At 37.8% G+C, this 66,236-nt stretch overlaps 1 protein-coding gene across 2 annotated transcripts; it reads right to left on the bottom strand.

Moving 5' to 3' along the window:
- Nucleotides 1-5,688: 5,688 nt before the first annotated feature.
- LOC116360597 (interleukin-17 receptor A) lies at nt 5,689-31,254 on the bottom strand. 2 transcript variants are annotated; one of them, XM_031815501.1, is made up of 15 exons: nt 30,843-31,254; nt 29,502-29,526; nt 28,315-28,461; nt 26,903-27,024; nt 26,686-26,812; nt 26,501-26,548; nt 23,349-23,503; nt 20,585-20,659; nt 20,371-20,437; nt 19,903-20,037; nt 17,954-18,195; nt 13,881-14,210; nt 7,641-7,870; nt 7,201-7,601; nt 5,689-7,079 (listed from the first exon to the last, which is right to left on the bottom strand). In XM_031815501.1, the coding sequence occupies exons 1-15, from the start codon at nt 30,939-30,941 to the stop codon at nt 6,343-6,345; spliced, it is 2,940 nt and encodes a 979-aa protein (XP_031671361.1). In that variant the 5' UTR covers nt 30,942-31,254; the 3' UTR covers nt 5,689-6,342. The 2 variants fall into 2 exon arrangements, with proteins under 2 accessions (XP_031671361.1, XP_031671360.1); XM_031815500.1 differs by having other exon boundaries at nt 7,201-7,870; nt 30,843-31,253.
- Between the last annotated feature and the right edge of the window lie 34,982 nt (nt 31,255-66,236).

The raw sequence follows: 66,236 nt of genomic DNA, 5'->3' as shown, positions 1-66,236 counted from the left end.
GGACTGGGTGTCCTTCTACCTAGCCTTATGTTGGCTGATGGGACTGAGGTGTCCTTCTACATAGCCTTATGTTGGCTGATGGGACTGAGGTGTCCTTCTACCTAGCCTTATGTTGGCTGATGGGACTGAGGTTGTCCTTCTACCTAGCCTTATGTTGGCTGATGGGACTGAGGGTGTCCTTCTACCTAGCCTTATGTTGGCTGATGGGACTGAGGTGTCCTTCTACCTAGCCTTATGTTGGCTGATGGGACTGAGGTGTCCTTCTACCTAGCCTTATGTTGGCTGATGGGACTGAGGTGTCCTTCTACATAGCCTTATGTTGGCTGATGGGACTGAGGTGTCCTTCTACCTAGCCTTATGTTGGCTGATGGGACTGAGGTGTCCTTCTACCTAGCCTTATGTTGGCTGATGGGACTGATGTGTCCTTCTACCTAGCCTTATGTTGGCTGATGGGACTGAGGTGGTCCTTCTACCTAGCCCTTATGTTGGCTGATGGGACTGAGGTGTCCTTCTACCTAGCCTTATGTTGGCTGATGGGACTGAGGTGTCCTTCTACTAGCCTTATGTTGGCTGATGGGACTGAGGTGTCCTTCTACCTAGCCTTATGTTGGCTGATGGACTGAGGTGTCCTCTACCTTCATGTTGGCTGATGGGACTGAGGTGTCCTTCTACCATAGCTTATGTTGCTGATGGGACTGAGGTGGTCCTTCTACCTAGCCTTATGTTGGCTGATGGACTGAGGTTGTCCTTCTACCTAGCCTTATGTTGGCTGATGGGACTGAGGTTGTCCTTCTACCTAGCCTTATGTTGGCTGATGGGACTGAGGTGTCCTTTCTACCTAGCCTTATGTTGGCTGATGGGACTGAGGTGTCCTTCTACCTAGCCTTATGTTGGCTGATGGGACTGAGGTGTCCTTCTACATAGCCTTATGTTGGCTGATGGGACTGAGGTGTCCTTCTACCTAGCCTTATGTTGGCTGATGGACTGAGGTTGTCCTTCTACCTAGCCTTATGTTGGCTGATGGGACTGATGTTGTCCTTCTACCTAGCCTTATGTTGCTGATGGGACTGAGGTGTCCTTCTACCTAGCCTTATGTTGGCTGATGGGACTGGAGGTTGTCCTTCTACCTAGCCTTATGTTGGCTGATGGGACTGAGGTGTCCTTCTACCTAGCCTTATGTTGGCTGATGGGACTGAGGTGTCCTTCTACCTAGCCTTATGTTGGCTGATGGGACTGAGGTGTCCTTCTACCTAGCCTTATGTTGGCTGATGGACTGAGGTGTCCTTCTACATACCTTATGTTGGCTGATGGGACTGAGGTGTCCTTCTACCTAGCCTTATGTTGGCTGATGGGACTGAGGTGTCCCTTCTACCTAGCCTTATGTTGGCTGATGGGACTGAGGTGTCCTTCTAACCCAGCCTTATGTTGGCTGATGGGACTGAGGTGTCCTTCGTACCTAGCCTTATGTTGGCTGATGGGACTGAGGTTGTCCTTCTACCTAGCCTTATGTTGGCTGATGGACCTGAGGTGTCCTTCTACCTAGCCTTATGTTGGCTGATGGGACTGAGGTGTCCTTCTACCTAGCCTTATGTTGGCTGATGGGACTGAGGTGTCCTTCTACCTAGCCTTATGTTGGCTGATGGGACTGAGGTGTCCTTCTACCTAGCCTTATGTTGGCTGATGGGACTGAGGTGTCCTTCTACATAGCCTTATGTTGGCTGATGGGACTGAGGTGTCCTTCTACCTAGCCTTATGTTGGCTGATGGGACTGAGGTTGTCCTTCTACCTAGCCTTATGTTGGCTGATGGGACTGATGTTGTCCTTCTACCTAGCCTTATGTTGGCTGATGGGACTGAGGTGTCCTTCTACCTAGCCTTATGTTGGCTGATGGGACTGAGGTTGTCCTTCTACCTAGCCTTATGTTGGCTGATGGGACTGAGGTGTCCTTCTACATAGCCTTATGTTGGCTGATGGGACTGAGGTGTCCTTCTACCTAGCCTTATGTTGGCTGATGGGACTGAGGTTGTCCTTCTACCTAGCCTTATGTTGGCTGATGGGACTGATGTTGTCCTTCTACCTAGCCTTATGTTGGCTGATGGGACTGAGGTGTCCTTCTACCTAGCCTTATGTTGGCTGATGGGACTGAGGTTGTCCTTCTACCTAGCCTTATGTTGGCTGATGGGACTGAGGTGTCCTTCTACCTAGCCTTATGTTGGCTGATGGGACTGAGGTGTCCTTCTACCTAGCCTTATGTTGGCTGATGGGACTGAGGTGTCCTTCTACCTAGCCTTATGTTGGCTGATGGGACTGAGGTGTCCTTCTACCCAGCCTTATGTTGGCTGATGGGACTGAGGTGTCCTTCTACCTAGCCTTATGTTGGCTGATGGGACTGAGGTTGTCCTTCTACCTAGCCTTATGTTGGCTGATGGAACTGAGGTGTCCTTCTACCTAGCCTTATGTTGGCTGATGGGACTGAGGTGTCCTTCTACCTAGCCTTATGTTGGCTGATGGGACTGAGGTGTCCTTCTACCTAGCCTTATGTTGGCTGATGGGACTGAGGTGTCCTTCTACCTAGCCTTATGTTGGCTGATGGGACTGAGGTGTCCTTCTACATAGCCTTATGTTGGCTGATGGGACTGAGGTGTCCTTCTACCTAGCCTTATGTTGGCTGATGGGGCTGAGGTTGTCCTTCTACCTAGCCTTATGTTGGCTGATGGGACTGATGTTGTCCTTCTACCTAGCCTTATGTTGGCTGATGGGACTGAGGTGTCCTTCTACCTAGCCTTATGTTGGCTGATGGGACTGAGGTTGTCCTTCTACCTAGCCTTATGTTGGCTGATGGGACTGAGGTGTCCTTCTACATAGCCTTATGTTGGCTGATGGGACTGAGGTGTCCTTCTACCTAGCCTTATGTTGGCTGATGGGACTGAGGTTGTCCTTCTACCTAGCCTTATGTTGGCTGATGGGACTGATGTTGTCCTTCTACCTAGCCTTATGTTGGCTGATGGGACTGAGGTGTCCTTCTACCTAGCCTTATGTTGGCTGATGGGACTGAGGTGTCCTTCTACCTAGCCTTATGTTGGTTGATGGGACTGAGGTGTCCTTCTACCTAGCCTTATGTTGGCTGATGGGACTGAGGTGTCCTTCTACCTAGCCTTATGTTGGCTGATGGGACTGAGGTGTCCTTCTACCTAGCCTTATGTTGGCTGATGGGACTGAGGTTGTCCTTCTACCCAGCCTTATGTTGGCTGATGGGACTGAGGTGTCCTTCTACCTAGCCTTATGTTGGCTGATGGGACTGAGGTGTCCTTCTACCTAGCCTTATGTTGGCTGATGGGACTGAGGTGTCCTTCTACCTAGCCTTATGTTGGCTGATGGGACTGAGGTGTCCTTCTACCTAGCCTTATGTTGGCTGATGGGACTGAGGTTGTCCTTCTACATAGCCTTATGTTGGCTGATGGGACTGAGGTGTCCTTCTACCTAGCCTTATGTTGGCTGATGGGACTGAGGTGTCCTTCTACCTAGCCTTATGTTGGCTGATGGGACTGAGGTTGTCCTTCTACCTAGCCTTATGTTGGCTGATGGGACTGATGTTGTCCTTCTACCTAGCCTTATGTTGGCTGATGGGACTGAGGTGTCCTTCTACCTAGCCTTATGTTGGCTGATGGGACTGAGGTTGTCCTTCTACCTAGCCTTATGTTGGCTGATGGGACTGATGTTGTCCTTCTACCTAGCCTTATGTTGGCTGATGGGACTGAGGTTGTCCTTCGACCTAGCCTTATGTTGGCTGATGGGACTGAGGTTGTCCTTCTACCTAGCCTTATGTTGGCTGATGGGACTGAGGTTGTCCTTCTACCTAGCCGTACGTTGGCTGATGGGACTGAGGTGTCCTTCTACCTAGCCTTATGTTGGCTGATTGAACTGAGGTGTCCTTCTACCTAGCCTTATGTTGGCTGATTTGAACTGAGGTGTCCTTCTACCTAGCCTTATGTTGCCTGATGGAACTGAGGTGTCCTTCTACCTAGCCTTATGTTGCCTGATGGAACTGAGGTGTCTTTCTACCTAGCCTTATGTTGGCTGATGGAACTGAGGTGTCCTTCTACCTAGCCTTATGTTGGCTGATGGGACTGAGGTTGTCCTTCTACATAGCCTTATGTTGGCTGATGGGACTGAGGTTGTCCTTCTACCTAGCCTTATGTTGGCTGATGGGACTGAGGTTGTCCTTCTACCTAGCCTTATGTTGGCTGATGGGACTGAGGTGTCCTTCTACCCAGCCTTTTGTTGGCTGATGGGACTGAGGTGTCCTTCTACCCAGCCTTATGTTGGCTGATGGGACTGAGGTGTCCTTCTACCTAGCCTTGTGTTGGCTGATGGGACTGAGGAGTCCTTCTACCTAACCTTATGTTGGCTGATTGAACTGAGGTGTCCTTCTACCTAGCCTTATGTTGGCTGATGGGACTGAGGTGTCCTTCTACCTAGCCTTATGTTGGCTGATTGAACTGAGGTGTCCTTCTACCCAGCCTTATGTTGGCTGATGGGACTGAGGTGTCCTTCTACCCAGCCTTATGTTGGCTGATGGGACTGAGGTGTCCTTCTACCTAGCCTTGTGTTGGCTGATGGGACTGAGGAGTCCTTCTACCTAACCTTATGTTGGCTGATTGAACTGAGGTGTCCTTCTACCTAGCCTTATGTTGCCTGATGGAACTGAGGTGTCCTTCTACCTAGCCTTATGTTGCCTGATGGAACTGAGGTGTCTTTCTACCTAGCCTTATGTTGGCTGATGGAACTGAGGTGTCCTTCTACCTAGCCTTATGTTGGCTGATGGGACTGAGGTTGTCCTTCTACCTAGCCTTATGTTGGCTGATGGGACTGAGGTGTCCTTCTACCTAGCCTTATGTTGGCTGATTGAACTGAGGTGTCCTTCTACCTAGCCTTATGTTGGCTGATGGGACTGAGGTGTCCTTCTACCTAGCCTTATGTTGGCTGATGGGACTGAGGTGTCCTTCTACCTAGCCTTATGTTGGCTGATGGGACTGAGGTGTCCTTCTACCTAGCCTTATGTTGGCTGATTTGACCTCAAATAAAACTGGAATGGCTCTTTCTTGCTTCTGTTTGTTCCTAATCAATCAAGCCAACGTATTTACAGTGTTTGTATACTTTTCACATATTATTTACGTGCCGATGACACGGCCGCATATTGAGATATTGAAAAGGTTACAATTTGTGCTTGGAGTTTAGAGATGATAGAAGATAGCCTGGCCCCCTGGATCTGTTTAGAGATGATACAAGATAGCCTGGGCACCCAGATCTGTTTAGAGATGATACAAGATTGCCTGGGCCCCTGGATCTGTTTAGAGATGATACAAGATAGCCTGGCCCCCTGGATGTGTTTAGAGATGATACAAGATAGCCTGGCCCCCTGGATGTGTTTAGAGATGATACAAGATAGCCTGGCCCCCGGATCTGTTTAGAGATGATACAAGATAGCCTGGCCCCCTGGATCTGTTTAGAGATGATGCAAGATAGCCTGGCCCCCTGGATCTGTTTAGAGATGATACAAGATAGCCTGGGCCCCCCAGGATCTGTTTGTGCTCTCACCAACTCCATTTCTCATTGTCATGAGTTGTCATAACAACACAATCAGACAGGTACCCAGGCTAGATAAAAGACAGGTTGTAACAATGTATGTACTGACAACAACAAAAAAGATATATTTTATGTCCAGTTATAGGCCAATAGAAGAAGCACTGAACCACCAAGGGCTTTCTTTCTTGGATCTAGAATACGTGTTAAAAGAGACCAAGACTAACTCTGACTGACTCCATTTTGATTTGTTAACATGGTATTTATATTTAACAGATACTACACTTCTGTTTTCAGCATGAACGTTTTCTATGTTTTCTTGAACCCATTAAATGGGATTTTCTATTTGAGGCTTGTGGCCACAGGGCTCTGGTCAAAAGTAGTGCACTATGTAGGGAATTAGGTGTGCTATTTGGGACAAAAATCTTGATTCCCAAATAGTGTACAGGAAAACAGAAACGGGTTATTGTTTACAGAAAGAAAATTCTACGTGTAGAATGTTGTGTACAACCAGATATAAGGAAGTGATGTCAGAACTAAATATATGGATTATGCTGTACAAACCCATTTGCTGATTCATTGACTCCAGGTTTGTTCATCATTTCAAACAGGAAATCAGGAAAACTTTTATAGACAATAGTGTTATAACAATATGAATAGACGATGCTGAACAACTAAAGTGTTTATGATCCAGAGTATATGATTAACACCTGTTTTCTAGAACGTTCTCTCCGCATTTTATTGCAGAAGCCAGAGTATTTAATGGTTTAGGTAGAGAGCCTGTTGTAGCCTGGCCAGTGCCACCAGTGGATTGTCGCTGTCCTCTCCTACAGGGTAGTGGACAGAAGAGTCCTGTTGGAAGGAGCTCCTGGAGATATAGCCCAGGTCTGACCCACTGACGGGTCTCTTCTCCTGGGCAGCAGGCTTCATCACCTCCCCACCTTCCTCCATCTCTACCGGCTGGGAGTGGGTTATATCTGGCAGGGGAGGGAGGTACTGAATCTGACGATCCATCGGTACAGGTGGGGTAACCTGGATGGAGCTGAAGGACAGTCGTGATTGGCCCATCTTGACAGGAAGTGATAGGTCCATCTCTCCACGCGGTTGTGATAGGTAGCCGTTCTCTGTGGACACAGAGGTGATTTCTGGGATACCACTGAGACCACAGAGTGACAGCTGGAGAGACATGAGTTGTTCCAGGGTGTCAACAGAGGGTTGACAAGAAGGACTGTATGCCTCCTCCTCTTCCTCGTTCTCTAGAGGGCAACGGTCTGCTGTTCCCCACCTCTCCTGTAGGCGGAGACAGTTCTCTCTGGCCAAGGGTGGCTCACTCGGGAGAAGATCTGACAACCCACAGGGTTGACTCTCCAGGGCATGGGGGTGCAGATCAGAGATAAGTACCCCGGGTGGGGCCTCAACGACTGGGTATGTTGGGTACACCTGGTGGCTGTCGGAGTTGACCCCTGGAAGAAGCTCCAGCACACACGTCCCGTGACCTGGAAGGAGAAGACTTTATTAATACCTACCAGACAGACATGTCTTCTGTTGTACCAAACCCCTTTAGCCTGGGCACCAGTCTGTTTGTGCTATCATTCCACTCCCCTCTGATAACCTTACCTTCCAGTTTCACTTCAGGAGTCGAGACCTGGACTCCCTGGCTGTCTTCATTGATCTCTACATCATAGCTGGAGATTGGAGGCTCCTTCCTGTATTCTGGAACACACTCTAGAACAGGAGGCCCCTTCCTGTATTCTGGAACAAACTCCAGAACAGGAGGCTCCTTCCTGTATTCTGGAACAAACTCTAGAACAGGAGGCCCCTTCCTGTACTCTGGAACAAACTCTAGAACAGGTGGCCCATTCCTGAACTCTGGAACAAACTCTAGAACAGGTGGCCCATTCCTGAACTCTGGAACAAACTCTAGAACAGGTGGCCCATTCCTGTATTCTGGAACAAGCTCCAGAACAGGTGGCCCATTCCTGAACTCTGGAACAAACTCTAGAACAGGTGGCCCATTCCTGAACTCTGGAACAAACTCTAGAACAGGTGGCCCATTCCTGAACTCTGGAACAAACTCTAGAACAGGCGCGACCGGCTTTTCCAGTAGAGCGTCATACTCTGTTACTGCGAACACTTCCTCCTCTGCGTTGATGTCAACACACTCCTGTTCAAACCAGTCTGGGTTCTCTAACTGGAACGCCTGGAAGGCTTCGATGGCGTCTCGCAGATCTCTCCCCGGTGGACATTTGAAGTACTCTTCCACTCCGATCCCCTCGATGTGGCTGACCTGATTTGAATTAAATCATTCATTTTATTTGACATATTACTGAACAAAAATATATATAAACACAACAACTTTGAAGATTTTACTGAGTTACAGTTCATATCAGGAAATCAGTCAATGGAAATACATTTATTGGGCCATAATCTGTGGATTTCACATGACTGGGCAGGGGCTCAGCTGTGGGTGGGGGGCATAGGCCCACCCACTTGGCAGCCAGGCCCAGTTAATCAGGAGCCAGGCCCACCCACTTGGCAGCCAGGCACACCCCCTTGGCAGCCAGGCCCACCCACTTGGCAGGCAGGCCCACCCACTTGGCAGGCAGGCCCACCCACTAAGGAGCCAGGCCCACCCACTAAGGAGCCAGGCCCACCCACTTGGCAGCCATGTCCATCCACTAAGGAGCCAGGCCCACCCACTAAGGAGCCAGGCCCACCCACTTGGCAGCCAGGCCCACCCACTAAGGAGCCAGGCCCACCCACTTGGCAGGCAGGCCCATCCACTAAGGAGCCAGGCCCATCCACTAAGGAGCCAGGCCCATCCACTAAGGAGCCAGGCCCACCCACTTGGCAGCCAGGCCCACCCACTAAGGAGCCAGGCCCACCCACTAAGGAGCCAGGCCCACCCACTTGGCAGCCAGGTCCATCCACTAAGGAGCCAGGCCCACCCACTAAGGAGCCAGGCCCACCCACTTGGCAGCCAGGCCCACCCACTAAGGAGCCAGGCCCACCCACTTGGCAGGCAGGCCCATCCACTAAGGAGCCAGGCCCATCCACTAAGGAGCCAGGCCCATCCACTAAGGAGCCAGGCCCATCCACTAAGGAGCCAGGCCCACCCCCTTGGCAGCCAGGCCCACCCACTTGGCAGGCAGGCCCACCCACTTGGCAGGCAGGCCCACCCACTAAGGAGCCAGGCCCACCCACTAAGGAGCCAGGCCCACCCACTTGGCAGCCAGGTCCATCCACTAAGGAGCCAGGCCCACCCACTAAGGAGCCAGGCACACCCACTTGGCAGCCAGGCTCACCCACTAAGGAGCCAGGCCCACCCACTTGGCAGGCAGGCCCATCCACTAAGGAGCCAGGCCCATCCACTAAGGAGCCAGGCCCATCCACTAAGGAGCCAGGCCCATCCACTAAGGAGCCAGGCCCACCCACTAAGGAGCCAGGCCCACCCACTAAGGAGCCAGGCCCATCCACTAAGGAGCCAGGCCCATCCACTAAGGAGCCAGGCCCACCCACTAAGGAGCCAGGCCCACCTACTTGGCAGGCAGGCCCATCCACTAAGGAGCCAGGCCCACCCACTAAGGAGCCAGGCCCACCCACTAAGGAGCCAGGCCCATCCACTAAGGAGCCAGGCCCATCCACTAAGGAGCCAGGCCCATCCACTAAGGAGCCAGGCCCACCCACTAAGGAGCCAGGCCCATCCACTAAGGAGCCAGGCCCATCCACTAAGGAGCCAGGCCCACCCACTAAGGAGCCAGGCCCACCCACTAAGGAGCCAGGCCCACCCACTAAGGAGCCAGGCCCATCCACTAAGGAGCCAGGCCCACCCACTTGGCAGCCAGGCCCACCCACTAAGGAGCCAGGCCCACCCATGAAGGAGCCAGGCCCACCCACTAAGGAGCCAGGCCCACCCACTAAGGAGCCAGGCCCATCCACTAAGGAGCCAGGCCCACCCACTAAGGAGCCAGGCCCACCCACTAAGGAGCCAGGCCCACCCACTAAGGAGCCAGGCCCACCCACTAAGGAGCCAGGCCCATCCACTAAGGAGCCAGGCCCACCCACTAAGGAGCCAGGCCCATCCACTAAGGAGCCAGGCCCACCCACTTGGCAGCCAGGCCCACCCACTAAGGAGCCAGGCCCATCCACTAAGGAGCCAGGCCCACCCACTAAGGAGCCAGGCCCACCCACTAAGGAGCCAGGCCCATCCACTAAGGAGCCAGGCCCATCCACTAAGGAGCCAGGCCCATCCACTAAGGAGCCAGGCCCATCCACTAAGGAGCCAGGCCCATCCACTAAGGAGCCAGGCCCACCCACTAAGGAGCCAGGCCCATCCACTAAGGAGCCAGGCCCACCCACTAAGGAGCCAGGCCCACCCACTAAGGAGCCAGGCCCATCCACTAAGGAGCCAGGCCCATCCACTAAGGAGCCAGGCCCATCCACTAAGGAGCCAGGCCCACCCACTAAGGAGCCAGGCCCACCCACTTGTCAGCCAGGCCCACCCACTAAGGAGCCAGGCCCACCCACTAAGGAGCCAGGCCCACCCACTAAGGAGCCAGGCCCATCCACTAAGGAGCCAGGCCCATCCACTAAGGAGCCAGGCCCATCCACTAAGGAGCCAGGCCCACCCACTAAGGAGCCAGGCCCATCCACTAAGGAGCCAGGCCCACCCACTAAGGAGCCAGGCCCATCCACTAAGGAGCCAGGCCCACCCACTAAGGAGCCAGGCCCACCTACTTGGCAGGCAGGCCCATCCACTAAGGAGCCAGGCCCACCCACTAAGGAGCCAGGCCCACCCACTAAGGAGCCAGGCCCACCCACTAAGGAGCCAGGCCCATCCACTAAGGAGCCAGGCCCACCCACTAAGGAGCCAGGCCCATCCACTAAGGAGCCAGGCCCACCCACTAAGGAGCCAGGCCCATTATTTTTTTAACGTAGTTATGACACATTGATTACACAATCGATCGTATTTCATATGTCACAACGATTCATCGATACAGTTTGCTATGATGCTGGTAAAGTTCTCGCGTACCTTCAGTGCTGGTCAAAAAGCTAGCTAGCTCATCATGGATGCAAAACGACATCTGTTTCAGTAGCTATCGTTAGCTAGCTACATATATAGCTACAGTTGAAGTCAGTCAGTTGTTTACATACACTTAGGTTGGAGTCATTAAAACTCGTTTTTCAACCACTCCACACATTTATTGTTAAACTATAGTTTTGGCAAGTCGGTTAGGACATCTACTTTGTGCATGACACAAGTCATTTTTCGAACAATTGTTTGCAGACAGATTATTTCACTTATAATTCACTGTATCACAATTGCAGTGGGTCAGAAGTTTACCTACACTAAGTTGACTGTGCCTTTATACAGCTTGGAAAATTCCAGAAAATGATGTCATGGCTTTAGAAGCTTCTGATAGGCTGATTGACATCATTTGAGACAATTGGAGGTGTACCTGTGGAAGTATTTCAAGGCCTACCTTCAAACTCAGTGCCTCTTTGCTTGACATCATGGGAAAATCAAAAGAAATCAGCCAAGACCTCAGAATTGTTTTTTTAGACCTCCACAAGTCTGGTTCATCATTGGGAGCAATTTCCAAATGACTGAATGTACCACATTCATCTGTACAAACAATAGTACGCATGTATAAACACCATGGGACCACGCAGCCGTCATACAGCTCAGGAAGGAGACGCGTTCTGTCTCCTAGAGATGAACGTACTTTGGTGCGAAAGGTGCAAATCAATCCCAGAACAACAGCAAAGGACCTTGCGAAGATGCTGGAGGAAACAGGTACAAAAGTATCTATCCACAGTCAAACCAGTCATATATCGACATTACCTGGAAGGCCACTCAGCAAGGAAGAAGCCACTGCTCCAAAACCGCCATAAAAAAGCCAGACTACGGTGTTGCAACTGTACATGGGGACAAAGATCGTACTTTTTTGGAGAAATGTCCTCTGGTCTGATGAAACAAAAATATAACTGTTTGACCATAATGACCGTCGTTATGTTTGGAGGAAAAGGGGGAGGCTTGCAAGCCGAAGAACACCATCCCAACCGTGAAGCACAGGGGTGGCAGCATCATGTTGTGGGGGTGCTTTGCTGCAGGAGGGACTGGTGCATTTCACAAAATAGATGGCATCATGAGGGGGAAAATTATGTGGATATATTAAAACAACATCTCAAGACATCAGTCAGGAAGTTAAAACTTGGTCGCAAATGGGTCTTCCAAATGGACAATGACCCCAAGCATACTTCCAAAGTCGTGGCAAAATGGCTTAAGGACAACAAAGTCAAGGTATTGGAGTGGCCATCACAAAGCCCTGACCTCAATCCCATAGAACATTTTTGGGCAGGATGTCACCGAGTAGACTGATACCCCATTTCATTGCTTCACATTCCAGCCTTGTTTAACATTATCTAGTCTAAATATGCCATGCCGTAACCTTCTGCCTCACTTTCAAAATATACTTTTATTTTGAAGGCAAACCGCAAAGTCCACTATTGTGCCTAATCCTTATTGTGGCTAGCTTCACAACACATAACCCGGTCCGGTCGAGCCTCACTAGCCAGATGAAGCTAGCTGGCTGCTTATAACGTTAGCTTTGGGCAACAGGGTTAAGTAGCTGGCTAGCTATTTATTTTCATGAACTGAAGTTCAATTTCAATAGTCAAACAACAAGTGGCTACCTAGCTAATACTTACTCACAAGGATTCCTATTATTGCTAAGAATAATGAAAATGGCTGCAGTTTCTACTGGTCATAGTTTTCAGGCTGGTTGTATTGGTGCCAGCTAGGTACCAAGCTAAAGCCAGCTAGGTACCAAGCTAAAGCCAGCTAGGTACCAAGCTAAAGCCAGCTAGGTACCAAGCTAAAGCTAGCTAGGTACCAAGCTAAAGCTAGCTAGGTACCAAGCTAAAGCTAGCTAGGTACCAAGCTAAAGCTAGCTAGGTACCAAGCTAAAGCTAGCTAGGTACCAAGCTAAAGCTAGCTAGGTACCAAGCTAAAGCTAACTAGGTACCAAGCTAAAGCTAACTAGGTACCAAGCTAAAGCTAGCTAGGTACCAAGCTAAAGCTAGCTACCCCAGAAGTTGCGGTTGAACAGATGATGCTTTATTACCAACGCGGTATTGTAAACACATCGTTCGTGGCCGGTGTTTGCTTGTATCTGGTGCAACTGTATCTACTATACTGTGTTGTACAGCTTTGACAGAGCTACTGTATCTACTATACTGTGTTGTACAGCTTTGACAGAGCTACTGTATCTACTATACTGTGTTGTACAGCTTTGACAGAGCTACTGTATCTACTATACTGTGTTGTACAGCTTTGACAGAGCTACTGTATCTACTATACTGTGTTGTACAGCTTTGACAGAGCTACTGTATCTACTATACTGTGTTGTACAGCTTTGACAGAGCTACTGTATCTACTATACTGTGTTGTACAGCTTTGACAGAGCTACTGTATCTACTATACTGTGTTGTACAGCTTTGACAGAGCTACTGTATCTACTATACTGTGTTGTACAGCTTTGACAGAGCTACTGTATCTACTATACTGTGTTGTACAGCTTTGACAGAGCTACTGTATCTACTATACTGTGTTGCAAACTTCTTTGTACAGCTTTGACAGAGCTACTGTATCTCTTTGACACGCAAAGACCCAAACGGCGTTCCGTAGTATGTCGTGAAGCTAATAGCAGTGACGCTATTATTGTGTTACTCTGGTAAGGCAGCATCTGAAAAATAGCGCACTTTGTATGTAGTGTGTACCGGTGCTCGACCAGTGCTACTGATAGTCGTGGTGGCGCTTGGCTTGAACTCAGAACACACAACATTAGAACTGTGTTATTTAACGTGTCCAATAGTGTTATTTGACTGGTGTCTTTTTTTTTGACACGCAAAGACCGAAACTCTTTCAAATGGCTGCTGGACTTGTTGACTGCTCGATCCACACGGCAGACATTGTGGGCGAGGTTAGGAATGCTGTGTTGCAGGTGTAGCGTAACATTTTACGTGGCGTCATTACGTCATGTACCTACGTTATGTAGGTTTGCACGTCAGCTATGACATCCGGTTGTTAACATCGACGTTAAACTAGACATCGGGCCGATACAGATGTCGTTATTTTTGAGCTAATATCGTCCGAGTCCGATGTGTTCACCGATATATCGTGCATCATTACCGTTAGAAAGCTGGGACCAGACTGGCCGTACCTGTCCCATACACTAGGGTACAGAACTACAGACCAGGCAGGAAGCATAGGGAGATCCCATCAACAAACTGACCTGTCCCGGTGCGTACTTCTCCTGGTCCAGGATCCTGAAGCAGAGCTCCTCAAAGTGCTTCATCAGCTTGTACTTCACAGCGATGTCGAAGACAGACGGCACGTCTCGCTCACTGCCGACCTCGTCAAAGTAGGCCACCATGTACTTCCCCATCGCGGCGGCCTGTTGCATGTCGGGCAGGAAGAGGTTGAGGGCCGGCGTCAGCATGTCGTCGATGGGCGACCGGAGGTCCTCTCTTAACGTCACACGACTCTGGCCACACATCGCCCTCCACTTGGCTTGGACGCCACGAGAACAGAGGACCAGGATCTTGTCTGATGATTTGTTGACCTGTCGGAGAGAAGCGGAGAGAGGGAAAGGAGAGGAGAGAAGAGAAGAGGAGAGAGGGGGAGGAGAGAAGAGAAGAGGAGAGAGGGGGAGGAGAGAAGAGAAGAGGAGAGAGGGGGAGGAGAGAAGAGAAGAGGAGAGAGGGGGAGGAGAGAAGAGAAGAGAAGAGGAGGAGGAGAGAAGAGAAGAGGAGAGAGGGGGGAGGAGAGAAGAGAAGAGGAGAGGAGAGAGGGGGGAGGAGAGAAGAGAAGAGGAGAGAGGGGGGAGGAGAGAAGAGAGGAGGAGAGAGGGGGAGGAGAGGAGAGAAGAGGAGAGAAGAGGAGAGAGGGGGAGGAGAGAGGGGGAGGAGAGGAGAGAAGAGGAGAGAAGAGAAGAGGAGAGAGGGGGGAGGAGAGAAGAGAAGAGGAGAGAAGAGGAGAGAGGGGGAGGAGAGAAAGAGAAGAGGAGAGAGGGGGGAGGAGAGAAGAGAGGAGGAGAGAGGGGGAGGAGAGAAGAGAAGAGGAGAGAGGGGGAGGAGAGAGGGGGAGGAGAGAGAGGGGGAGGAGAGGACAAGAGAGGAGAGGAGAGAAGAGAAGAGGGAGAGAGGGGGAGGAGAGGAGAAAAGAGGAGAGAGGGGGAGGAGAGAAGAGGAGAGAAGAGACGGGGAGGAGAGAAGAGAAGAGGAGAGAGGGGGGAGGAGAGAAGAGAAGAGGAGAGGAGAGAAGGGGGAGGAGAGAAGAGAGGAGGAGAGAGGGGGAGGAGAGAAGAGAAGAGGAGAGAGGGGGAGGAGAGAAGAGAAGAGGAGAGAGGGGGAGGAGAGAAGAGAAGAGGAGAGAGGGGGAGGAGAAGAGAGAAGAGAAGAGAGGGGGGAGGAGAGAAGAGAAGAGAGGAGAGAGGGGGAGGAGAGAAGAGGAGAGGAAGAGAGGGGGGGGAGGAGAGAAGAGTAAGAGGAGAGAGGGGGAGGAGAGAAGAGAAGAGGGAGAGGCGAGAGGGGGAGGAGAGAAGAGAGGAGGAGAGGAGGGGGAGGAGAGGAGAGAGAGGAGAGAAGAGAAGAGGAGAGAGGGGGGAGGAGCGGAGAGAGAGGAGGAGAGGAGAGGGGGAGGAGAGAAGAGAAGAGGAGAGAGGGGGAGGAGAGAAGAGAAGAGGAGAGAGGGGGAGGAGAGAAGAGAAGAGGAGAGAGGAGGAGAGGAGAGAAGAGGAGAGAGGGGGGAGGAGAGAAGAGAGGCGGAGAGAGGGGGAGGAGAGAAGAGAAGAGGAGAGGAAGAGAGGGGGGGAGGGAGAGAAGAGAAGAGAGGAGAGGAGAGGGAGGAGGAGAGAGGAGAAGAGGAGAGAAGAAGAGAGAGAAGAGAAGGGAGAGAGGGGGAGGAGAGGAGAGAATAGGAGAGAAGAGAGAGGAGGAGAGAGGGGGGAGGAGAGAAGAGAGAAGAGGAGAGAAGAGGAGAGAGGGGGAGGAGAGAAGAGAAGAGGAGAGGAGAGAGGGGGGAGGAGAGAAGAGAAGAGGAGAGAGGGGGGGAGGAGAGGAGAGAAGAGGAGAGAAGAGAAGAGGAGAGAGGGGGGAGGAGAGAAGAGAAGAGGAGAGAAGAGGAGAGAGGGGGGAGGAGAGAAGCGAAAGAGGAGAGAGGGGGGAGGAGAGAAGAGAGGAGGAGAGAGGGGGAGGAGAGAAGAGAAGAGGAGAGAGGGGGGGGGAGAGAGGGGGAGGAGAGAGGGGGAGGAGAGGACAAGAGAGGAGAGAGGGGGAGGAGGAGAGAAGAGGAGAGAAGAGAGGGGGAGGAGAGAAGAGAAGAGGAGAGAGGGGGAGGAGAGAAGAGAAGAGGAGAGGAGAGAGGGGGGAGGAGAGAAGAGAGGAGGAGAGAGGGGGAGGAGAGGAGAGAAGAGGAGAGAAGAGAAGAGGAGAGAGGGGGGGAGGAGAGGAGAGAAGAGGAGAGAGGGGGAGGAGAGAAGAGAAGAGGAGAGAGGGGGGAGGAGAGAAGAGAAGAGGAGAGAGGGGGGGAGGAGAGAAGAGAAGAGGAGAGAGGAGGAGAGGAGAGAAGAGGAGAGAGGGGGGAGGAGAGAAGAGAGGAGGAGAGAGGGGAGGGAGAGGAAGAGAAGAGGAGAGGAGAGAGGGGGGGAGGAGAGAAGAGAAGAGAGGGGGAGGAGAGGAGGAGAAGAGGAGAGAAGAGAAGAGGAGAGAGGGGGAGGAGAGGAGAGAATAGGAGAGAAGAGAAGAGGAGAGAGGGGGGAGGAGAGAAGAGAAGAGGAGAGAAGAGGAGAGAGGGGGAGGAGAGAAGAGAAGAGGAGAGGAGAGAGGGGGGAGGAGAGAAGAGAAGAGGAGAGAGGGGGGAGGAGAGGAGAGAAGAGGAGAGAAGAGAAGAGGAGAGAGGGGGAGGAGAGAAGAGAGAGAGGAGAGAGGAGAGAGAGGGGAGGAGAGAAGAGAAGAGGAGAGAGGGGGGGGGAGAAGGAGAGAAGAGAGGGAGGAGAGAGGGGGGAGGAGAGAAGAGAAGAGGAGAGAGGGGGGGAGAGAGGGGGAGGAGAGAGGGGAGGAGAGGCACAAGAGAGGAGAGGAGAGAAGAGGAGAGGAGAGAGGGGGAGGAGAGAGGGGGAGGAGAGACAAGAAGAGGAGAGGAGAGAAGAGAAGAGGAGAGAGGGGGAGGAGAGAAGAGAAGAGGAGAGAGGGGGGAGGAGAGAAGAGAGGAGGAGAGAGGGGGAGGAGAGAAGAGAAGAGAAGAGGAGAGAGGGGGGAGGAGAGAAGAGAGGAGCGAGAGAGGGGAGGAGAAGAAGAGAAGAGGGAGAGGGGGGGAGGAGGAGAGGAAGGAGAGGGAGAGCGGGCGGAGGAGAGAAGAGGAAAGAGAGAAGAGGAGAGAGGTGGGAGGAGAGAAAGAGGAGGAGAGAGAAGAGGAGAGAGGGGAGGAGGAGAAGAGAAGAGGAGAGAAGAGAAGGAGAGAAGAGGGAGAGGGGGAGAGCAGAGAAGAGGCGAGGATGAGAGGGAGGAGGAGAGGAAGAGAACGAGGAGAGAGGGTCCGTGGAGGGAGAGAGGAGATAGAGGCCGAGAAGAAGAAGAGAAGAGGAGAGATGGAGAGAGGGGGACGGAGAGAAGAGAAGAGGAGAGAAGAAGAGGAGAGAGGGGAGGAGGAGAGAAGCGGAGAGAAGAGAAGAGGGAGAGAGGGGGGAGGAGAAGAGAGGAGGAGGAGAGAGGGGGAGGAGAGAGAGAAGAGGAGAGAGGGCGGAGGAGAGGAGGGCGGAGGAGAGGAACAAGCGAGGAGAGGAGGAGAGAGGAGGAAGAGAAGAGAGAGAGAGAGGGGGAGGACGGGAGAGAGGAGAAGAGGAGAGAGGGGAGGAAGCGAGGGGAGGAGAGAGGAGGGGACAAGAGAGAAGGAGGAGAGGACGAGAGAGGGGGAGGAGAAGAGGGGGGAGGAGAGGACAAGAAGAGGAGAGGAGAGAGAAGAGAAGAGGAGGAGGAGAGAGGGGGAGGAGCCAGGAGAGGAGAGAAGAGGAGAGAGGGGGGAGAGGAGAGAGGGGGAGGAGAGGACAAGAGAGGAGAGGAGAGACAGATTCATCAATCTATCCATCTGTGGAAACAGATTTCTTTCCTTGCTAAAGGGAACAACGGTACAGGGTCTGAAACCAACAACACTTTTACTTCCTAACCGTCTAGTCCTCTTCTCTACTGGGCCTGTATGTATAGTAGGACAACTGATCTAGGAGCAGTTTAGCCTTTTAGATTATATTGGTGGATATTACATGAACAAGGTGATCCTGATCCTAGATCAGCACTCCTGGTGTCTACCCACCTGTTGTCTCTGCCACTCCAGCCAGGGTAGTCTCCCCACAGTGCCCAGCCAGGTTGTGTCTAGAAGGTCCAACACAACCTCAGTTCCACACTTGGCCTGGAGGAAGGCACAGAGCTTCAGGACTATCTTCCTGTAGAGAGGATGGTCCTGAGAGTAGATCACCAACACCTTGGGAGGAACCCTGGGGAGATGAGGAGTCTGGACCTCTGGCTCTACCGCTGGGGGATAGGGGCCTGGTGGGACTGAAGGAGAGACAGAGAGGGAAGGAGGGGAGGGAAAGAGAGAGAGATGGAGGGAGAGAGAGGGAAGGGAGGGAGGGAGAGAGAGATGGAGGTAGGGAGGGAGAGAGTGAGGGAAGGGAGGGAGGGAGAGATGGAGAGAAGGGAGGGAGGGAGAGATGGAGAGAAAGAGGGAAGGAGGGAAAGAGAGAGAGATGGAGGTAGGGAGGGAGCGAGAGAGGGAAGGGAGGGAGAGACAGAGAGGGAAGGAGGGGAGGGAAAGAGAGAGATAGAGGTAGGGAGGGAGAGAGAGAGGGGAAAGGAGGGAGAGACAGAGAAAGACAGAGAGGGAAGGAGGGGACGGTTAAGAGAGAGATGGAGGGAGAGAGAGAGAGAGGGAAGGGAGGGAGAGAGAGAGAGAGAGAGGGGAGGGAGAAGAGGAGAAAGAGCGATAAAGAGAATAATGAGAAAATGAAAAAGAGAACAAGAAGATAACAATAAAAGTATCAACTAGAAAGAGGAAACTATGAAACAGGAAGTCAGATGGATGCTCCTCCTCTCCTCCCACGGACCATTTAGTCCCAAAATCCATCCTCATTTCTTAACCATCATATTCTGCCAATGTCTTAATTAATGTCATGCATTTAGTCATGGCTACATGACCGTGCAGTAATGAAGCATATTATATACATATTATAAATGCCTTCATTTCTGAACAGCCAAAGTAAGTCAAATAGAGACTTGTCAAAATAACTTGTTTGTCACTAAGGCGCACCGAATAACCGATTTCCAATACATTTTGAGTGAGAGATATTAAGTGAGCGATAATAAGTGAGAGATAATAAGTGAGCGATAATAAGTGAGAGATAATAAGTGAGAGATAATAAGTGAGAGATAATAAGTGAGCGATATTAAGTGAGCGATAATAAGTGAGCGATAATAAGTGAGAGATAATAAGTGAGCGATATTATGTGAGCGATATTAAGTGAGCGATATTAAGTGAGCGATATTAAGTGAGCGATATTAAGTGAGAGATAATAAGTGAGAGATAATAAGTGAGCGATATTATGTGAGCGATATTAAGTGAGCGATATTAAGTGAGCGATAATAAGTGAGCGATAATAAGTGAGAGATAATAAGTGAGCGATATTATGTGAGCGATATTAAGTGAGCGATATTTAGTGAGCGATATTAAGTGAGCGATATTAAGTGAGAGATAATAAGTGAGAGATAATAAGTGAGCGATATTATGTGAGCGATATTAAGTGAGCGATATTAAGTGAGCGATATTAAGTGAGCGATATTAAGTGAGCGATATTGAGTGAGCGATAATGAGTGAGAGATAATGAGTGAGAGATAATACGTGAGAGATAATACGTGAGAGATAATACGTGAGAGATAATACGTGAGCGATATTAAGTGAGCGATAATAAGTGAGAGATATTAAGTGAAAGATAATACGTGAGAGATAATGAGTGAGCGATAATAAGCGAGAGATAATAAGTGAGAGATAATAAGTGAGAGATAATAAGTGAGAGATAATGAGGGAGAAATATTAAGTGAGCGATATTAAGTGAGCGATAATAAGTGAGAGATAATAAGTGAGCGATAATGAGGGAGAGATAATAAGTGAGCGATATTAAGTGAGCGATAATAAGTGAGAGATAATAAGTGAGAGATAATAAGTGAGCGATAATAAGTGAGCGATAATGGCATCTCTCCTCAACTCACCTTTCTTTCTCCGTGTCCGTAGTTGACAGACGAGACAACAGACCATTCCACCGACCAGCAGCACCACCGCGGCTGCTATGGCCGTGTAGACTTTAGGAGATGAAGAATCTCCCATTAACACAGTTGGAGAGGTCTCTGTAATCACATCAGCATGTTGTTAGTGGAGAATCTCCCGTTAACACAGTTGGAGAGGTCTCTGTAATGACATCAGCATGTTGTTAGTGGAGAATCTCCCGTTAACACAGTTGGAGAGGTCTCTGTAATCACATCAGTATGTTGTTAGTGGAGAATCTCCCATTAACACAGTTGGAGAGGTCTCTGTAATCACATCAGTATGTTGTTAGTGGAGAATCTCCCATTAACACAGTTGGAGAGGTCTCTGTAATCACATCAGTATGTTGGTAGTGGAGAACATGAAATCTATCCTATTTCTACCATGTAATATAATAGACTTGTTGATGAACCTACCACATATGTTAAACGTTTTCCTTCTTCGTACACAGTCGTTGTTGCAACGGCTAAAAAACGGATGGATCTAGTAGGACGAAAACGAAGCTTTTACTAGGACACTATCAGGTACACACAACAGGTCAACAACATAAACGTCTAGCGTTGCGGAACGCTTGCCGAGCAAATTTGACGGAAACACAAGTAGGTTGTAAAGTTGTAAAGGAGGACTTACCTCCACATCAAAATAGCAACAGGTCTGGGGCCACTTCTCCAGGTCAAACACTACAGTCAGCCATGTCTGGTTTGTCTTAAAGGGAAAACATAAGATATGAACTCCCTTATCTTTCTACTTGATCTCTACATCATAGACTACAGGTACAGTGCCTTGGGAAAGTATTCATACCCCTTGACTTCTTCCACATTTTGTTACGTTACAGCCTTGTTCTAAAAATGGGTTGAATCATTTGTCCCTCAGTCTAAACACAATATCCCATAATGACATCACAATACCCCATAATGACATCACAATACCCCATAATGACATCCCAACACCCCATAATGACATCACAATACCCCATAATGACATCACAATACCCCATAATGACATCCCAACACCCCATAATGACATTCCAATACCCCATAATGACATTCCAATACCCCATAATGACATTCCAATACCCCATACTGACATCACAACACCCCATACTGACATCACAACACCCCATAGTTACAGCCTTATTCTAAAATGGATTAAATAAATAAATAAAATCTCAGCAATCTACACACAATAACCCATAATGACATCACAACACCCCATAATGACATCACAATAACCCATAATGACATCACAATAACCCATAATGACATCACAATAACCCATAATGACAAAGCAAAAAGATGGTTTTAGGAATTTTGGCAAATGTATTACAAATAAAAACCAGAAATGGTTTATTTACATAAGGACCCTTTACTATGAGACTGTACAATGAGCTCAGCTGCATCCTGTTTCCATTGATCATCCTTGAGATGTTTCTACAACTGGATTGGAGTCCACCTGTGGTAAATTCAATTGATTGGACATATATTTGGAAAGACACACACCTGTCTATATAAGGTTCCACAGTTGACAGTGCATGTCAGAGCAAAAACCAAGCCATGAGGTCCCAAGAACAGTGGCCTCCATCATTCTTAAATGAAAGAAGTTTGGAACCACCAAGACTCTTCCTAGAGCTGGTCGCCCAGCCAAACTGAGCAATCGGGGGAGAAGGGCCTTGGTCAGGGAGGTGATCAAGAACCTGATGTTCACTCTGAAGGAGCTCCTGAGTTCCTCTGTAGAGATGGGAGAACCTTCCAGAAGGACACCCATCTCTGCAGCATTCCACCAATCAGGCCATTATGGTAGAGTAGCCAGATGGAAGCCACTCCTCACTAAAAGGCACATGACAGCCAGCTTGGTCTAACGGTCTCTCAGACCATAAGAATCAAGATTCTCCGGTCTGATGAAACCTGACACCATCCCTACAGTGAAGCATGGTGGTGGCAGCATCATGCTGTGGGAATGCTTTTCAGCGGCAGGGACTGGGAGACTAGTCAGGATCGAGGAAAAGATGAACGGAGCAAAGTACAGAGAGATCCTTGATGAAAACCTGCTCCAGAGTGCTCAGAATCTCAGACTGGGGAGAAGGTTCACCTTCCAACAGGACAATGACCCTAAGCACACAGCCAAGACAACACAGGAGTGGCTTTGGGACAAGTCTCTGAATGTCCTTGAGTGGACCAACCAGAGCTTAGACTTGAACCCGATCGAACATCTCTGGAGAGACCTGATAATAGCTGTGCACTCCCCATCCAACCTGACAGAGCTTGAGAGGATCTGCAGAGAAGAATGGTAGAAACTCCCCAAATACAGGTGTGCCAAGCTTGTAGCGTCATACCCAAGAAGTATCGATGCTGTAATCACTGCTGTCATCGCTAGCAAAGATGCTTCAACAAAATACTGAATACTTTTGTAAATGTGATATTTCCAGGCTTTTAAAAAAAATACAATTTCTAAAAAACTGTTTTTGCTTTTTCATTATGGCGTATTGTGATGTCATTATGGGGTATTGTGATGTCATTATGGAGTATTGTGATGTCATTATGGGGTATTGTGATGTCATTATGGGGTATTGTGATGTCATTATGGGATATTGTGATGTCATTATGGGGTATTGTGATGTCATTATGGGGTATTGTGATGTCATTATGGGGTATTGTGTGTAGATTGATGAGTAAAAAAACAATGTAATCCATTTTAAAATAAGGCTGTAACGTAACAAAATGTGTAAAAGAGTCCAGCAGTCTGAATGCTCTGTACGCGTGAAGAAGATTAGAACCACAGCGATGAAGTGTGACACAGGATGTGCAGTGTCTCGCTTTGAAAACCTAAATGTTCTAGGTCAAACCACTGGAAGGGAAAACAACACGTCTCCTGAAGCGATGTCATTTGTCGTAGCGAGATACAAACACAATTCTGCTGATGATGCAGTTCTTTACGCAATGAGAAGGATGTAAAATAAAAACGAATAGAGCACCCTATTCCCTATATAGTGCACTACTTTTAACCAGAAGCCTATAAGTAGTTCACTTGATAGGGACTAGGGTGTCATTTGGGATACGCCTTTCGTTTATTTATTTTTTATTTAACTAGGTATGTCAGTTAAGAACAAATTGTTATTTTACAATGACGGCCTACTCCGGACAAACCCTCCCCTAAACCGGACGACGCTGGGCCAATTGTGCGCCGCCCTACGGGACTCCCGATCAACGACCAGTTGTGATACAGCCCGGGATCAAACCATGGTCTGTAGTGACGCCTCTAGCACTGAGATGTAGTGCCTTAGACCGCTGCACCACTCGGGAGGACTAATTAGTTAAAGGGAACCTACATATATCTATTGACTTCATAAGGCATTCATAAGGCATTCATAAGCTCTTCATAACATTAATAACCGTACCATGTCTGTGTCCTGCCATTGTCTGTTGCTGGAGCACAGTAGTGAGACTCTGTAGTTGTGTGAGTGCTGGTCTGTACTGAACCCAACAGTGAGCGTGGTTCTGCCTTGTGATCCAGTAGACCGCTCCAGCGTAGTGTTAGGTCTCCACAGACTCCCTTCACACAGCAACAAAGGAACCATGTCAGCACTGAGTAGCAGCATCCTGGAACGTTCTACTACTGGAACATTCTACTACTGGAACATTCTACTACTGGAACATTCTACTACTGGAACATTCTACTACTGGGATGTTCTACTACTGGAACATTCTACTACTGGGATGTTCTACTACTGGAACATTCTACTACTGGAACATTCTACTACTGGGATGTTCTACTACTGGAACATTCTACTACTGGGACGTTCTACTACTGGGACGTTCTACTACTGGAACATTCTACTACTGGAACATTCTACTACTGGAATGTTCTACTACTGGAATGTTCTACTACTGGAACATTCTACTACTGGAACGTTCTACTACTGGAACATTCTACTACTGGAACATTCTACTACTGGAACATACTACTACTGGAACGTTCTACTACTGGGATGTTCTACTACTGGAACGTTCTACTACTGGAACATTCTACTACTGGAACGTTCTACTACTGGGATGTTCTACTACTGGAATGTTCTACTACGGGAATGTTCTACTACTGGAATGTTCTACTACTGGAATGTTCTACTACGGGAATGTTCTACTACTGGAATGTTCTACTACTGGAATGTTCTACTACGGGAATGTTCTACTACGGGAATGTTCTACTACTGGAATGTTCTACTACTGGAATGTTCTACTACGGGAATGTTCTACTACTGGAACATTCTACTACTGGAACATTCTACTACTGGAACGTTCTACTACTGGAACGTTCTACTACTGGAACATTCTACTACTGGAACATTCTACTACTGGAACGTTCTACTACTGGAACATTCTACTACTGGAACATTCTACTACTGGAACGTTCTACTACTGGAACGTTCTACTACTGGAACGTTCTACTACTGGAACATTCTACTACTGGAACATTCTACTACTGGAACATTCTACTACTGGAACGTTCTACTACTGGAACATTCTACTACTGGAACATTCTACTACTGGAACATTCTACTACTGGAACGTTCTACTACTGGGATGTTCTACTACTGGAACGTTCTACTACTGGAACATTCTACTACTGGAACGTTCTACTACTGGAACATCCTACTACTGGAATGTTCTACTACTGGAACATTCTACTACTGGAACATTCTACTACTGGAACATTCTACTACTGGAACATTCTACTACTGGAACATTCTACTACTGGAACATTCTACTACTGGAACATTCTACTACTGGAACATTCTACTACTGGAACATTCTACTACTGGAACATTCTACTACTGGGATGTTCTACTACTGGAACATTCTACTACTGGGACGTTCTACTACTGGGACGTTCTACTACTGGAACATTCTACTACTGGAACATTCTACTACTGGAATGTTCTACTACTGGAACATTCTACTACTGGAACATTCTACTACTGGAACATTCTACTACTGGAATGTTCTACTACTGGAACATTCTACTACTGGAACATTCTACTACTGGAACATTCTACTACTGGAATGTTCTACTACTGGAACATTCTACTACTGGAACATTCTACTACTGGAATGTTCTACTACTGGAACATTCTACTACTGGAATGTTCTACTACGGGAATGTTCTACTACGGGAATGTTCTACTACTTGTGTTCGTACACCTCTTATAGAATATTAGATTAGATTATTATTGTCTATTTATTTGATTTATTTATATAAAGGTATTGAGGAGTTCCTGCAACTAAGTATAAACAGTACTGGCACCCAAAATGAGGACTGGAACCTGTTTCAGTCCAAGTCAAGAACCGGTCATAATATACTATGATCATTATACCTGTATGACTTGAGATATTTATTTACCGAGATGTTAATTACAACCACTGACCACTCACCACTTCACATAATATAACAGTAATGTGATTGGCCACTCATATAATATAACAGTAATGTGATTGGTCACTCATATAATATAACAGTAATGTGATTGGCCACTCATATAATATAACAGTAATGTGATTAGTCACTCACCACTTCACATAATATAACAGTAATGTGATTGGTCAATCACCACTTCATATAATATAACAGTAATGTGATTGGTCACTCATATAATATAACAGTAATGTGATTGGTCAATCACCACTTCATATAATATAACAGTAATGTGATTGGTCAATCACCACTTCATATAATATAACAGTAATGTGATTGGTCACTCATATAATATAACAGTAATGTGATTGGTCAATCACCACTTCATATAATATAACAGTAATGTGATTGGTCAATCACCACTTCATATAATATAACAGTAATGTGATTGGCCACTCACCACTTCATATAATATAACAGTAATGTGATTGGTCAATCACCACTTCATATAATATAATAGTAATGTGATTGGTCACTCATATAATATAACAGTAATGTGATTGGTCAATCACCACTTCATATAATATAACAGTAATGTGATTGGCCACTCACCACTTCATATAATATAACAGTAATGTGATTGGTCAATCACCACTTCATATAATATAATAGTAATGTGATTGGTCACTCATATAATATAACAGTAATGTGATTGGTCAATCACCACTTCATATAATATAACAGTAATGTGATTGGTCACTCACCACTTCATATAATATAACAGTAATGTGATTGGTCAATCACCACTTCATATAATATAATAGTAATGTGATTGGTCACTCATATAATATAACAGTAATGTGATTGGTCAATCACCACTTCATATAATATAACAGTAATGTGATTGGTCAATCACCACTTCATATAATATAACAGTAATGTGATTGGCCACTCACCACTTCATATAATATAACAGTAATGTGATTGGTCAATCACCACTTCATATAATATAATAGTAATGTGATTGGTCACTCATATAATATAACAGTAATGTGATTGGTCAATCACCACTTCATATAATATAATAGTAATGTGATTGGTCACTCATATAATATAACAGTAATGTGATTGGTCACTCACCGCTCTCCAAACACACCCTGCTCCTCTGAATCTTGGGATCTTTACAATCTAAGGTTAAATAACATCAGGTATTGAATGAAAAGCTGTTGATGCCAATCCGATGTGCAGTAGGAACAGACAGTAGACTACTGTACAAAGTCTCTACACTGTGTTTTACTAATCTCACCAAAATGTATGGTTCTCACCGGGCACAGTGATATGTTTATCGATGTTGTAACCAGAGTGTTTCAGGTTGGGTTTGGGGAGGTTGGAGACTGAGACAACGTATGACAAGCCGGGTTCAACCACCACTCGATCCAGGGAGAAAGACCACTGAGAGAAAATAGATAGTCTGTTTACTAGGGTGAGTCACGTAAGAATGGATATTTACCATTAAATTGATCACTTGTAATGCCGTCCTACCTTTTCATATGCTGGATTACGCATGGGCATCTTGTCGAAGAATTCGTACCGAACACACAGATTCTGGTTTGTGGCTTCCTTCAAAACATGAAGCTCTGTTCCTTTCAGGGAACTAATGCTTCCTGATCAGAAGAAGAAGGAGGAGAAGAAGATGAAGGTGGAGAAGAAGGTGAAGGAGAAGTAGATGAAGAAGAAGGTGAAGAAGAAGGTGAAGGAGAAGAAGAAGGTGAAGAAGAAGGTGAAGGATAAGAATAAGGTGAAGACGAAGAAGGTGAAGAAGAAGGAGAAGGTGAAGGAGAAGAAGGTGAAGAAGGTAAAGAAGGAGAAGAAGAAGGTGAAGGATAAGAAGAAGAAGGTGAAGGAGAAGAAGGTGAAGAAGAAGAAGGTGAAGGAGAAGGTGAAGGATAAGAAGAAGGAGAAGAAGAAGGTGAATAAGAAGAAGAAGGTGAAGAAGAAGGGAATGAAGGAGGAGAAGAAGAAGGTGAAGAAGAAGGTGAAGAAGAAGAAGGTGAAGGAGAAGAAGAAGGTGAAGGAGAAGAAGGTGAAGGAGAAGAAGAAGAAGGTGAATAAGAAGGGGAAGAAGAAGGTGAAGTAGAAGGTGAAGAAGGTAACGAAGGAGGAGAAGAAGAAGGTGAAGAAGAAGGTGAATGATAAGAAGAAGATGGTGAAGGAGAAGAAGGTGAAGAAGAAGGTAAAGAAGGTGAAGAAGAAGGTGAAGAAGAAGATGAAGGAGAAGTAGAAGGTGAAGGAGAAGAAGAAGAAGACGGTGAAGGAGAGGAAGAAGAAGGAGAAGAAGGTGAAGAAGAAGGAGAAGAAGAAGGTGACAAAGAAGATGAAGAAGGTAAAGAAAGAGGAGAAGAAGAAGGTGAAGAAGAAGGTGAAGGAGAAGAAGGTGAAGAAGGAGAAGAAGGTGAAGGAGAAGAAGAAGAAGGTGAAGAAGAAGGTGAAGGAGAAGGTGAAGAAGGTAAAGAAGAAGGTGAAGAAGAAGGTGAAAGGAGAAGAAAGTGAAGGAGAAGGTGAAGAAGAAGGTGAAGAAGAAGAAAGTGAAGAAGAAGGTTAAGAAGAGTAAGAAGGTGAAGAAGGTGAAGAAGAAGGTGAAGAAGAGTAAGAAGGTGAAGAAGGTGAAGAAGAAGGTGAAGAAGGTGAAGAAGAGTAAGAATGTGAAGAAGGTGAAGAAGAAGAAAGTGAAGAAGAAGGTGAAGAAGAGTAAGAAGGTGAAGAAGGTGAAGAAGAGTAAGAAGGTGAAGGTGACGAAGAAGGTGAAGAAGAAACGTAAAAGTCACAAAGTGCTGATATACTTCTAGTGCTCCTTTCCACCTATTACACATGTAACAAACAGCACCCTATGGCTTAGTGAGCTTTAATAGGGAGGCAAGGTCATGTCACATTGTGATAGTGGCCAGTCAACCCACCGTCATCCTGAGCTTTCCATCGGGCCACTAAAACAGGCACCAGGTGTCCCTCCTTATCTTTTCTAGTGTCCAGCTCCACCTCGAGGTTCACTGGGCTGCTAGGAGTGTAGCGCCAAGGCTTCAACCACCCAGGATCCAGACAGTTATCTATGGAGGGGAGGGGAGGGGAGGGGGGAGGAGAGGGAGAGGGGTGGAGATGGGAGGGGAGACGAGGAGATGGGAGGGGGGAGAGGGGTGGAGATGGGAGGGGAGACAAGGAGATGGGAGGGGAGGGGAGACGAGGAGATGGGAGGGGGGAGAGGGGTGGAGATGGGAGGGGAGACGAGGAGATGGGAGGGGAGGGGGGAGAGGCGTGGAGATGGGAGGGGAGGGAGAAGGGATGGGATGGGGGAGGGGTGAGAGGGGTGGAGATGGGAGGAGAGGGGAGACGAGGAGATGGGAGGGGAGGGGGAGAGGCGTGGAGATGGGAGGGGAGGGGGGAGGGGGGAGGGGAGGGGGGAGGGAGGAGGGAGGAGAGGGGTGGAGATGGGAGGGGAGGGGAGGAGAAACGAGGAGATGGGAGGGGAGAGGAGAGGGGTGGAGATGGGAGTGGAGGGGAGGAGAGACAAGGAGATGGGAGGGGAGAGGGAGAGGGGTGGAGATGGGAGGGGAGGGGAGGAGAGACGAGGAGATGGGAGTGGAGGGGGAGAGGGAAGGGAAGGAGAGAAGAGAAGAGAAGAGGAGATGGTAGGGGAGGGGAGGGGGGAGAGGGGAGGAGATGGGAGGGGAGGCGGGAGAGGGGTGGAGATGGGAGGGAGAGGGAGGAGATGGGAGGGGAGGCGGGAGAGGGGAGGAGATGGGAGGGGAGGCGGGAGAGGGGTGGAGATGGGAGGGGAGGCGGGAGAGGGGAGGAGATGGGAGGGGAGGAGGAGATGAGGAGCAGAGTGTAGGGGGAGGGGAGCAGAGCGGAGGGGAGAGGGGAGCAGAGCGGAGGGGGGAGGGGAGCGGAGGGCATTTTAATCCAATATGTCTACTTTGAACATAAATGTTTTCCATCTTTATTACACTTATTGATGAAGGAAGTGATCGACAATCACATCATAAAGGAACCAGGCAACTGTGATCCCAGCTGGTCTGAACACAATAACCACAAAACACTGTGTGGACCAATAGTAACAGTCTACGGTACGTTTAGAGATACTACTCACTGATGTTGGTTTCGCATCTCAAACCCTGCACAAAAAGAGGAATGCACACAGGCACATGAGCAAGTGAAAACCATAGAACAAGAAACAACAACAACTTAGAATGTACGATGGACTAATCGTGTATTTCTGTTAAGTCTGGCGCAAACGTGACTTCTCTCTGTTTTAGATATATTTCCACACTATGAGGTTGGAATAATATTGTGAAATTGTGAAAATGATGATAATGCCCGTTTAGTATAAAGAGCTGTTTGAAAAGCCTTCCTGAAATGGCTCCCCGTTTTAGTGGGAGTTTTGGCCTGCCAGGTGGTAAACTAGTTCATAAAAGACCACTGGAAATGTTGGCCTGCCCCAATGACATCACAAGGCCTGCCCCAATGACATCACAAGGCCTGCCCAGTGACATCACAAGGCCTGCCCCAATGACATCACAAGGCCTGCCCAGTGACATCACAAGGCCTGCCCAGTGACATCACAAGGCTGTAAAGTGACATCACAAGGCCTGCCCAGTGACATCACAAGGCCTGCCCAGTGACATCACAAGGCCTGCCCAGTGACATCACAAGGCTGTAAAGTGACATCACAAGGCCTGCCCAGTGACATCACAAGGCCTGCCCAGTGACATCACAAGGCTGTAAAGTGACATCACAAGGCCTGCCCAGTGACATCTCAAGGCTGTAAAGTGACATCACAAGGCCTGCCCAGTGACATCACAAGGTTGTAAAGTGACATCACAAGGCCTGCCCAGTGACATCACAAGGACTGCCCAGTGACATCACAAGGCCTGCCCAGTGACATCACAAGGCCTGCCCAGTGACATCACAAGGCCTGCCCAGTGACATCACAAGGCCTGCCCAGTGACATCACAAGGCTGTAAATTAGATTATTATTATTTTTTAAACAGCTGCATTTGTCCTTTAATAGTTTTGAATTATTTACAAATAAATGTACTTGCTGAGATTAGTGGTATTTTTTGGTTAATATGATAATTTCAAAGAATGATAGAATGAGTAGTCATCTATTTTGATAAGGCATTTATCTTATCATGATCAAGTAAATGAGTAGCCTGAGGCATAATTCAAGTCAGCCTGATGGACGGATTATAGATACGGCAATTACATATTTTATTTTTTATGTAACTTTTATTTAACTAAGCAAGTCAGTTAATTAAGAACAAATTCTTATTTACAATAACGTCCTACCCCGGACAAACCCGGACGACTCTGGGACCATTGTGCGCCGCACTACGGGACTCCCAATCACCGCCGGATGTACTGATGCAAATGCACTGATAGAGTTTGACTCTTTTGCCGAATACATTTTTAACAGTCAGTCGTCATTTACCTCTTGAGTACAGTTTAGTGTGGGCCATTCCAAGATCCGTAGACTTGATGAAGTAAAGACAAACGCCAACAACAATCCCACCGTGAGAAGTAACTTCATTTTCGTTAGGTCAAAAGCAAGTAGCTTTCCTTCCGCAAATCATTTTCACAGCTCAAAAACAACAACACATTTCCAATTGTCATTGAGAATCATAAATGTAGCGCACACGTCACGATTGAAACAAATAAAAACTCTCTCATCTGCAAACGCGCATTTACTGTACAATACAGTAGGCTATACTTAGACAGACAATAAATTAGATGCCATTCACACGAGGAGTCCACGAAATGTCTCATGAAGGTAAATCCCCAGAACTACCCGTGAAGGAAGGTCGGTACAACGTCTAAATGGTTAACTTACTGTAACTTCCTGGTGGTTATGCAAATGAAAAGAACACCTGACCTACTGGAAATATTGTTTTCTTTCCTTCCACTCTGTGTGTGTCAGGTGCGTGGGTATATAGGCGTTCTCCCAAAAATGGCACCCTATTTCCTGTGTAGTGCACTACTTTTAACCAGGTCCAATAGGGATCGGGCCAGAAGTAGTGCACTATGAAGGAATAGGGGGCCATTTGGGAAGGTTTCATACAGTACGCGTGTATTATAGTCATTGCATATTTGTATTTCCAGTTAGACTTGTTTCACTCCAAGTTATCATATTTGTATTTGATAACCTTTTTTGATTCTACAACTACGTATAACTATATAACTAGATAACTATATATAACTAGATAACTATGTATAATTAGATAACTATATAAAACTATGTCTAATTAAATAACTAAAAACAACTATAACTATATATAACTAGATAACTATATACAGTTGAAGTTTACATATACCTTAGCCAAATACATTTAAACATCAGTTTTTCACAATTCCTGACATTTAATCATAGTAAGAAATCCCTGTCTTAGGTCAGTTAGGATCACCACTTTATTTAAGAATGTGAAATGTCAGAATAATAGTTAATATATAATAATAATATTATTTATTTCAGCTTTAATTTCTTTCATCACATTCCCAGTGGGTCTGAAGTTTACATACACTCATTTAGTATTTGGCTGCATTGCCTTTAAATTGTTTAACTTGGGTCAAACGTTTCGGGTAGCCTTCCACAAGTTTCCCACAATAAGTTGGGTGAATTTTGGCCCATTCCTCCTGACAGAGCTGGTGTAACTGAGTCAGGTTTGTAGGACTCCTTGCTCGCACACGCTTTTTCAGTTCTGCCCACAAATGTTCTATAGGATTGAGGTCAGGGCTTTGTGATGGCCACTCCAATACCTTGACTTTGTTGTCCTTAAGCCATTTTGCCACAACTTTGGAAGTATGCTTGGGGTCATTGTCCATTTGGAAGACCCATTTGCGACCAAGCTTTAACTGATGTCTTGAGATGTTGCTTCAATATATCCACATAATTTTCCTCACTCATGAAGCTATCTATTTTGTGAAGTGCACCAGTCCCTCCTGCAGCAAAGCACCCCTACAACACGATGCTGCCACCCCTGTGCTTCACAGTTGGGATGATGTTCTTCGGCTTGCAAGCTTCCCCATTTTCCTCCATATGTAACGATGGTCATTATGGCCAAATTTCTATTTTTGTTTCATCTGACCATAGGACATTTCTCCAAAAAGTACAATCTTTGTCCCCATGTGCAGTTGCAAACCGTAGTCTGGCTTTCTTATGGAGGTTCTGGAGCAGTGGCTTCTTCCTTGCTGAGCGGCCTTCCAGGTAATGTCGATATAGGACTCGTTTTACTGTGGATATAGATACTTCTGTACCTGTTTCCTCCAGCATCTTCACAAGGTACTTTGCTGTTGTTCTGGGATTGATTTGCACTTTTCGCAGTACATTCATCTCTAGGAGAGAGAACACGCGTTCTCCTTCCTGAGCGGTATGATGTCTACGTAGTCCCATGGTGTTTATACTTGCGTACTATTGTTTGTACAGATGAACGTGGTACCTTCAGGCGTTTGGAAATTGCTCCCAAGGATGAACCAGACTTGTGGAGGTCTACAATTGTTTTCTGAGGTCTTGACTAATTTCTGTTGATTTTCACATGATGCCAAGCAAAGAGGCACTGAGCTTGAAGGTAGGCCTTACAATGGAATGGTTCAAAAATAAACGTATCCAGGTGTTAGAATGGCCAAGTCAATGTCCAGACCTGAATCCAATCGAGAATCTGTGGAAAGAACTGAAAACTGCTGTTCACAAATGCTCTCCATCCAACCTCACTGAGCTCGAGCTGTTTTGCAAGGAGGAATGGGAAAACATTTCAGTCTCTCGATGTGCAAAACTGATGAGACATACAGTTTTATATCTTTATGTTTGAAGCCTGAAATGTGGCAAAAGGTCGCAAAGTTCAAGGGGGCCGAATACTTTCGCAAGGCACTGTATATAACTATGTATAACTAGATAACTATGTATAACTATGTATAACTAGATAACTATATAACTATGTATAACTAGATAACTATGTATAACTAGATAACTATGTATAACTATATAACTATATAACTATGTATAACTAGATAACTATGTATAACTAGATAACTATATAACTATGTATAACTAGATAACTATATTACTATGTATAACTAGATAACTATGTATAACTAGATAACTATATAACTATGTATAACTATATAACTATATAACTATGTATAACTAGATAACTATATAACTATGTATAACTATATAACTATATAACTATGTATAACTAGATAACTATGTATACTAGATAACTATATAACTATGTATAACTAGATAACTATATTACTATGTATAACTAGATAACTATGTATAACTATATAACTATGTATAACTAGATAACTATGTATAACTATGTATAACTATATAACTATATTACTATGTATAACTAGATAACTATGTATAACTAGATAATATGTATAACTATATAACTATGTATAACTATGTATAACTATATAACTATATAACTATGTATAACTAGATAACTATATAACTATGTATAACTATGTATAACTAGATAACTATATATAACTATGTATAACTAGATAAACTATGTATAACTAGATAACTATATAACTATGTATAACTAGATAACTATGTATAACTATATAACTATATAACTATGTATAACTAGAGACTATATATATTAGATAACAATAGATTAACTATGTATAATTAGAGAACTATATATAACTATGTATACTAGATAACTATATAAACTATATAACTTATATAACTATGTATAACTAGATAACTATATAACTATGTATAACTATGTATAACTAGATAACTATATATAACTATGTATAACTAGATAACATGTATAACTAGATAACTATATAACTATGTTATAACTAGATAACTATGTATAACTATATAACTATATAACTATGTATAACTAGAGAACTATATATATTAGATAACAATAGATAACTATGTATAATTAGAGAACTATATATAACTATGTATAACTAGATAACTATATAACTATATAACTAGATAACTATGTATAACTAGATAACTATATAACTATGTATAACTATATAACTATGTATAACTAGATAACTATATAACTATGTATAACTAGATACTATATAACTATGTATAATTAGAGAACTATTTATAACTATGTATAACTATATAACTATGTATAACTATATAACTATGTATAACTAGATAACATGAACTATGTAACTATGATATTAACTATGTATAACTATATACTATGTAATAACTATTATAACTATGTATAACTATATAACTATGTATAACTATGTATAACTATATAACTATGTATAACTATATAACTATGTATAACTATATAGTATAACTATATAACTATGTATAACTATATAACTATGTATAACTATATAACTATGTATAACTATGTATAACTATATAACTATATAACTATATAACTATGTATAACTATATAACTATATAACTATATAACTATGTATAACTATATAACTATGTATAACTATATAACTATGTAACTATGTATAACTATATAACTATGTATAACTAGATAACTATATAACTATGTATAATTAGAGAACTATTTATAAACTATGTATAATTAGAGAACTATTTATAACTATGTATAACTAGATAACTATATAACTATGTATACTAGATAACTATGTATAACTGTATAAACTAGATAACTATATAACTATATAACTATGTATAACTATATAACTATGTATAACTAGATAACTATATAACTATATAACTATGTATAACTATATAACTATGTATACTAGATAACTATGTAACTAATGTTATAACTATATAACTATGTATAAACTATATAACTATGTATAACTATATAACTATGTATAACTATATAACTATGTAACTATGTATAACTATTATAACTATGTATAACTAGATAACTATATAACTATGTATAACTAGATAAACTATATAACTATATAACTATGTAAACTATGTATAACTATATAACTATGTATAACTAGATAACTATATAATATGTATAACTAGATAACTATATAACTATATAACTATGTATAACTATATAACTATGTATAACTAGATAACTATGTAACTATGTATAACTATATAACTATGTATAACTATATAACTATGTATAACTATATAACTATGTATAACTATATAACTATGTAACTATGTATAACTATATAACTATGTATAACTAGATAACTATATAACTATATAACTATGTATAACTATATAACTATGTATAACTAGATAACTATATAACTATGTATAACTAGATAACTATATAAACTATATAACTATGTAACTATGTATAACTATAAACTATATAACTATGTATAACTATATAACTATGTATAACTATGTAACTATGTATAACTATGTATAACTATGTAACTATGTATAACTATATAACTATGTATAACTATATAACTATGTATAACTATGTAACTATGTATAACTATGTATAACTATGTAACTATGTATAACTATATAACTATGTATAACTATATAACTATGTATAACTATGTAACTATGTATAACTATGTATAACTATGTATAACTAGATAACTATGTATAACTAGATAACTATGTATAACTATATAACTATGTATAACTATATAACTATGTAACTATGTATAACTATATAACTATGTATAACTATGTATAACTATATAACTATGTATAACTATATAACTATGTAACTATGTATAACTATATAACTATGTATAACTATGTATAACTATATAACTATATAACTATGTATAACTAGATAACTATGTATAACTATGTAACTATGTATAACTATATAAACTATGTATAACTATATAACTAGTAACTATGTATAACTAGATAACTATATAACTATATAACTATATAACTATATAACTATGTATAACTATATAACTATGTATAACATATAACTATGTAACTATATAACTATATAACTATAACTATGTATAACTAGATAACTATATAACTATATAACTATATAACTATATAACTATGTATAACTAGATAACTATATAACTATGTATAAGTAGAGAACTATTTATAACTATGTATAATTAGAGAACTATTTATAACTATGTATAACTAGATAACTATATAACTATGTATAACTAGATAACTATGTATACCTGTATAACTAGATAACTATATAACTATATAACTATGTATAACTATATAACTATGTATAACTAGATAACTATATAACTATATAACTATGTATAACTATATAACTATGTATAACTAGATAACTATATAACCTATGTATAAGTAGAGAAACTATTTATAACTATGTATAATTAGAGAACTATTTATAACTATGTATAACTAGATAACTATATAAACTATGTATAACTAGATAACTATGTATAACTGTATAACTAGATAACTATAAACTATATAACTATGTATAACTATATAACTATGTATAACTAGATAACTATATAACTATATAACTATGTTATAACTTTAAACTATGTATAACTAGATAACTATGTAACTATGTATAACTATATAAACTATGTATAACTATATAACTATGTATAACTATATAACTATGTATAACTAATAACTATGTAACTATGTATAACTATATAACTATGTATAACTAGATAACTATATAACTATATAACTATGTATTAACTATATAAACTATGTATAACTAGATAACTATATAACTATGTATAACTAGATAACTATATAACTATATAACTATGTAACTATGTATAACTATAACTATATAAACTATGTATAACTATATAACTATGTATAACTATGTAACTATGTATAACTATGTATAACTATGTAACTATGTATAACTATATAACTATGTATAAACTATATAACTATGTATAACTATGTAACTATGTATAACTATGTATAACTATGTAACTATGTATAACTATATAACTATGTATAACTATAATAACTATGTATAACTATGTAACTATGTAAACTATGTAAACTATGTATAACTAGATAACTATGGTATAACTAGATTAACTATGTATAACTATATAACTATGTATAACTATATAACTATGTAACTATGTATAACTATATAACTATGTATAACTATGTTATAACTATATAACTATGTATAACTATATAACTATGTAAACTATGTATAAACTATATAACTATGTATAACTATGTATAAACTATATAACTATATAACTATGTATAACTAGAATAACTATGTATAACTATGTAACTATGTAATAAACTATATAACTATGTATAACTATATAACTATGTAACTATGTATAACTAGATAACTTATAATATATAACTATATAACTATATAACTATGTATAACTATAGAACTATGTATAACTATATAACTATGTATAACTAATTTAACTAGATAACTATGATAACTAATGTATAACTAGATAACTATTATAACTATATAAACTATATAAACTATATAACTATATAACTATATAACTATATAACTATATTAACTATATAACTATATAACTATGTATAACTATATAACTTGTATAACTATAACTATGTATAACTATATAACTATGTATAACTATATAACTATGTATAACTATATAACTATGTATAACTATATAACTATGTATAACTATATAAACTATGTATAACTATATAACTATGTATAACTAGATACTATATAACTATGTATAACTAGATAACTATATAACTATGTAACTATGTAACTATGTATAACTATATAACTATGTAACTATGTATAACTAGATAACTATGTAACTATGTATAAACTAGATAACTATTAACTATGTTATAACTAGATAACTATATAACTATGTATAACTATATAACTATATAACTATGTATAACTATATAACTATATAACTATGTAACTATTATAACTAGATAACTATATAACTATGTATAACTAGATAACTATATAACTATGTATAACTAGATAACTATATAACTATGTATAACTAGATAACTATATAACTATGTTATAACTATATAACTATATAACTAGTGTAACTATGTATAACTATATAACTATGTAACTATTTGTATGAACTATATAACTATGTTAACTATGTATAACTAATACTATGATAACTATATAACTATGTATAACTAGATAACTATGTATAACTATATAACTATGTAACTATGTATAACTATATAACTATGTATAACTATATAACTATGTATAACTAGATAACTATATAACTATGTAACTATGTATAACTATATAACTATATAACTATATAACTATGTATAACTAGATAACTATATAACTATGTAACTATGTATAACTATATAACTATATAACTATTTATAACTATATAACTATGTAACTATGTATAACTAGATAACTATATAACTATGTAACTATATAACTATATAACTATGTATAACTAGATAACTATGTAACTATATAACTATATAACTATATAACTATGTAACTATATAACTATATAACTATGTATAACTAGATAACTATGTAACTATATAACTATATAACTATGTATAACTATATAACTATATAACTATGTATAACTATATAACTATATAACTATATAACTATATAACTATGTATAACTAGATAACTATGTAACTATATAACTATATAACTATGTATAACTATATAACTATATAACTATGTATAACTATATAACTAGATAACTATATAACTATATAACTATGTATAACTATATAACTATATAACTAGATAACTATATAACTATATAACTATGTATAACTATATAACTATATAACTATATAACTATATAACTATGTATAACTATATAACTATATAACTATATAACTATATAACTATGTATAACTATATAACTATATAACTATGTATAACTATATAACTATATAACTATGTATAACTATATAACTGTATAACTATATAACTATATAACTATATAACTATGTATAACTATATAACTGTATAACTATATAACTAGATAACTATATAACTATGTATAACTATATAACTATATAACTATGTAACTATGTATAACTAGATAACTATATAACTATGTATAACTAGATAACTATATAACTATGTATAACTATATAACTATATAACTATGTATAACTATATAACTATATAACTATATAACTATGTATAACTAGATAACTATATAACTATGTATAACTATATAACTATATAACTATATAACTATGTATAACTAGATAACTATATAACTATGTATAACTAGATAACTATATAACTATGTATAACTAGATAACTATATAACTATGTAACTATGTATAACTAGATAACTATATAACTATGTATAACTAGATAACTATATAACTATGTATAACTAGATAACTATATAACTATGTATAACTATATAACTATATAACTATGTATAACTAGATAACTATATAACTATGTAACTATGTATAACTGTATAACTATATAACTATATAACTATGTATAACTAGATAACTATATAACTATGTATAACTATATAACTATATAACTATGTATAACTAGATAACTATATAACTATATAACTATGTATAACTAGATAACTATATAACTATGTATAACTATATAACTATATAACTATGTATAACTAGATAACTATATAACTATGTAACTATGTATAACTAGATAACTATATAACTATGTATAACTATGTATAACTATATAACTATGTATAACTATATAACTATATAACTATGTATAACTAGATAACTATATAACTATGTAACTATGTATAACTAGATAACTATGTATAACTAGATAACTATGTATAACTAGATAACTATGTATAACTAGATAACTATGTATAACTAGATAACTATATAACTATGTATAACTATATAACTATATAACTATGTAACTATGTATAACTATGTATAACTAGATAACTATATAACTATGTAACTATGTATAACTATATAACTATGTATAACTAGATAACTATATAACTATGTATAACTATATAACTATGTATAACTAGATAACTATGTATAACTAGATAACTATATAACTATGTATAACTATATAACTATATAACTATGTATAACTATATAACTATGTATAACTATATAACTATGTATAACTATATAACTATATAACTATGTATAACTAGATAACTATATAACTATGTATAACTATATAACTATGTATAACTATGTATAACTATATAACTATGTATAACTATATAACTATGTATAACTATATAACTATATAACTATGTATAACTAGATAACTATATAACTATGTATAACTATATAACTATATAACTATGTATAACTAGATAACTATGTATAACTAGATAACTATATAACTATGTATAACTAGATAACTATGTATAACTAGATAACTATATAACTATATAACTATGTATAACTATGTATAACTATGTATAACTAGATAACTATGTATAACTATATAACTATGTATAACTAGATAACTATGTATAACTATATAACTATATAACTATGTATAACTAGATAACTATGTATAACTATATAACTATATAACTATGTATAACTAGATAACTATATAACTATGTATAACTAGATAACTATGTATAACTATATAACTATATAACTATGTATAACTAGATAACTATATAACTATGTATAACTAGATAACTATGTATAACTAGATAACTATATAACTATGTATAGCTATATAACTATATAACTATGTATAACTAGATAACTATATAACTATGTATAACTAGATAACTATATAACTATGTATAACTAGATAACTATGTATAACTATATAACTATGTATAACTAGATAACTATGTATAACTAGATAACTATATAACTATGTATAACTAGATAACTATATATAACTATGTATAACTAGATAACTATATAACTATGTATAACTAGATAACTATATATAACTATGTATAACTAGATAACTATATAACTATGTATAACTAGATAACTATATAACTATGTATAACTAGAGAACTATATAACTATGTATAACTAGATAACTATATAACTATGTATAACTAGATAACTATATAACTATGTATAACTATATAACTATATAACTATTTATAACTAGATAACTATATAACTATGTATAACTAGATAACTATGTATAACTAGATAACTATGTATAACTATATAACTATGTATAACTAGATAACTATGTATAACTATATAACTATATAACTATGTATAACTATATAACTATGTATAACTAGATAACTATGTATAACTATATAACTATGTATAACTAGATAACTATATAACTATGTATAACTATGTATAACTATGTATAACTATGTATAACTAGATAACTATGTATAACTATATAACTATGTATAACTAGATAACTATATAACTATGTATAACTAGATAACTATGTATAACTATGTATAACTATATAACTATATAACTATGTATAACTAGATAACTATGTATAACTAGATAACTATGTATAACTAGATAACTATGTATAACTAGATAACTATATAACTATGTATAACTATATAACTATATAACTATGTATAACTAGATAACTATGTATAACTAGATAACTATATAACTATGTATAACTATATAACTATATAACTATGTATAACTAGATAACTATGTATAACTAGATAACTATGTATAACTAGATAACTATGTATAACTAGATAACTATGTATAACTAGATAACTATGTATAACTAGATAACTATATAACTATGTATAACTAGATAACTATATAACTATGTATAACTAGATAACTATGTATAACTAGATAACTATATAACTATGTATAACTAGATAACTATGTATAACTAGATAACTATTTATAACTAGATAACTATGTATAACTAGATAACTATGTATAACTAGATAACTATGTATAACTAGATAACTATGTATAACTAGATAACTAGATAACTATGTATAACTATATAACTATATAACTATGTATAACTAGATAACTATATAACTATGTATAACTAGATAACTATATAACTATGTATAACTAGATAACTATGTATAACTAGATAACTATATAACTATGTATAACTATATAACTATATAACTATGTATAACTAGATAACTATATAACTATGTATAACTAGATAACTATGTATAACTAGATAACTATATAACTATGTATAACTATATAACTATATAACTATGTATAACTAGATAACTATGTATAACTAGATAACTATGTATAACTAGATAACTATGTATAACTAGATAACTATGTATAACTAGATAACTATGTATAACTAGATAACTATATAACTATGTATAACTAGATAACTATATAACTATGTATAACTAGATAACTATGTATAACTAGATAACTATATAACTATGTATAACTAGATAACTATGTATAACTAGATAACTATTTATAACTAGATAACTATGTATAACTAGATAACTATGTATAACTAGATAACTATGTATAACTAGATAACTATGTATAACTAGATAACTATATAACTATGTATAACTATATAACTATGTAACTATGTATAACTATGTATAACTAGATAACTATGTATAACTATATAACTATGTATAACTAGATAACTATATAACTATGTATAACTAGATAACTATGTATAACTATATAACTATGTATAACTAGATAACTATATAACTATGTATAACTATATAACTATGTATAACTAGATAACTATATAACTATGTATAACTAGATAACTATGTATAACTAGATAACTATGTATAACTATATAACTATGTATAACTAGATAACTATGTATAACTATATAACTATATAACTATGTATAACTATATAACTATGTATAACTAGATAACTATATAACTATGTATAACTATATAACTATGTATAACTAGATAACTATATAACTATATAACTATGTATAACTATGTATAACTATGTATAACTAGATAACTATGTATAACTATATAACTATGTATAACTAGATAACTATATAACTATGTATAACTAGATAACTATGTATAACTATGTATAACTATATAACTATATAACTATGTATAACTAGATAACTATGTATAACTAGATAACTATATAACTATGTATAACTATATAACTATATAACTATGTATAACTAGATAACTATATAACTATGTATAACTAGATAACTATGTATAACTAGATAACTATATAACTATGTATAACTATATAACTATATAACTATGTATAACTAGATAACTATGTATAACTAGATAACTATGTATAACTAGATAACTATGTATAACTAGATAACTATGTATAACTAGATAACTATGTATAACTAGATAACTATATAACTATGTATAACTAGATAACTATATAACTATGTATAACTAGATAACTATGTATAACTAGATAACTATATAACTATGTATAACTAGATAACTATGTATAACTAGATAACTATTTATAACTAGATAACTATGTATAACTAGATAACTATGTATAACTAGATAACTATGTATAACTAGATAACTATGTATAACTAGATAACTAGATAACTATGTATAACTATATAACTATATAACTATGTATAACTAGATAACTATATAACTATGTATAACTAGATAACTATATAACTATGTATAACTAGATAACTATGTATAACTAGATAACTATATAACTATGTATAACTATATAACTATATAACTATGTATAACTAGATAACTATATAACTATGTATAACTAGATAACTATGTATAACTAGATAACTATATAACTATGTATAACTATATAACTATATAACTATGTATAACTAGATAACTATGTATAACTAGATAACTATGTATAACTAGATAACTATGTATAACTAGATAACTATGTATAACTAGATAACTATGTATAACTAGATAACTATATAACTATGTATAACTAGATAACTATATAACTATGTATAACTAGATAACTATGTATAACTAGATAACTATATAACTATGTATAACTAGATAACTATGTATAACTAGATAACTATTTATAACTAGATAACTATGTATAACTAGATAACTATGTATAACTAGATAACTATGTATAACTAGATAACTATGTATAACTAGATAACTATATAACTATGTATAACTATATAACTATGTAACTATGTATAACTATGTATAACTAGATAACTATGTATAACTATATAACTATGTATAACTAGATAACTATATAACTATGTATAACTAGATAACTATGTATAACTATATAACTATGTATAACTAGATAACTATATAACTATGTATAACTATATAACTATGTATAACTAGATAACTATATAACTATGTATAACTAGATAACTATGTATAACTAGATAACTATGTATAACTATATAACTATGTATAACTATATAACTATATAACTATGTATAACTAGATAACTATATAACTATGTATAACTAGATAACTATATAACTATGTATAACTAGATAACTATGTATAACTAGATAACTATATAACTATGTATAACTAGATAACTATATAACTATGTATAACTAGATAACTATATAACTATGTATAACTATATAACTATATAACTATGTAACTATGTATAACTATATAACTATGTAACTATGTATAACTAGATAACTATATAACTATGTATAACTAGATAACTATATAACTATGTATAACTAGATAACTATGTATAACTATATAACTATGTAACTATGTATAACTATATAACTATGTATAACTATATAACTATGTATAACTAGATAACTATATAACTATGTAACTATGTATAACTATATAACTATATAACTATATAACTATGTATAACTAGATAACTATATAACTATGTAACTATGTATAACTATATAACTATATAACTATTTATAACTATATAACTATGTAACTATGTATAACTAGATAACTATATAACTATGTAACTATATAACTATATAACTATGTATAACTAGATAACTATGTAACTATATAACTATATAACTATATAACTATGTAACTATATAACTATATAACTATGTATAACTAGATAACTATGTAACTATATAACTATATAACTATGTATAACTATATAACTATATAACTATGTATAACTATATAACTATATAACTATATAACTATATAACTATGTATAACTAGATAACTATGTAACTATATAACTATATAACTATGTATAACTATATAACTATATAACTATGTATAACTATATAACTAGATAACTATATAACTATATAACTATGTATAACTATATAACTATATAACTAGATAACTATATAACTATATAACTATGTATAACTATATAACTATATAACTATATAACTATATAACTATGTATAACTATATAACTATATAACTATATAACTATATAACTATGTATAACTATATAACTATATAACTATGTATAACTATATAACTATATAACTATGTATAACTATATAACTGTATAACTATATAACTATATAACTATATAACTATGTATAACTATATAACTGTATAACTATATAACTAGATAACTATATAACTATGTATAACTATATAACTATATAACTATGTAACTATGTATAACTAGATAACTATATAACTATGTATAACTAGATAACTATATAACTATGTATAACTATATAACTATATAACTATGTATAACTATATAACTATATAACTATATAACTATGTATAACTAGATAACTATATAACTATGTATAACTATATAACTATATAACTATATAACTATGTATAACTAGATAACTATATAACTATGTATAACTAGATAACTATATAACTATGTATAACTAGATAACTATATAACTATGTAACTATGTATAACTAGATAACTATATAACTATGTATAACTAGATAACTATATAACTATGTATAACTAGATAACTATATAACTATGTATAACTATATAACTATATAACTATGTATAACTAGATAACTATATAACTATGTAACTATGTATAACTGTATAACTATATAACTATATAACTATGTATAACTAGATAACTATATAACTATGTATAACTATATAACTATATAACTATGTATAACTAGATAACTATATAACTATATAACTATGTATAACTAGATAACTATATAACTATGTATAACTATATAACTATATAACTATGTATAACTAGATAACTATATAACTATGTAACTATGTATAACTAGATAACTATATAACTATGTATAACTATGTATAACTATATAACTATGTATAACTATATAACTATATAACTATGTATAACTAGATAACTATATAACTATGTAACTATGTATAACTAGATAACTATGTATAACTAGATAACTATGTATAACTAGATAACTATGTATAACTAGATAACTATGTATAACTAGATAACTATATAACTATGTATAACTATATAACTATATAACTATGTAACTATGTATAACTATGTATAACTAGATAACTATATAACTATGTAACTATGTATAACTATATAACTATGTATAACTAGATAACTATATAACTATGTATAACTATATAACTATGTATAACTAGATAACTATGTATAACTAGATAACTATATAACTATGTATAACTATATAACTATATAACTATGTATAACTATATAACTATGTATAACTATATAACTATGTATAACTATATAACTATATAACTATGTATAACTAGATAACTATATAACTATGTATAACTATATAACTATGTATAACTATGTATAACTATATAACTATGTATAACTATATAACTATGTATAACTATATAACTATATAACTATGTATAACTAGATAACTATATAACTATGTATAACTATATAACTATATAACTATGTATAACTAGATAACTATGTATAACTAGATAACTATATAACTATGTATAACTAGATAACTATGTATAACTAGATAACTATATAACTATATAACTATGTATAACTATGTATAACTATGTATAACTAGATAACTATGTATAACTATATAACTATGTATAACTAGATAACTATGTATAACTATATAACTATATAACTATGTATAACTAGATAACTATGTATAACTATATAACTATATAACTATGTATAACTAGATAACTATATAACTATGTATAACTAGATAACTATGTATAACTATATAACTATATAACTATGTATAACTAGATAACTATATAACTATGTATAACTAGATAACTATGTATAACTAGATAACTATATAACTATGTATAGCTATATAACTATATAACTATGTATAACTAGATAACTATATAACTATGTATAACTAGATAACTATATAACTATGTATAACTAGATAACTATGTATAACTATATAACTATGTATAACTAGATAACTATGTATAACTAGATAACTATATAACTATGTATAACTAGATAACTATATATAACTATGTATAACTAGATAACTATATAACTATGTATAACTAGATAACTATATATAACTATGTATAACTAGATAACTATATAACTATGTATAACTAGATAACTATATAACTATGTATAACTAGAGAACTATATAACTATGTATAACTAGATAACTATATAACTATGTATAACTAGATAACTATATAACTATGTATAACTATATAACTATATAACTATTTATAACTAGATAACTATATAACTATGTATAACTAGATAACTATGTATAACTAGATAACTATGTATAACTATATAACTATGTATAACTAGATAACTATGTATAACTATATAACTATATAACTATGTATAACTATATAACTATGTATAACTAGATAACTATGTATAACTATATAACTATGTATAACTAGATAACTATATAACTATGTATAACTATGTATAACTATGTATAACTATGTATAACTAGATAACTATGTATAACTATATAACTATGTATAACTAGATAACTATATAACTATGTATAACTAGATAACTATGTATAACTATGTATAACTATATAACTATATAACTATGTATAACTAGATAACTATGTATAACTAGATAACTATGTATAACTAGATAACTATGTATAACTAGATAACTATATAACTATGTATAACTATATAACTATATAACTATGTATAACTAGATAACTATGTATAACTAGATAACTATATAACTATGTATAACTATATAACTATATAACTATGTATAACTAGATAACTATGTATAACTAGATAACTATGTATAACTAGATAACTATGTATAACTAGATAACTATGTATAACTAGATAACTATGTATAACTAGATAACTATATAACTATGTATAACTAGATAACTATATAACTATGTATAACTAGATAACTATGTATAACTAGATAACTATATAACTATGTATAACTAGATAACTATGTATAACTAGATAACTATTTATAACTAGATAACTATGTATAACTAGATAACTATGTATAACTAGATAACTATGTATAACTAGATAACTATGTATAACTAGATAACTAGATAACTATGTATAACTATATAACTATATAACTATGTATAACTAGATAACTATATAACTATGTATAACTAGATAACTATATAACTATGTATAACTAGATAACTATGTATAACTAGATAACTATATAACTATGTATAACTATATAACTATATAACTATGTATAACTAGATAACTATATAACTATGTATAACTAGATAACTATGTATAACTAGATAACTATATAACTATGTATAACTATATAACTATATAACTATGTATAACTAGATAACTATGTATAACTAGATAACTATGTATAACTAGATAACTATGTATAACTAGATAACTATGTATAACTAGATAACTATGTATAACTAGATAACTATATAACTATGTATAACTAGATAACTATATAACTATGTATAACTAGATAACTATGTATAACTAGATAACTATATAACTATGTATAACTAGATAACTATGTATAACTAGATAACTATTTATAACTAGATAACTATGTATAACTAGATAACTATGTATAACTAGATAACTATGTATAACTAGATAACTATGTATAACTAGATAACTATATAACTATGTATAACTATATAACTATGTAACTATGTATAACTATGTATAACTAGATAACTATGTATAACTATATAACTATGTATAACTAGATAACTATATAACTATGTATAACTAGATAACTATGTATAACTATATAACTATGTATAACTAGATAACTATATAACTATGTATAACTATATAACTATGTATAACTAGATAACTATATAACTATGTATAACTAGATAACTATGTATAACTAGATAACTATGTATAACTATATAACTATGTATAACTAGATAACTATGTATAACTATATAACTATATAACTATGTATAACTATATAACTATGTATAACTAGATAACTATATAACTATGTATAACTATATAACTATGTATAACTAGATAACTATATAACTATATAACTATGTATAACTATGTATAACTATGTATAACTAGATAACTATGTATAACTATATAACTATGTATAACTAGATAACTATATAACTATGTATAACTAGATAACTATGTATAACTATGTATAACTATATAACTATATAACTATGTATAACTAGATAACTATGTATAACTAGATAACTATATAACTATGTATAACTATATAACTATATAACTATGTATAACTAGATAACTATATAACTATGTATAACTAGATAACTATGTATAACTAGATAACTATATAACTATGTATAACTATATAACTATATAACTATGTATAACTAGATAACTATGTATAACTAGATAACTATGTATAACTAGATAACTATGTATAACTAGATAACTATGTATAACTAGATAACTATGTATAACTAGATAACTATATAACTATGTATAACTAGATAACTATATAACTATGTATAACTAGATAACTATGTATAACTAGATAACTATATAACTATGTATAACTAGATAACTATGTATAACTAGATAACTATTTATAACTAGATAACTATGTATAACTAGATAACTATGTATAACTAGATAACTATGTATAACTAGATAACTATGTATAACTAGATAACTAGATAACTATATAACTATATAACTATATAAACTATGTATAACTAGATAACTATATAACTATGTATAACTAGATAACTATATAACTATGTATAACTAGATAACTATGTATAACTAGATAACTATATAACTATGTATAACTATATAACTATATAACTATGTATAACTAGATAACTATATAACTATGTTATAACTAGATAACTATGTATAACTAGATAACTATATAACTATGTATAACTATATAACTATATAACTATGTATAACTAGATAACTATGTATAACTAGATAACTATGTATAACTAGATAACTATGTATAACTAGATAACTATGTATAACTAGATAACTATGTATAACTAATAACTATATAACTATGTATAACTAGATAACTATATAACTATGTATAACTAGATAAACTATGTATAACTAGATAACTATATAACTATGTATAACTATGATAACTATGTATAACTAGATAACTATTTATAACTAGATAACTATGTATAACTAGATAACTATGTATAACTAGATAACTATGTATAACTAGATAACTATGTATAACTAGATAACTATATAACTATGTATAACTATATAACTATGTAACTATGTATAACTATGTATAACTAGATAACTATGTATAACTATATAACTATGTATAACTAGATAACTATATAACTATGTATAACTAGATAACTATGTATAACTATATAACTATGTATAACTAGATAACTATATAACTATGTATAACTATATAACTATGTATAACTAGATAACTATATAACTATGTATAACTAGATAACTATGTATAACTAGATAACTATGTATAACTATATAACTATGTATAACTATATAACTATATAACTATGTATAACTAGATAACTATATAACTATGTATAACTAGATAACTATATAACTATGTATAACTAGATAACTATGTATAACTAGATAACTATATAACTATGTATAACTATATAACTATATAACTATGTATAACTAGATAACTATGTATAACTAGATAACTATGTATAACTAGATAACTATGTATAACTAGATAACTATGTATAACTATATAACTATGTATAACTAGATAACTATGTATAACTATATAACTATGTATAACTAGATAACTATATAACTATGTATAACTATATAACTATGTATAACTAGATAACTATATAACTATGTATAACTAGATAACTATGTATAACTAGATAACTATATAACTATGTATAACTAGATAACTATATAACTATGTATAACTAGATAACTATATAACTATGTATAACTAGATAACTATGTATAACTAGATAACTATATAACTATGTATAACTATATAACTATATAACTATGTATAACTAGATAACTATGTATAACTAGATAACTATGTATAACTAGATAACTATGTATAACTAGATAACTATGTATAACTATATAACTATGTATAACTAGATAACTATGTATAACTATATAACTATATAACTATGTATAACTAGATAACTATGTATAACTATATAACTATATAACTATGTATAACTAGATAACTATATAACTATGTATAACTAGATAACTATATAACTATGTATAACTAGATAACTATGTATAACTATATAACTATATAACTATGTATAACTAGATAACTATGTATAACTATATAACTATATAACTATGTATAACTAGATAACTATATAACTATGTATAACTAGATAACTATATAACTATGTATAACTAGATAACTATGTATAACTATATAACTATATAACTATGTATAACTATATAACTATGTAACTATGTATAACTAGATAACTATATAACTATGTATAACTAGATAACTATATAACTATGTATAACTAGATAACTATGTATAACTAGATAACTATGTATAACTAGATAACTATTTATAACTAGATAACTATGTATAACTAGATAACTATGTATAACTAGATAACTATGTATAACTAGATAACTAGTATGAACTAGTATAACTATATAAACTATATAACTATGTATAACTAGATAACTATATAACTATGTATAACTAGATAAACTATATAACTAGTATACCTAGATAACTATATAACTATGTATAACTATATAACTATATACCTATGTATAACTAGATAACTATATAACTATGTATAACTAGATAACTATGTAAACTAGATAACTATGTATAACTAGATAACTATGTATAACTAGATAACTATATAACTATGTATAACTAGATAAACTATATAACTATGTATAACTAGATAAACTATATAACTAGTATAAACTAGATAAACTATATAACTATGTATAACTAGATAACTATATAACTAGGTATAACTAGATAACTATGTATAACTAGATAACTATATAACTATGTATAACTATATAACTATGTATAACTAGATAACTATGTATAACTAGATACTATGTATAACTAGATAACTATGTATAACTAGATAACTATGTATAACTAGATAATTATGTATAACTAGATAACTATATAACTATGTATAACTATATAACTATGTATAACTAGATAACTATATAACTATGTATAACTAGATAACTATATAACTATGTATAACTAGATAACTATATAACTATGTATAACTAGAGAACTATGTATAACTAGATAACTATATAACTATGTATACTAGATAACTATATAACTATGTATAACTAGATAACTATATAATTATGTATAACTAGATAACTATATATAACTATGTATAACTAGATAACTATGTATAACTATATAACTATATAACTATGTATAACTAGATAACTATGTATAACTATATAACTATATAACTATTGTATAACTAGATAACTATATAACTATGTATAACTAGATAACTATATAATAGATAACTATGTATAACTAGATAACTATATAACTATGTATAACTATATAACTATGTATAACTAGATAACTATGTATAACTATATAACTATGTATAACTATGTATAACTAGATAACTATATAACTATGTATAACTAGATAACTATATAACTATGTATAACTATATAACTATGTAACTAGATAACTATATAACTATGTATAACTAGATAACTATATAACTAGATAACTATATAACTATGTATAACTAGATAACTATATAACTAGATAACTATGTATAACTAGATAACTATATAACTATGTATAACTATATAACTATGTATAACTAGATAACTATGTATAACTATATAACTATGTATAACTATGTATAACTAGATAACTATATAACTATGTATAACTAGATAACTATATAACTATGTATAACTATATAACTATGTATAACTAGATAACTATGTATAACTATATAACTATGTATAACTATGTATAACTATATAACTATATAACTATGTATAACTAGATAACTATATAACTATGTATAACTAGATAACTATATAACTAGATAACTATGTATAACTAGATAAACTATATAACTATGTATAACTATATAACTATGTATAACTATATAACTATATAACTATGTATAACTAGATAACTATATAACTATGTATAACTAGATAACTATGTATAACTAGATAACTATATAACTATGTATAACTATATAACTATATAACTATGTATAACTATATAACTATGTATAACTAGATAACTATGTATAACTAGATAACTATGTATAACTAGATAACTATGTATAACTAGATAACTATGTATAACTAGATAACTATATAACTATGTATAACTATATAACTATATAACTATGTATAACTAGATAACTATATAACTATGTATAACTAGATAACTATATATAACTAGATAACTATATATAACTATGTATAACTAGATAACTATATAACTATGTATAACTCGATAACTATATAATATGTATAACTATATATAACTATGTATAACTAGATAACTATTTATAACTATGTATAACTAGATAACTATATAACTATGTATAACTAGATAACTATATAACTATGTATAACTAGATAACTATATAACTATGTATAACTAGATAACTATATAACTATGTATAACTATATATAACTATGTATAACTAGATAACTATTTATAACTATGTATAACTAGATAACTATATATAACTATGTATAACTAGATAACTATATATAACTATGTATAACTAGATAACTATATAACTATTTATAACTATGTATAACTAGATAACTATATAACTATTTATAACTAGATAACTATTTATAACTATGTATAACTAGATAACTATTTATAACTATTTATAACTAGATAACTATTTATAACTATGTATAACTAGATAACTATTTATAACTATTTATAACTAGATAACTATTTATAACTATTTATAACTAGATAACTATTTATAACTATTTATAACTAGATAACTATATAACTATGTATAACTAGATAACTATATAACTATGTATAACTAGATAACTATATAACTATGTATAACTACAGTTGAGCTGATTGCATCTATACTCTATTGAAGATTTTAATTTTATTTTTAAGAATGACAAAGAACCTGAACTGACCCCTGCACAGTCTCAGTTTTTCCTATTAAATCACATTGAAAATGAGACATGTTAATGACTGAATGAGATAGATCCTTGTGCAGAGAGACAGAACATTCACAGAGGTATTGGGTCATAAGGATGCAGTCAGACTTCATACAGGGCATTCGGGGAAGTATTCAGACTCCTTGACTTTTTCCACATTTTATTTGACGTTACGGCCTTATTCTTACGGCCTTATTCTTACGGCCTTATTCTTACGGCCTTATTCTTACGGCCTTATTCTTACGGCCTTATTCTTACGGACTTATTCTTACGGCCTTATTCTTACGGACTTATTCTTACGGCCTTATTCTTACGGCCTTATTCTTACGGCCTTATTCTTACGGCCTTATTCTTACGGCCTTATTCTTACGGCCTTATTCTTACGGACTTATTCTTAGGCCTTATTCTTACTGCCTTATTCTTACGGACTTATTCTTACGGCCTTATTCTTACGGCCTTATTCTTACGGCCTTATTCTTACGGCCTTATTCTTACGGACTTATTCTTACGGCCTTATTCTTACGGCCTTATTCTTACGGACTTATTCTTACGGACTTATTCTTACGGCCTTATTCTTACGGCCTTATTCTTACGGCCTTATTCTTACGGACTTATTCTTAGGCCTTATTCTTACAGCCTTATTCTTACGGACTTATTCTTACGGCCTTATTCTTACGGCCTTATTCTTACGGCCTTATTCTTACGGCCTTATTCTTACGGCCTTATTCTTACGGCCGTATTCTTACGGCCTTATACTTACGGCCTTATTCTTACGGCCTTATTCTTACGGCCTTATTCTTACGGCCTTATTCTTACGGCCTTATTCTTACGGCCTTATTCTTACGGACTTATTCTTACGGCCTTATTCTTACGGCCTTATTCTAAAATGGATAAAATCGGGAAAACTTTACGAAAGCACTGTACATATCAATCAGACAATTAAATGGATTACATTGTCTGTTAAAAATAGACAAACGAACACAAGAACATGTTTCAGTTTAATACAGTACGCTAAAAAAAACTGGATATAGATTCGTCAATCACGGCTGTTGATGTCTTTCCAGAATATCAAATTCGCTTTTTTTAAAGCAAAACTTTGGAAGCTTTCAATTTTCCAGCTGAAAAACAGTCATCCTTTAAGTGGACTAAAACACATATATACTACTCAGGATGCTAACAAGTGACAACACACATATATATTCCTCTATATGACCTGACAACCCAGACTACTAAATTAGCTAACATACTAACAGTCCTGTCAGTTACTACTATGATTCCTCTATATGACCTGACAACCCAATACTTAGGATGCTTAATAAGTGACAACACACATATATATTCCTCTATATGACCTGACAACCCAGGCTACTAAATTAACCAACATCCTAACAGTCCTGTCAGTTACTACTATGATTCCTCTATATGACCTGACAACACAGACTACTAAATTAACTAACATCCTAACAGTCCTGTCAGTTACTACTATGATTCCTCTATATGACCTGACAACCCAGACTACTAACATCCTAACAGTCCTGTCAGTTACTACTATGATTCCTCTATATGACCTGACAACCCAGACTACTAACATCCTAACAGTCCTGTCAGTCAAGACTATGATTCCTGCGTTGTGCCTAAGAACATCCCTAAGCCGTGGTATATTGGCCATATACCACACCCCCCCATGCCTTACTGCTTTAATTATAATGCCATCTTATGTGGTGGAGCACTAGGTCTTTGTCCCAAATGGCACCCTATTCCCTATTTAGTGCACTACTTTTGACAAGGGCCTATGGGGCTCTGGTCAAAATTAGTGCACTATGTTGGGAATATGGCACCGTTAGGAAATAGCAGCACTCCAATGGAAACAGCAGCGCCCCAGTGGAAACAGTAGCAGGCCCAGAGGAAACAGCAGCGGCCCAGTGGAAACAGCAATGGCCCAGTGGAAACAGCAGAGGCCCAGTGGAAACAGCAGAGGCCCAGTGGAAACAGCAGCGGCCCGGAGGAAACAGAGGAGGCCCAGTGGAAACAGAGGAGGCCCAGTGGAAACAGCAGCGGCCCGGAGGAAACAGCAGCTGCCCAGTGGAAACAGGCATATTAATAGTGATTCATGATTCAACTAATCTGTCTCCAATAAGGATTAATGATAGCCTACAACGAATATTACTGTAACATACACACACACACACACACACACACACACACACACACACACACACACACACACTTCAAGCCCTGTCTAAACATCTCAGCCCCACCTGCTAGATGCTCCTCTTCATCAGCCCATGTCCTGTCCCATAACAACAGTGAGATGCTCCTCTTCATCAGCCCATGTCCTGTCCCATAACAACAGTGAGAACACCTGTACCTGCTGTGGGTAGCAGCACACAACTCCCAGGTTTGATATTAGGCATTATTAAACAATCTCTCTGAACAGCCCCCATGACAGAGTCTCTGCTCTAGTGGAGAGGCACGGTGACTCCCAGGTTTGATATTAGGCATTAAACAATCTCTCTGAACAGCCCCCATGACAGAGTCTCTGCTCTAGTGGAGAGGCACGGTGACTCCCAGGTTTGATATTAGGCATTAAACAATCTCTCTGAACAGCCCCCATGACAGAGTCTCTGCTCTAGTGGAGAGGCACGACTCCCCCCCCATCCTGAACTATTACAGACGTTTCACACATGGCCGTTAGGTGGTATGACGCTGCAATGGACAGCTGCCGTTTTACTCGCTCCTGACCAGTTCTGCTTTCTTGTGTGTTTTTTTGTCTTGAACTGATCTTGAACTTCCTTTGACATAATGTTTCCACCATCGATTCCTACGACCAGAAAGAGTTTCAGGACATCGGGACAGCGATCGCTAACCTTCGATGTGGAGCTGGTCCATCTAGCTGGTTTTTCTATGCATAGGCAGGACCCAAACGGTAGCTGGGGGTAAGCTAAAGGGGGGAGGGGTGTGTCTCTCTGTTAACAACAGCTGGTTCTTTAATATTAAGGAAGTCTTGAGTTTCTGCTCACCCGAGATAGAGTGCCTCATGATAAGCTGCAGACCACACTATTTACAGACAGAGTTTTCATCTATATTTTAATGGTAGCTGTCTATTTACCACCACTAATTGATGCTGGCACTAAGATCACACTCTGAGCTGACAAGGTAAAACATCTGTTGTTCTGCCCCTGAACAAGGCAGTTAACCCCACTGTTCCTAGGCAGTTAACCCCACTGTTCCTAGGCAGTTAACCCACTGTTCCTAGGCAGTTGACCCACTGTTCCTAGGCAGTTGACCCACTGTTCCTAGGCAGTTAACCCCACTGTTCCCTAGGCAGTTAACCCACTGTTGATAGGCAGTTAACCCACTGTTCCTAGGCAGTTAACCCACTGTTCCTAGGCAGTTAACCCACTGTTCCTAGGCAGTTAACCCACTGTTCCTAGCCAGTTAACCCACTGTTCCTAGGCAGTTAACCCACTGTTCCTAGCCAGTTAACCAACTGTTCCTAGGCAGTGAACCCCACTGTTCCTAGGCAGTTAACCCACTGTTCCTAGACCAGTTAACCCACTGTTCCTAGGCCAGTTAACCCCACTGTTCCTAGCCAGTTAACCCACTGTTCCTAGGCAGTTAACCCCACTGTTCCTAGGCAGTTAACCCCACTGTTCCTAGCCAGTTAACCAACTGTTCCTAGGCAGTGAACCCCACTGTTCCTAGGCAGTTAACCCACTGTTCCTAGACCAGTTAACCCACTGTTCCTAGGCCAGTTAACCCCACTGTTCCTAGCCAGTTAACCCACTGTTCCTAGGCAGTTAACCCCACTGTTCCTAGGCAGTTAACCCCACTGTTCCTAGCCAGTTAACCCACTGTTCCTAGGCAGTTAACCCACTGTTCCTAGGCAGTTAACCCCACTGTTCCTAGGCAGTTAACCCCACTGTTCCTAGCCAGTTAACCCACTGTTCCTAGGCCAGTTAACCCCACTGTTCCTAGGCAGTTAACCCACTGTTCCTAGGCAGTTAACCCCACTGTTCCTAGGCAGTTAACCCACTGTTCCTAGGCAGTTAACCCCACTGTTCCTAGGCAGTTAACCCCACTGTTCCTAGCCAGTTAACCCACTGTTCCTAGGCCAGTTAACCCCACTGTTCCTAGGCAGTTAACCCACTGTTCCTAGGCAGTTAACCCCACTGTTCCTAGGCAGTTAACCCCACTGTTCCTAGCCAGTTAACCCACTGTTCCTAGGCCAGTTAACCCCACTGTTCCTAGGCAGTTAACCCACTGTTCCTAGGCCAGTTAACCCCACTGTTCCTAGACCAGTTAACCCACTGTTCCTCGGCCGTCATTGTAAATAAGAATTAGCCTGTTTCCACTGACTTGCCTAGTTAAATAACAGTTAAAAAATTGGCCCATAAGCAAACAGGAAATTGTTAATTCAGACGTGGCGCTCCTAGTGGCCGGGGATTTTAATACAGGAAGTAAAATGTGTTTTTACTACCTTTCTACCTAGCATGTAAAACTCTAGATCACTTTTTTATTCCACATACAGAAATGCACACAAAGCTCACCCTCCATTTGGCAAACATGACTCAAACAGGAAGTACCAGTGACCGCTCAATATAGAGGATGCTAAGCTACAGGACTGTTTCTCCAGCACAGAGTGGAACATGTCCCGGGATTCATCCAATGGCATTGAGGAGTTTTATCACATCAGTGACCGGCTTCATTGATGAGGCCCTAAAAATTTGTCATAGACTCCAGCCACCCAAGTCGTATTCTCTCTGCTACCTGACTGCAAGCGCTACCGATGCACCAAGTCTGAAAACCAACAGGACCCTGAACAGCTTCTACCCTCCAAGCCATAAGACTGATAAATAGTCAGTTAAATATTAAACCAAATAGCTACCCGGACTATCTGCATTGACCCTTTTTTGCACAAACTTTTTTGACTCATCACATCCTCTGCTGCTAGTATTTATCTATCCTGTATATAGCCAAGTTATGACCTCGTACCTCTGCACATTGACTCAGTTCTGGTACTTCCTGTATATAGCCAAGTTATTAACTCGTACCTCTGCACATTGACTCAGTTCTGGTACTTCCTGTATATAGCCAAGTTATGACCTCGTACCTCTGCACATTGACTCAGTTCTGGTACTTCATGTATATAGCCAAGTTATTACCTCGTACCTCTGCACATTGACTCAGTTCTGGTACTTCCTGTATATAGCCAAGTTATTACCTCGTACCCCTGCACATTGACTCGGTTCTGGTACTTCCTGTATATAACCAGGTTATGACCTCGTACCCCTGCACATTGACTCAGTTCTGGTACCCTGTGTATAAAGGCAAGTTATTACCTCGTACCCCTGCACATTGACTCGGTTCTGGTGCACAGTGTATAAAGCCAAGTTATTACCTCGTACCCCTGCACATTGACTCGGTTCTGGTACCCCGTGTATAAAGCCAAGTTATTACCTCGTACCCCTGCACATTGACTCAGTTCTGGTACTTCCTGTGTATAGCCAAGTTATTACCTCATACCTCTGCACATTGACTCAGTTCTGGTACTTCCTGTATATAGCCAAGTTATGACCTCGTACCCTCCACATTGACTCTGTTCTGGTACCCCGTGTATAAAGCCAAGTTATGACCTCGTACCCCTCCACATTGACTCTGTTCTGGTACCCCGTGTATAAAGCCATGTTATTACCTGGTACCCCTCCACATTGACTCTGTTCTGGTACCCCGTGTATAAAGCCATGTTATTACCTGGTACTCCCTGTATATATCCATGTTATTACCTGGTACTCCCTGTATATAGCCATGTTATTACCTGGTACTTCCTGTATATAGCCATGTTATTACCTGGTACTTCCTGTATATAGCCATGTTATTACCCGGTACTTCCTGTATATAGCCATTTATTACCTGGTACTCCCTGTATATAGCCAAGTTATTACCTGGTACTCCCTGTATATAGCCATGTTATTACCTGGTAATCCCTGTATATAGCCATGTTATTACCTGGTAATCCCTGTATATAGCCATGTTATTACCTCCCTGTATATAGCCATGTTATTACCTAGTACTCCCTGTATATATCCATGTTATTACCTGGTACTCCCTGTATATAGCCATGTTATTACCTGGTACTCCCTGTATAAAGCCAAGTTATTACCTGGTACTCCCTCTATATAGCCATGTTATTACCTGGTACTCCCTGTATAAAGCCATGTTATTACCTGGTACTCCCTGTACATAGCCAAGTTATTACCTGGTACTCCCTGTATATAGCCATGTTATTACCTGGTACTCCCTGTATATAGCCATGTTATTACCTGGTACTCCCTGTATATATCCATGTTATTAACTGGTACTCCCTGTATATAGCCACGTTATTACCTGGTGTTATTACCTGGTACTTCCTGTATATAGCCATGTTATTACCTGGTACTCCCTGTATATAGCCATGTTATTACCTGGTACTCCCTGTATATAGCCATGTTATAACCTGGTACTCCCTGTATAAAGCCAAGTTATTACCTGGTACCTGTTATGTAGATAGCCAAGTTATTACCTGGTACTCCCTGTATATAGCCATGTTATTACCTGGTACTCCCTGTATATAGCCATGTTATTACCTGGTACTCCCTGTATATATCCATGTTATTACCTGGTACTCCCTTTATATAACCATGTTATTACCTGGTACTCCCTGTATATATCCATGTTATTACCTGGTACTCCCTGTATATAGCCATGTTGTTACCTGGTACTCCCTGTATATAGCCATGTTATTACCTGGTACTCCCTGTATATAGCCATGTTATAACCTGGTACTCCCTGTATATAGCCATGTTATAACCTGGTACTCCCTGTATAAAGCCAAGTTATTACCTGGTACCTGTTATGTAGCCAAGTTATCGTTTCCCAGTGTCGATTTATTATGACTTTTCTGGAACCCTATTCTCTGGTTAAATGGAACCCTATTCTCTGGTCAAATGGAACCCTATTCTCTGGTCAACTGGCACCCTATTCTCTGGTCAAATGGAACCCTATTCTCTGGTTAAATGGAACCCTATTCTCTGGTAAAATGGAACCCTATTCTCTGGGCAAATGGAACCCTATTCTCTGGTCAAATGGAACCCTATTCTCTGGTCAAATGGAACCCTATTCTCTGGTCAACTGGCACCCTATTCTCTGGTCAAATGGAACCCTATTCTCTGGTTAAATGGAACCCTATTCTCTGGTCAAATGGAACCCTATTCTCTGGTCAAATGAAACCCCATTCTCTGGTCAAATGGAACCCTATTCTCTGGTCAAATGGAAACCTATTCTCTGGTCAAATGGAACCCTATTCTCTGGTCAAATGGAATCCTATTCTCTGGTCAAATGGAACCCTATTCTCTGGTCAAATGGAACCCTATTCTCTGGTCAAATGGAACCCTATTCTCTGGTCAAATGGAACCCTATTCTCTGGTCAAATGGAACCCTATTCTCTGGTCAAATGGAACCCTATTCTCTGGTCAAATGGAACCCTATTCTCTGGTCAAATGGAACCCTATTCTCTGGTCAAATGGAACCCTATTCTCTGGTCAAATGGAACCCTATTCTCTGGTCAAATGGAACCCTATTCTCTGGTCAACTGGCACCCTATTGTCTGGTCAAATAGAACCCTATTCTCTGGTCAAATGGAACCCTATTCTCTGGTTAAATGGAACCCTATTCTCTGGTTAAATGGCACCCTATTCTCTGGTTAAATGGCACCCTATTCTCTGGTCAAATGGAACCCTATTCTCTGGTCAAATGGAACCCTATTCTCTGGTCAAATGGAACCCTATTCTCTGGTCAACTGGCACCCTATTCTCTGGTCAAATGGAACCCTATTCTCTGGTCAAATGGAACCCTATTCTCTGGTCAAATGGAACCCTATTCTCTGGTCACCTGGCACCCTATTCTCTGATCAAATGGAACCTTATTCTCTGGTCAAATGGAACCCTATTCTCTGGTCAAATGGAACCCTATTCTCTGGTCAAATGGAACCCTATTTTCTGGTCAAATGGAACCCTATTCTCTGGTCAACTGGAACCCTATTCTCTGATCAAATGGAACCCTATTCTCTGGTCAAATGGAAACTGCTTTAGACGACATAACAAACAGATAATGCCCCTCCTACATGTGAGATTGACCGGGGCCTGGGTCTATTTTCTACTCCGTGAGTCGGCCCCGGGGCCTAACTGTTGTCAGACGCAACGAGAGCATCTGGGCTTTGTGTTTGTTTACTTTCCGATGACCTCTCTCTCTCTCTCTCCTCCATTGCAGAGCAGCTATGTATAGGTAGTCTGTCAAACAGACTCATTCAGACCGTCACACCCTGATGTAGAGAAGGGCTTGAGTCCTGGGGGTGTTGATGGCAACTGTGTGTCTCTGTGTGTGTGTGTGTGTGTGTGTGTGTCTGTGTGAAGAGATTCGTACAGGTGTGACAACCAACCTGTCAACCTGCTTCACACCATAACACCACAGCTTTAAACACCATTCTTTGTCTAGTTGAGTCTTGCCAAGAGGTATTCTGAATTGAGACAAAGGTGATAGCAGCTTTCAGTCTGGTTTAACCAGGCTATAGCAGAGCGCCCCGAGCTTGAAAAGCCAAAGGTGAGAATTGGGACACAACTCTGGTTGATTTACAGTAATATGAGTATTATATGATTGGTTGATTTACAGTAAAATGAGTATTATTTGTCTGGTTGATTTACAGTAAAATGAGTATTATTTGACTGGTTAATTTACAGTAATATCAGTATTATTTGACTGGTTGATTTACAGTAAAATGAGTATTATTTGACTGGTTGATTTACAGTAAAATGAGTATTATTTGTCTGGTAAATTTACAGTAATATCAGTATTATTTGTCTGGTTGATTTACAGTAATATGAGTATTATTTTTCTGGTTGATTTAGTGATATGAGCATTACTTGTCTGGTTGATTTACAGTAATATAGGTAGTAATTGTCTAGTTGATTTACAGTGATATGAGTATTACTTGTCTGGTTGATTTACAGTAATATAGTGTGGCAAACCTCTTCAAGGTTAGGAGCGTTTGTCACAAACTAAGTGGTAAACTGTCACCAAATCACCCAAGAATGAGAGTTCTTTCGAACAGGACAGTACCTGTGTGTTTGTTTCTCCGTCCTGGTCCACCCAGGCCGTAGGCGAGGTCAAGGATAGCAGGGTTCGGTACACAAATCGGGTTCTCGGTAGGTCCAGGTCCAAACGCCAACAGGTAAGTCCAAAACAATCCAGCTCATACACGGTAAATCCAGCCAATCTCTATAGTCTCTTTCTCTATTGTTCATAGCTCCTTCCAGCACTTTCTCTCCCTCTTCCTGGTTTTTCTTGACCCTTTATCTGTGAGTCGGCTCCACCTTCTGAGGGTTCCCTTTGCTTCTGGGACTTGTAGTTTTGGCGGTCGGCCATTTTGTGATCTGTAGTTCTGACAGGGGTGGCCATTTTAGTGATCGGGCAGAGCCCGTTTATTAGTTCTGCTCTCACATATCTGCCACTTATCACTCGACCCCCTTCTTTGCCACATATCTCTCCCCCTAGATCCGACCCCCTAGGTCGGGCTACCGCAGCAAAATATGCATGCATGCGGGATAACCCATCCACGTTTCCCATTTCCTTCCCTGCTCTGTGTTTCAAGTCAAAATGAAACGGTTGGAGACTCAAAAACCACCGCATCACCCGAGCGTTTTTCTCTTTAGCCCTATGCATCCAGGTGAGTGGGGCATGGTCACCGATGAGGGTGAAGTGGCGCCCCAGCAGGTAGTACTTCAGGCTTTCTAGAGCCCACTTTACTGCCAGCGCCTCTTTCTCAACGACTGTGTAGTTGGTTTCCCGTGGTTCCAGCTTCCTGCTTAAAAACAGGATGGGGTGTTCTACCCCTTCTACCTCTTGGGATAGCACTGCTCCCAAGCCGACCTCTGAGGCATCCGTCTGAACCACAAACTCTTTCTCAAAGTCTGGTACCACCAGCACTGGGTTACAGCAGAGAGCCTCCTGTAATGTCCTAAATGCTTTGGTGGCCCTTTCATCCCATTTGACCATGTTTGGCCCTCTGGCTCTAGTCATGTCGGTAAGTGGGGCGGCCACTGCGGCATAACTTGGGATGAACTTCCGGTAGTAACCGGTCAGCCCTAGGAAGGCTCGGACCTGCTTCTTATTTACAGGTTTCGGCCATTCTCTAATTGCCTTCACCTTCTTATGTTGGGGTTTGATTAACCCTCTTCCTACAGTGTATCCCAGATACTCTGTTTCCTCTAACCCCACATAACACTTGGCAGGGTTTGCCGTGAGCCCTGCCTTTCTAAGGGCATCTAACACTGCCTGTACCCGGGGTAAGTGGGATTCCCAATCTGGGCTGTAGATCCCCACGTCATCTAAATAAGCTGCGGCGTATGCTTTATGCGGTTTTAGGACTTTGTCCATGAGCCGTTGAAAGGTGGCTGGGGCCCCGTGTAAGCCGAATGGCATGACGGTGTATTGAAACAAACCGTCAGGTGTTGCAAAGGCTGTCTTTTCTTTGGCCCTGGGGGTCAGAGGAATTTGCCAGTACCCTTTTGTCAGATCAAGGGTCGTAAATGTACCGAGCATGACCAATTTTCTCCAGTAGTTCATCTACTCGGGGCATGGGGTAGGCATCAAACTTCGAGATTTCATTTACCTTCTGAAAGTCGTTACAGAACCGCAAAGACCCATCGGGCTTGAAGACCATCACAATTGGGCTAGACCACTCACTATGTGACTCTTCGACCACTCCAGCTGTCAACATTTTCTCAGTCTCTGCTCTAATCGCGGCCCGTCGAGCCTCGGGTACCCGATATGGCCTCATACTCACTTTTCTCCCTGGTAGGGAAACAATATCATGAGCCGTAACCTCAGTTCGGCCAGGTACCTCTGAAAACACATCTCTGTTTTTCTGGATCAGGGTCTTTACTTCCTGTACTTGTGCTGGGGACAGAGTGGGTGAAATATTTACTTCGGCTGTCTCCTGAATGTGTGTGGGGTATGTGACCATTAGTGTTTCTCTCTCTCTCCATGCTTTTAACAGGTTTATGTGATAAATCTGTTCCTGGGGCCGTCGACCTGGCTGTCGGATCCGATAATTGACTTCTCCTATTCTCTCCAGTACTTCATATGGTCCTTTCCATGTGGCTAGTAGTTTACACTCTACCGTGGGTATCAGCACTAACACCTTATCTCCCGGTTGAAATTCCCTCAGGGTAGCCTGCCGGTTATAAGTGTGCCGCTGGTGTTCTTGTGTTTGTCTCATGTGCTCTCTGACGATGGGCATGACTGTCGCTATCCTGTCTTGCATTGGCGTGACGTGCTCTATGACACTAGTATACGGGGTGGATTGGTGCTCCCAGGTTTCCCGGGCGATGTCTTAAGATTCCCCGGGGATGCCTCCCATAT

The sequence above is a fragment of the Oncorhynchus kisutch genome, unplaced genomic scaffold (genome assembly GCF_002021735.2).
Source record: "Oncorhynchus kisutch isolate 150728-3 unplaced genomic scaffold, Okis_V2 Okis09a-Okis19a_hom, whole genome shotgun sequence".
NCBI classification, from domain to species: Eukaryota; Metazoa; Chordata; class Actinopteri; order Salmoniformes; family Salmonidae; genus Oncorhynchus; species Oncorhynchus kisutch.
Note: the sequence above shows the minus strand (reverse complement) of the source record. Positions and strands in the feature narration are given on the sequence as shown.

Bases quoted from the DNA above. Each gene is read 5' to 3' on its own strand.
- LOC116360597 (XM_031815500.1), bottom strand. From the start codon at position 30,941: ATGAAGTTACTTCTCACGGTGGGATTGTTGTTGGCGTTTGTCTTTACT. The intron at 18,196-19,902 runs GTGAGTTGAGGA...TCTCTCCTTCAG, and splicing joins ACGGACACGGAGAAAGAAAG to TCCCACCAGGCCCCTATCCC. The intron at 7,871-13,880 runs GTCAGTTTGTTG...AATTCAAATCAG, and splicing joins AGAAGTACGCACCGGGACAG to GTCAGCCACATCGAGGGGAT.